The sequence below is a fragment of the Bemisia tabaci genome, chromosome 6, assembly GCF_918797505.1.
Source record: "Bemisia tabaci chromosome 6, PGI_BMITA_v3".
In the NCBI taxonomy this organism is placed as follows: Eukaryota; Metazoa; Arthropoda; class Insecta; order Hemiptera; family Aleyrodidae; genus Bemisia; species Bemisia tabaci.
This window is the reverse complement of record NC_092798.1, coordinates 16,515,344-16,576,291: the sequence shown is the minus strand read 5'-3', so window position 1 is coordinate 16,576,291 and position 60,948 is coordinate 16,515,344. Positions and strand designations below refer to the sequence as shown.

Genomic DNA, 60,948 nt, shown 5'->3' with positions numbered 1-60,948 from the left:
ATTCAAATTCGTCTTCTATCGGGAGGATGTATACTTGAGGGATGAGAACGAGGCAATGGAGGGGGGCTGTATATTTCTTTCACGGTAATATTTAGCTCTTATCAAAGATGTTGCCGCAGTATCACACTCATAGGTCGTCCGAGCTATTCAAATTTATTTTAAAGAAAGCATTTGAAAAAATAAAATAAAAAAACTTCAATTTAAGTACGAAATTATGGCTGCTGAGAAATGACCTATACTGCCGTGCTAAGGGAAAACGCCGTGTGAACCTTCAGGCGTTGCCAATTTTCCTTTGATATAACACGAATTTTCTGGTAAACTTAAAAATATTTTCACTCTAATTTTTCAGAGAATTTTGTTCGCAGTTTCACGTGAAGTTCCTGAAAATTTCAAAGAATAATATTTATAGCTTTCCTCAAAAATAAACATTTTATCGAAGAAAATGTGGCAACTCTAGAACGCTCATACGGCGTTCGTTCTTAGCACGTTAGTATAGGACCCCTATTTTTACCGCGTGTGAACTTGGCGTTAAGTTTCTTGCACTTTCTGAATAAGTTTTTTGGAAAAATCCAATGCCTGGTTCTAGGGAGAGAAGTTGTGAGTTGATCAGCGAGTACGGAGACCTGATTTCTTACATAAGTTCAAGTGCAAAAAAAAAACTTTGCTGAATCGATTCAAATTAGCGTGCATTGAGACATTTGAAGGGTGTGACATTTCACCTACAAAGATTAGTGGCACAAGATTTGACTTGAAAGTTTAACAACCAATCAGGGGCTAAACGTTAATGATTATTGATTGAAATGTTATGTGATGTAAACCCGAGGCCTGTTAACTCAATACAGACAATGTTGCCAATTTCACCTAATTATCGGCGGCGCCGATGGAGATGTTGCATGTGTAAGGAATTTGCGATTTGACTATTAATTCTTACGTAAAAGTTCGCGAGAAACACGATGGTGCCACTTGTTTTCTCTGAAATCAACTCCCAAGCTCAAAAAAAGCTCTCAAAGTGAGGCCAAAATGGAGGGGATATCCCACCCTACCCTGAGAGTCCACCTTTACATCACATCAAACTCTCCATGCAAAGATAAGGAGCAAATACATTAGCAGGGTTGCCGTGTTTTCAGTTTTGGAGTCCCCAAATAAAGTGGCAGCCCTGTCAATGTGTTTGCTCCCTATCTTTGCACGGAGAGTCTGTTTTGATGTAGACGTGGACTCTCAGGGTAGGGTGGGATATACCCTCCATTTTGGCCTCAACTTGAGAGCTTTTTTGAGCTTGGGAGTTGATTTCCGAGAAAACCAGTGGCACCATCGTGTTTCTCACGAACTTTTACATAAGAATCAACAGTCAAATCGCAAATCCCTCACACATGCAACATCTCCATTGGATGGAAAGTTGAACGGAGAGTAATTGTATCAAATTTTTTTGCGTTCAACTCTCCACCCAACTTTTCGTTCATTTATGCTGGATGAAAAGTTTAATAGTGTGAATTGGGCTTAACTAAAATTAGCTAGCACCGACTGACGATCGGCCAATCGCGACTCAGTAGTTTCCACCACATACGATCATGTTTGCCCATCAGGCTTATGATCAAAGCCATTCCCGCGTCACCTATTAAGCCCTCTGACTCTGCCGGTTCGGTGGCTAGGTTGAGCCGTGTGTGTAATTTGTAATTAAGGAATATTGCAGAATGAAGCTATTGATGGAGGTCATAGCTTTTTGGAAAATTGATGAGACGTTTACATTTCCTAACACGCCCCTCATCAGTGACCGGTGCTCACGAGAGTTTTCAGGTTACATCAGCGCCGAGAACTTACGGAGACAGTGATTCACGGCACGTCACTCCAACCGGTCAACGAATATTCGTCAGATACTATAAGTAACCGAAAATGCGAGAAAATTAGATGAAATGTTGAGAATAGTTCAAAATGCTGAGAAAAGGGAATAGATAGAGAAAAAAAAGGAAAAAGAAAAAAAGAAAAAAAATCATAGATCCAAGCGCTGAACTTAGACAAAAGCCTTGATAAAATGAATACAAAATCGTAATACTTAACATCTAGGATGCAGGAATTTTTCGTCCGACCTGCTTTATGTGAAACAAACTAGGTAGAGAAGGAATCATAGTTTAAACTGATCTGGAGTATGACGTCATTAAGACAACGTTGTTTTTTTCAAACAACGATTTTTTTCATAACGATTTCAATCGTGAATATATGACTTAAGCAACCGTATTATTTCTACCTCAATATCCGATTAAAATCCCTCTTCGAAAATCATTTCAGTAAAAATATACGGCTCCTATTACTAATTCTGCCTTTTACGCTGTTCTCCAATAACGCGTGCAGCTACGAATCAGCTTCTTGATGAGTATTTTTCTGAACATGATTCTCCGGGTTTTAATCACGCGTATCGCAACCACTTCCAAAAATTGTAGATTTTACCCATTTTAAGTACTTTTTCGAGAAAACGGGAATAATTTAAATCTTTCAATCGATCATTCCCTCTTTATGGCTACGCCATTAAGGGCCCCTGAATGTAAGTGATCTAGAGATTGGCATTTTGACTTTTCCAAAATAATTTCCCTGATTTTCCAAATTTGAAATCTATCGATTGTCTCCCCAATATTGCAACGAATCTTCGGATACGTCTATGGGAATGCTTCCCTACACTCCTAGCGCGGATCAATCTTTCGCCACCCAAAGCTGATTGTAAGCTGCACCAAAACTGGTTCATTTGCTCGCGCTCCTTTCCAAATAATCCGAGATACGCCGAGCGTCAACCGATGTTGTGCAAAGCGAGTGTCCCACATTTTATGATTTGAGATTTTGAGTTAACGAAGACGAACGCTAATCTTGTCGAATGGGATGGTTGGGTTGCAATTGTGATTCTCCTACGCCCCCCCCCCCCCCCCCGCCCGGGGGGCCGTAATAACACCCGCCCGATGACTCAGCAGTTCGATACAGTTGTACCGTACAACTGACATTGTCGCAATCCCACTCGTATGACAAAACTTTTCCACGGGTGCCAACTCTGACAGAGGTTGTGTCATTCTTGCGATATTTCCCAGATAAGACAGGAATATTTAGCCAATATTTAAAAAATATTGTTTTGATATTTTTGCAAACATTGGGCCAATATTGGTTAAATATTGAGCCAATGTTAAAAGTGTACACCATATTTCCTTTTGGCATAAATACTATGCCAATACTTTAAAATACTGTGAAATACTGTGTCAGTACTGTGAAAATATTTTTATAATATTTTGGGTAAACATATTATTTTTGAAAATACTAAATAAAGGTTCTTTAAATATTTTTAAAAAAATAATTTTGATTAAAATATTATCAAAATATTGTCAGTATTGTGTAAATATTGCGACAATACTGACAATATTTGCCCAATATTGTAAAAATATTATGTCTTATCTGGGTTGACTATTTATGTCATGAAAACAACGCAACGCCCAAAATAAAGCGAGAAGACAACACAAAGAATGTGCTTGATGCACATTAAAGAATATAGATATAATGGATATATGAAAAATATAAATAGTTAAAAAATGTAGAAAAAAGGCTTACAATATAGATGTTTAAAAGGCCGAGACTTCCAGTCCTCACTAACCCATTTTCAACAGGAATATGAAAAGAAAGGATTCAGAGGGGGGAAGAAACTAAGACCTACATATCACAGTGCAGGATAAACAAAGTGAACTGAGTTAAGCTGGTAACAAAACTTACGTCGTTGATTGGCACACTCAATACATTTTGAAAACTCTTCGTCTTAGGAATCAGTGATCGTGTGTGTTCATCTTTTTTACTCAGTGGAGACCAGTTGAAAGACTTTATCCAATTATTACTTTTCAAAATAGTTTAAGTAACACTTTGCGGCCAAATGCGTGTACCAAGCTAATTAGTTTGTCCGGAAAACTGAAAAAATTGGACAGCGTACGGTCAAGCATCATTTCTAACGATCGTTCGGACTATATTTTAGACGAAATAGTAATACCATTCTTCAAAATAGTAAATTTGCCCCAGACGGAAAGTTGTTAAACCGTCATGCTTACCGCCCACTGACAGCCACTATCGTATTCAATTTCTGCCTACAGTTAAAATTGGGTAACTTCTAATAGCCTCGGTTTTTGCCAAGCAATTTTTATGTGAGCATTCTGGACGTTACGCGATTTCCTCAAGAAAAATAGATAGTTATTTTTTAGCAAAATTGCGCATTATTTCTCAAAATTTTCGATGTTTCGATGTTTCAGATTGAATCGCAAATAAGATTCTCTGAATAATCCGCAGGAAAAGATTTTTTTTAGAAAATTTACATTTTACCGTGAGCAAGGCAGGGCTGAAATTTTTACGCGGCGCTCTTCCTAAATGCAAGCTGAATGTCGAAAAACCTACATTTTTCGGCAAGAGCGCGCACTCAGATTCATCTTTAGGCCAGTATTAGACCCAGAAGGAGACCGACAAGGACCAAATCGTCACCTCCCGACCAAAGTATCACAAGCGCCATGCATTGTTTAAAAATTTCCTCCACCATTTTACTTTTTTTAAAAGAAATTTTAGGTTGAGTCTATTTGAAAATTTCGCTAACTTTTATCGGCAGCCCCAATAAAATGCAGTGCAATTTTCGGACAGATTCAACCAAAAATGTCTCTGTAAAAAAATAAAATGGCGGCGGAAATTTTTAAACGTTGCAATGGCGCTTGTGATATACTTTGGCCGGATGGTGACGGAATCATGATGCACTTCGTAAAATGTAGATCGTCAATCAGGGAAAAATCATGAGGTTGAGTAATTTCAGGGTGCATCCAGAAAAGGCCCTTATCGATACTCCTCTGTCATGCACTTTCAGTTAGGTTTGCTGAATCTACTGCTCATCACTTAGGCCATGAGTCATCATCAGGTAACTCTGAGCGTCGGACGATGGATCGAATCAATGAGAGAGGTCGGACACGAATTTTTTTACTAAAACTGCAAATCTAGTTTATTTAGTCAAATTTTGAATGTTGAAGGGTGCTTCTTACAGTAAATATTACGAAAAAACCAGTGGGACAATTTTTAAGACCTCGACATCTTGTAATAAAGGAGTTATAACCTTTTAAGTTTTCAAATTTTGTCCGACCTCTGCTATTAAATCGATCCACTGTGTGTCGGCTTCCGGACATAACTTTTACATCTGGAGGACAACCTCGAAAATGTATTGTTTCTGCCTATTTCAGCCAGGTATGAGATAGTCATCACTGCCTAATATTCACTTTTCTCGTATAATTCAGACATTCCGGGAAGGAACGAGCTTTCGGTGTCTAATGAATTCAAGGAGGAGAAGTAGCGGCAGCGCGGTGATCTCACCGGGGGTTTCTACGGTTTAGCAACGGAGGCGGCGACCGTGAGCACTGGAACAGTTACGCTCGATTTGAGACGATTATGACTGAAGCTCGGACCGAGATGTCAAGTCCAGTCCTCGGTCTTGGCGCCACGCTTACAACTTACGAGCCGTTTTTTGACCTGCGAAACGCTTGACTTGTCTTGACGCGGATGTTCCTGAAATCCTAAATCGCCACGGGTTCAGTGCCGCCATTTCATTTTGCCAAAGGTTCCGGAGCAGAGACAAGAGACCCTCCACTGACCTCCTAGCGACAGGTGGAAGCTTTTACTTTCGGGGATTCAACAATTCCTAGTTTCGGCTGTTGACTTACCTGCATGGTCGATGATGAGCTTCGGATGACGTCATGGGCCAAACAAGTTTCCCCAGCGTCGGCCACGTTGTTGAACATCAACCAGTGGCGTGGCGTGCATTGCGATGTATCGATTGTTCTGTCATTTAAACCTATGGTAAAGAATCGATTATTCAGGTGTTCGCTGCGAATACCCTTTTTATCGATCCTTTTCCATAGGTTTAAATAGAATAACAATCGATTTATCGCAAAGCACGCCACGCCACTGACATCAACCGTGTAGGTAAGTCAACAGTAGAATGCTGAAGTCCCGAAAGTAAAAGCTTCCACAATGGCGAAGATACTAGTGGAGGGTCTCTTGTCTCTGTTCAGGAGTTCCCGGAATCAATACCGATTTCTACAAGTTCCGAGGAAACTTCCGATTTTGTCAAAAGTTCCGGCGCCGGCCAGCGGGCCGATTATTGAAATTGATAGACGAAGCTAGGTATAGATAAAGAAGACACAAGGAGTATAGAGCGATCCTATTCTCCCGTGGTTGAAATGGGTAGTTCTTACTAGGGGGCTACGCCCCCTGGCCGCTACGCGGCCCAACCCCCTGAAGGCGCTCCGCGCCATCAATGGGCCGCTTCGCGGCCCTATTTTTACCCTCCTATCAGTGTTAGTTTTATTTTTCCCCCAAAAAATTACGATATGAGGTATACTCTAATTTTAAACTTTACTTAAAATTACTTTAAAATTAAAAGGACGCGTTTTGGAATGACTGCTTGATGAAATATTGCAGTAAAACAATGAACGATGTTAGTCAGGTAATAATGAAAATAACATGAGTCGGGGAGCGAACCCACACCGGGTGCCAAGTGGACGTATTCGTCGTCTTAGACGACTCGGCCACCGTCGACATGAGGCCATCGGCGCGAATTTTGTGTAGATAAGTGTAGAGCTGATGCGCAGGCTACACAGCTACTGCGCAACCTCCTCGACCACTGCGCATCCTCCCGCGCATAGCGGTAGCAGTCTCGGAGCATTCTGAAAATTCACTCACTTTTATAACGTGATTGTAAAAAAACCTGGGTCCTATTTCCAAAATCTGAATAGAGCGGGCTCATCTAGGGCCAATTACCCGTCGATTACCGCAAAAAACTTAGAAATCGGCCCGGTAGAACGCTCAAACGAACTATGACAAAAAATATAAATTTACATTGTTTAAATGGGAGAATTCGCAACTTTACCACTTAATATAAAAAAACCTAGGCCATATTTTGAAAATCTGAAAAGAGTTGGCTTATCTAGAGACAATTGCCCGTCGATAGCCGCAAAAATCATAAAAATCGGCCCGGTAGAACGCTGGAACTAAGCGTTACCAGTTTCGCAAAATTAGGAGGCTTGAGAGCTTATAGTATAGATAGACTGAGGGAGAAATTGATTGGCTAACTATCGGGTCTTGTGTGGGTTGCCGTTAGTTAGTCTATAACCTACGTCCTTTGTCCATTGTAACCATCCGCCTCCAACCATGGGATCCCTCCATATCCTTTTTATCTTCTTCGTCCCTTGCTTTGTCTATCAATTTCAATAATCAGCCCGCTGGTTGGCCTGGTGGTCAGCGCGTCTGACTCTAGAGTCAGTTTATGAAGAATGTTGATTTTGTAATTCAATGAAATTTCTTTAGGTTTAAAATATCAGTAAAAATACAGTAATTATTTCTAATTTCCAAAATTAGTATTTTATTTTAATTTATTTACTGATTGAAATAATTGACTTTCCTAATCGTCTTTATAATGTTTGATCCTTCAATTTTAGTTTTATTTTTTATCCTGACTCTTGTTTTTCCAAAGATCTTTCTTGTATTTATTAAAGGTGTCCCGTGTTCAAATCCCGGTAGTGGTGTCAAATTTCCTCGGAAGGAAGGTGCTCCCTTTGGCTGATCCACAACAACTTCTATCTGTAAAGGCTAAAGGGTAACTAATGGCAAGTACGTTGTTTCTAAAATGAGCCAAAAATAAGGCTTCACTTGAGTGACAATTGGGCGTGACTACAATTTGAGATGAGCCCGAAAAACCGTTGAGTTATATGAACGTCAGGGTTCAGCGTGAAAGGTAATTAAGCCCTAATGTCAAGAGGGCGACGAATATTAATTAGTATAAAACTTGTAAACGGTAGTCCTATTTGCCCCCTCGAACACTACAACGCCTCCTCTCATGGAAGGTCACAATTGTTTTTTTTTTAAATACAAGGATAAGTATTAGTTCTACATCAAAAATAAAAAAAAACAATCGAAACAAAATAAAAATGCAAGGAAAATGGCAGTCGCAGGGATGTTATCAAATCCATTCCGCTTTCAAAGGTTGAATATTTCTCTCGAATGTTGATGGATTTAATTCTGATCATCCTTTGTATTTATGAAATCTGAGGGTTGCCTAAGAAGGTTCTGGATCGGGTCCCCCCTGACAGAAAGCGTAGAGGACGCCCTGCCAAATCGTGGATTGAGAGAATAAGGCAGGAAATGAGGTGATGCGATCTGCCATGTCTTTGGATCTGCCGGAGGAGTTCTGGCAGGATCGCTATCAGTGGCGGTTCGGTGTCGCAGAGCGCACAAAAGCGCTATAGGAGCGACTCGTTAGTTAGTTATTTATGAAGTCCTCAGCAATAATACTTCCGTAATGAATGTTAAACGTTGAACATTTTCCTCGTACAATAAATAAGCTACTCCTGTCACCGGAAATTCCAGGCTTTTTTCGAAGACGATCTCGGGCAACGGCGCGCGGTCCAAAAGCTCCCCCCTGGGATGATTTATATCCAGCTTGATGCTCCGAGGAGTTTCGCAACGAAAAATTCCCGCCCCGTTTTTGGTCAAAGCTGGCACGCAGATCCGTCAACGACCGCCGCGCCGCACTATGGTCCACAGACTGGATTTAACGGAACTTTATTCGAAAATGCACTGCACCGTTATAAAAGGTGTTGGATCTTATGTTTTTTGGGTCGCTGATTTCATTTTACATCTTAGTTTAACAAAATATTAACATCCTGACCGAGAAACTTAACCTCAAATGTGATTTCTGGCGCTTTTAAGACTGAAGATTTTTTCCACCCTATTTTGACATGTATAAAAATAATAACAAAAGTGTCTCTCTGTCGAGATCAGACTATTCTCATTTATTTTTAGGCGGTAAATCCGAATATGACCTCCGTTTTGGTCCATCACCCTTAAATTTTCCGGAAAAGCCGATTTTACCCGGAAAAATGGACATTTTTGGTGTTTTTGCGACTGTTGACCTCTGCAACATGTAGGTAAAATTTTTTCCAGGTACTAAATAGTACTAGTTCGATGTATTTTGATCTACTGAGTCCGAAAATGACCTTTGTCTTTTCTTATCACCTCTCTTTTTTCCGAAAAAGCGACTTTTTCCCGGGAAAATGAGCAATTTTGACGTATTTTTGTCATAATTGCAATTCATGTTGATAAATTATACTGGACCCGTGGTAAAGCGATTCTGTCATGTATATTAAGCTGCTAAATCCGAATATGACATAGGTTTTGGTTTATCACCCTCCAGTTCTCCGATAATGCCGATTTTTCCGCGCCTTTTGAGTAAAACCTTTCCCGGACTCTTGTGTTAAAAATACGGTTTAAAATTGATTTCGATGTTTGATATATCGATTCTTATGTATTTTGACTTGCTAAACCCAAATATGACCTTAGATTTTTCCTATCACCCCTCATTATCCCGGAAAATTCAATTTTCCTCGGAGAACGAGCTTTTTCGGTATTTTTGCGCCAATTTTCCTATTCTATGGAGTTGTAGCGATTTTCCAAGTTCCTCTTTAGGTCTTCTCTGACGTCTTAAGAAACATTCAACCGGAGTTCGACCTCAAATTGCCTCTTACAACCCCCCGTTTTCCTCAGAATACGGAAAATCGTCGCAAAAATACCAAAAAAGCTCGTTCTCCGAGGAAAATTGAATTTTCCGGGATAATGAGGGGTGATAGGAAAAATCTAAGGTCATATTCGGGTTTAGCAAGTCAAAATACATAAGAATCGATATATCAAACATCGAAATCAATTTTAAACCGTATTTTTAACACACTTAGAGTCCGGGAAAGGTTTTACCCAAAAGGCGCGGAAAAATCGGCATTATCGGAGAACTGGAGGGTGATTAACCAAAACCTATGTCATATTCGGATTTAGCAGCTTAATATACATGACAGAATCTCTTTATCACGGGTCCAGTATAATTTATCAACATGAATTGCAATTATGACAAAAATACGTCAAAATTGCTCATTTTCCCGGGAAAAAGTTGCTTTTTCGGAAAAGTGAGAGGTGATAAGAAAAAACAAAGGTCATTTTCGGACTCAGTAGATCAAAATACATCAGAATACTTTTATTTTGTACCTAGAAAAAATTTAACAGTCGCAAAAACGCCAAAAATGCATGGAATATTCCACATTTTGATGTACGGAGGTGCACTCCGAAAAAAATTAATTTCGACCGTTAGGCGCAAAAAGGCGCAATTTAAATTGGCATCATTTTAAAGTCAAGGATATGTTGAACAAGATTTTTCAATCCGCAAAGCATTAACTAGAATTAAAAAAAAGTTAGAGCTTCCTAAAAATTACGAATTTCACTGATTTCTAGCATTTTTTGGCGTATGTTTGGAGCGTTCAAAAGCATACAAATTTCGGTTCAAAATTAATGAAACGGGGTGAAAAGGAAGTCACTTGCCATCAGGTGGATCCATGTTGCCCAAAAATTTACATAGATGAGGCGTAACTCGGTAAAATAAACACCCTGTAACGCACCACCGAATGCGGCTCACAATCAGCTAATGAAGACCTACCGCGCGCTCTGTTGTTAGGGTCCGTCACAATCTTATAAATCATTATTAGTCGATGAAAACTTAGGTGACGATCCATGAGAGTATGTATGATAAAACTGTAGTGCCAAACTTTAATTTTTTCCACCCTCAAAATTTGACTAAAGTTCCGTTAAATAGGGTCTGTGGACCATAGTGCGCCGCACTATGGTCCCAATTCACTTTTCAGTGATCAAAAATCATAGCGGCTCTCCGTTTGAGTATAAATACATTTAAGATGTGTTTTCCTCATGATTTTGATGCGCTGAATCCGAATTTGACCTCCGCTTTTCCCTAAAAAATCATTTGCAAAAGTTACTGTCATTTTTTCACAAAAATCACAAACTACCATACGATTGGCTTGTTATACTTGCTTAGATTGGATGAAAACCATGCGTTCATTGCACATACATGTACAGTTCATGTAAAATTAAGAATGTTTTGATTTTTTGACACCCCCCCCCCAATTTTTTTTTTTTTTTTTTTTTTTTTTTTTTTTTTTTTTTTAAGGAAAACTGAACTGAAAAAAATGAAATAGATCTAAAATTCATTTGTATTTTAAAAATGTCGAAATAATGCTTCAGAGAAGACTTTTCTTTACGTTGATTTGACGGGAAACGCAAATCGGGTACATAACAATGTTGAAGAGCGGGGGTGCAATATTGTCACGTTAAGAAAAATTCAATCAACAATGGATAAATATTCGGAGAGTAAGAAATTTTACATCAATAGGTACTTTCTAGGATTGAAAAGAGCGTTTTTAAAGATAAAACTGCGGAACGGAAAACTTCCCAAAAAATCTCAAAAAGTAGGGGGAACCAAATTTTTTTCGAAACGGTCAACCTCAAAAAGATTCATAGAAGCTATATAAGTGCGTCTCTGTAGATGCAAAAGTGCTTAGCACGTGTTAAGCCTGCAACTATAGGTGTTTTTCGGGGCAAACAATTGAGTTTTCCTGGGACAAACACGTAGTCACGTAAAAAATTCAAATTTGGTCGAAAAAGCAGGCGGAAGCAATTATTTTTGGTTCGGTTGCCTTTCTAAGGATCTGCAGAAACGACTTAAAAGTGTCTCTGGAGGTGCCAAATGTCTCAGAATATTTTTCGAGGGGCTTTCCAGGGTTGTAAAACAGTATTTTGAAAGAAACACGCAGGTACGAAAAAGATTCAAAATTCGTCCAAAAAGCAAGAAGAACCAACAATTTTTGGTTTAAAATCCTTCTTAAGGATTCATAGAGACTACTTAAGCACGTTTTTGGAGGTGTCGCATGCCTCAAAAAAGTTTAAGACGACTACAGATTGATCGATGGCTAAACTTGCTAAATACCGTTATTTTAGCCACCGACTTAGAGACCTAGTAAATTCGATTTCTCGAGAAAAAGCAAACCAAAGCACGAAATATTTCTACTGTAGCTTCCCAAGGATGTGTAGAAGCTCCCTAAAGGTGTCTCATTAGGTGACCTTTGGTGACTTTTTTTTAAAATGAAAGTTCGTGGGAAAAATCGGCATTTTTTTATGAAAAATAGGTATCCAACTTCTACCTTGTGTGGGATGTGTCAGAATGCCTCGGAGAAAAATTGTAATTAGTGCGTTACAATCCTCTTAGAGTCCTCTACAAAATGGTATAAGCAAGAATTCTGAGAGACCATTTCATGATTCAGGAGAGGCTCCGAACGCTTTGTTAGAAATAGCCACTTCACGGGTCAGAAAATACGTATCCGACTATTTGCACAGTTTGTGACACTTTCAAAGTGACTAGAAATTTTTTTGAGGTATACTACGTGTAGTTTATGACCCGTAGATACTATATTTATCAATTTTGACTTGAAAAAAAAATGTCGTCCAATTTCATAAACATCGATTTTTGAGCGCTCCCGAGCGGATTGGGACCATAGTGCGCCGCTCTCTGATTTTCTACTCGAGCGCAATGAACCGACAATGAGTCCAAGTCAACTCCAAAGGCCAAGCGCGGTCGAGCGATTCAAATATACCGTCAGCAGGCTGATTATTTACTTTCATAGATCTCGGCTATAGATCTGCAAATCTCATCTATCGCGCATCTATGATCAAACTATTTGTGATTCTACACTGTGATTCTATCCGATGGATGAGCGATAGATCAGCAGAATTGGAATACAGTGTTGAACGATTGCTTTGAAATGAAAATAATCGTTCTGACCAATCAGACACCTTGATTCACCGAGTGAAGAAGAAGAAGCGCGTAGGAAACCTAACCTCCAAATAGATCATTTATCGTGTTTTACTCAACTCCGTCTTATCAGCTACCGTGGCGCAGTGGATAGCGGCGTCGATATTCAGTCGCTACCAATCCGAGCGATGGTGGGTTCGAATCCCGCCGCGGCAGTACCAGTCGGCCAATCAGAAGCACAGTTTTAATAGATGTCACCGCATCTACTGCCTTAGGGCCGGGGGATCCGCATCTATCAGTGGATCTATAGCTGGATCTATTGAAATTAGTTCTGAATCGCTCGGAATCTCTGTCTCATAGATCCGCAGCCCGCATCCATCAAGGTCAATAGATGAGGGAAGTAAATAATCAGCCTGCTGGGCAGTTTGCGGGGGTAAATCCGTCACTCATCTGACGTAAGGGCCGACCTCAGTTTCCACGCGAGCCTCGACGTACGCCCTCACGCCAGCGAAGTGACGGATTGTTATCCACGCAAATAGCAAATTCGGTGCCCCCCCCCCCCCCCGCCGGGGGGGGGGGGCACAGACTAATGAATGTAGGGAAGATGGAGAAGAAAAAGGGGAGGTAAAAGGAGAAGGAGAAGTGCCTATAAGAAAAGTGAGAAAAGAAGGAAACATAGAAAGAAGGAGGAGGAGGAGGAGAAAGAGAAGACGAAGGAGAGGGTGAAGGTACGGAAGAAGAGGGAGTGTAAGCAGAGAAAATAAAATTCGAAGGGGAAGGAAAAGAAAGAGGAGAGAAAGTAGAATGAGAGAAAATAGAAGAGGAAGAAGGAGAAGAAGAAAGAAAGAGAAGAGGACGTCGAGGAAGAGGAGGAAGAGGGAAGAGGAAAAAGAAAAAATAATGAGAAATAAACAGGGGAGTTTCTGAAAAATCAAATAGATAAAAGGAGTCGAACTCAAATTTTTTTTTAATTTTATTGGACTGTAAGGAGCACATAGGATAATCGCAACATGCGGGCTGTCATCTATCAATTTTGCGATTAAGTGTCAAAGATTCAGGATAGATATCACGAAGTGTCGTAGTCACGAAGTAAAAAGATTGTTTGATTTATGCAAACAAAATTGATTGTAAGAAGGCTTCACTGTCAAAGTTACCCACAAAACCATCACCATCAATTAATAGTCACGAAAATTTAGCTCAAAATGCAATTAATTTTAAATGTATGAACTTCAGTTTTCCCTTCTTCTGGGTTTATGAATCTACTATCAGAGAAATCGGTGATAATATCAACTCGATTTTTTTATTATTATGCCCTGCGTTTTTTTGTGCGGGACAATTCAAGTGGACATTGTAGCCTGATATTATTGCTCGTAAAATGATAAAACGGAAATAAAAGCAAGATCATTCTGATCATCCTCTCGAATGTAGCTATCACTGCAAATCAGCTATAAGAAAAAACGCCGTGCGAACATTCGAGCGTTGCCAGCTTTTTTTATGGATGAACTACAAAGTAGGTGTATCATATCAGTGGGGGCGGATTTTGGACCCACCCTGAATTTCTTCAAGTCTATGATTTTTTGCTCATTGAAGGTCTATAATTTACGGAAGGCATTATATTAGGTAATTTTCAGGTTCATTATGACCCAAACGTGGCCAAAAATGTGGAATTTCCGGGTTCCAGTCAAGCATCCTCGGAAAAATAGAGATAGGGGTTAAGACTCAACTTGGACTTTTCCAATCAGTTGTGGTACTACCTCAATAAATTAGATTACTCACTCAAATGATCTGGTCCTACCCCAACTTGAGTTCTGGTACAACCAAAATTAATTGGAAATGTCCATATCATCCAACAAATTAGGGTAGAACCACGATTATAAGGAATAACCCCTAACACTTTTATCCGTGCCAATAAGGCCACATTTTCCGCCAAAATGTGGCCTTCAGACCAATTTTTAGGCCAGTTTTGTACCTGAAAACAGATTGAATATGACCAGATCTTGATGCATTCCGTAAAATATAGACTTTCAATACGCAAAAAATTGTAGAGTTTAGGAAACCGGGCTTGGCTGAACCCTAAATAAAGCTCTTATCGATACCCTTTCTTTATTGAAAACTTGCGAATTTTCTCTGCGAATTTTTAAGAAAATTTTGTTATCAAATATTTTTGTGGTCAATTTAAGACCTCATCTCTTACAATGTCGAAGAAAAATATTCCTAACGTCCCTCGAAAATGGACTTTTCATCGAGAGGACTTTAGCCACAGCCGAAATTCATACAACATTTTTCCTTGGCACGGTAGAAAAACGGTAATCACTCCATTAGCGGATATGGCATCGCCGCCGACAGCGGTCAAAAGTTATGATCTCAAGTCACCGCGTGACTCTTTTATTTCAAAAACAAGAACAATGATACGAACTTGCAGGGGCAACTGCATAAACTCGCGGGTTTGACTTTCATGTTCTCTGACTTCACTTTTTCGGTCATTTTACGACGTGTTTGCTCACCGATCCACCGCGATCGTCTCGTCATAACCAATTTTACGACGTAAAAGTGAAAGCATTGTCTTCTCCGGAGCCTGAATATCGGTACATCACCGGAGACAGCAGCAACACTAAATCAGTCGATAAGTGTGTAGCCGCCAATTTAATTTCGCTACCACCCGAGGCCCGAGGCCTCTACCTCTTTCTGTTCTGCGCTTAACCTTCAATTTTTATCCATCGATCGTATCTTAAAAAGTAATCGTTTAGTGGCTTGAGCTTTAGCTCAGGAAAGACTCAAATTTCAAAAATGAGATTGTGTGTGAGACGAAAAAATTGCGCATCAGACGAAAAAGTTTCTCTCGCGCAGAGATCGCTCTCAGATCAAATGATAATTTTTTAACATGGAACCATATCGCTGCTCAACCTAAGAGTGGAGAAATTTCATTGCGTGGAGGCAGGAAATCAAAAAAAGCTCCGAAATTTTACAAAATAAAAAAAATTGTCGAGTTAGAATATTGCTTCGTTTTCCTACCAAAAAAATAAGTATATGCGAAAACGTCGATACTGCACATGCACAATGAAGTTGATAGTTTCGGAGTTGTACCCCAGATTTCTCGATTATTCATTTAATCACGCGGTATTACCATTACGTAGACTTAGTAAATCGGCCTCCGTGAATCATCAGATTTCGATCGCCCGATAAAGTTGGTACAGCGGGATGACTATTAGACAGGAGCAGGGAAGCCCATCGGATGTTGGCCAACGCTTTGCCATTGGCCTTCGCACACCTGGGTGAATGATGTTGTTCGCACCTCGATCTGGTGAGTCACCGATTGGTCAGTGCGTTGATTCGCAGGCGGCCTGGACCCTGCGAAAGTTATTAGGAACAATTCGGCAGTGTTTACACGGAGGATGCATTGCGCAAGCGAGATTCGTCGGAATCGCTTGATGAGACCATCACGAGCTGCTGCTCATTTAATGCCGTCATGTTTGATCTTTGAGGGCTTGCACTGCTCCTGAAAAATACGACGTCTGTTTGATAGATGTTGGCTCAGTTTGGAAATGCACTTTTGGATCGCATTTAGCAAAAAAGGAACCAATGCGATTACAGTGTTTTCAAATTCATGCAGCTCCTCCTTCTTTTTTACATATGGAATTCGCGCTAATCTTTTTAATGTAAAATAAAAAAAAAATGTGGACAAATAAGAGGTAAAGATACACATGACCCGAGAGCCCATCTTACCACAGTAAAACTGAATTATTATTTTTGGCGCGTATACGTAGTATACCGCCTTTGCGATCGTTTCGAACCCTGCTCGATACAATAACCGAGTCCCTTAGTTCCTTACCGAAAAGTGACTACCGCGAACTTCTGAGATTTTCCAAAGCGTGTAAAAAGTTTATTTATCCGTCAATAATTATGATTTAAAGTTGTTTCTCATTCTGGGGCTCGCTAGTTTATGTGCAGTGAATACCAAGAGTCTACGTTACTTGGTTTTTTTAAAAAAAGCCTAAGAGTAGGGCGCGCTGATTTAAAATATGCATATATAAGCGGAAGCAAGCGAACTGATTCGAGGATGGCTGACCAGGCCGACACTCTAGGAATGAGAATTTTACTCTTCCGTTTCGTTCATAACGTTGCTTTGACAGATCTCCACACCACTGTTAGGCTTTTCAAAAGTTGGTACTCCTTGCTCTGATAGCCGGGGCCAGTAGGATAGTGGTAAGTGCAATCTGTGATGAGCCTCGAGACTCATTAGACCATTTGCTAAACGTGGCTCATACAGGAGTCCACTCAGCCCTCTCGTCCCCACGCTCCTGATCACTGCGTCGGCGTCACGAAGAACAATGGGCCTTGGGCCGTCTTGGGTCCCAACGCGGCCGATACCCGTACCCCAATTACTCACGCTTCATTAACCATTTCACCGTCACGCTAGGATTCATCCAATTTTCAAAAAAAATTGTTTCGCGTGTATTTAGCAATGTTTTCCTTACTCTCCGTTAAAACACAAATAAAAAGAGACCTCATTCATAAAAATCGGCCGAATAGAAGAGAAGTTACGTTACAGTAATCGAAATCCGAAGAAATCAACAAAACCTCGACTTCTCGATACGAAAAATAAAATGAAGGGGGAAAAAAAGGAAGTATAAATTACAATGAAATATAATTGACCTCAGAATTTGACAAGCAATTCAATTATATACCTAACGCTGAAAAAACTGGGAGAAATTACAAAAAATTCGCCTCTTGCAAGGGGCTTCTTTGTAAGAATTTTGACCTGAAGACAACGGTCGAATAACAGCAGTACTCCATACAATACACGGTGTGCCTGGACGAGTTAAACATTTTTTATACGTCCAAATCGAAAAATCTTTATATTTTTAACTACAATGTCTCTTCAATCGTTTAAGCCAAAAAAAAAAAAAAAAAAAAAAAATTCCGTCGAGATTCTGGAACGCAAAGGCGCTTTAAAAGTATTCTGGGGCTATAATAGCTAGATCACCGGTAGTAAATCCCGTTATGTTATTAAAAAGAAATTGACTCCATAGTAGTTTAATTCCTTAGTTTCTTGGATACGATTATTTTAAGCACTTAAACATTTATACCACCAATTTTAGCCATGGGGTGATTTCCTGAGAGCCGATAATATCACGAATTTCTCATAGAACCCTTCAACAGTGGCTTGCTTTTTTGGCAGCCGATTCGGCCATCGAACCGGAGTTTAAATGGAAGCTGATAATAACCCAAAGCTCTGAGAAAAATTTTGAGATGAGTATAAGAACGGTTTGTTGTAAGTAACGAGGAGAGGCGGGCGATCTAATTTTTACAGTTTTTCTGTTGAATTAATGTTGCCGCGGGCTTCTGACTGTGTCCACACATAGTTTCTGTTCAGCATATCGATACATAAGTATTTACACACGTAGAATCTAATTTTCACGTCGGGGAGTCGACATATTTTGATTTTTTCGATTTTATAGGGAAAATTGATGGTTTTTCGGGATTGAAATTATTATTGTTTCATGAAAAATAAATGCACCCAAAATGACTATAGCGTATTGATCTTTACACATTTGCACTCACGAAATTGGTTGGTAAATTCAACGAGTGGGTGCATCGACCTGCTATATCAAGTTTCTGCAATTTTTTACGGCAAATCGGTAGATTTTCGGGATGTAGATTGCTTACTTTCAATTCATGAATGAATAAAGCAACGACATGGTTGAATTTCTTCGCATGGAAAGACGTTTAAAATAACAAAATCAAGACGTATTTAATGCAATTGCATTTATATCGAGTCAATTTCTTTTCAATAATATAACGGGATTTTTACTACCGGTGATTTGGGTATTTTAGCCCCAAAATACCTTTAAATCGACTTTATCTTCTAGGAGTTCGACAGAATTTTTCTTTTCTTCGCTTAAATTATTCCGTAGCACTTTTCTTCAAGAATCTGATAAGATTTTGCTTGAGGCAGATCAAAAAACTTAAATTCGATCGAATAGCTTTCTACTTTCACAATACACGGTCTCGTCAAGGTGCGTCTTTGACCTCGCAGTCTTGTTGTGCTGTTTGCCTATTTTGAAATCTCTGTAAATGAAAACTAAAGGGGTTGATGTGTGCGAGTTAATGACGCGCCTTATCAACACATTGTGTTGGAGTTCACTGCTTGTTTTTCGAGTGGGGCAGTTTTCGGATCAAGACATTCAACCATCTTTCATTCCAACTGCAAGGCCCTTTTGTCAGACTGGATCACACGCTATCTCTGGTCACAGTTTTCGGGGGTTTTAATTTTTTCTCCAAACACCGAAATCTCCATCGAGAGGCACAAAAACCTCTAATTATTCAACAGTGGCTGCCTGAGAATTGGACGATCTGGATCGCATCATTCGGTCTTTACATAACATCGAGATCTCCGTATTTTTTCCGCATGCACCGGTCGTCTTGTTGCCAAACTTTTGAAAAATATTAAAAAACCCTTAAATAATGCTTTTTTATTTGACTTTTTTCTACCGAGTTGGCAATCTATGAGAGCATTGCTCCGATAGTAGCTCATCCGTGTTCGAGTTTTACTGGATTGCTCGTGATTAACCGCTCGGCGTGGCCTTTTGGCGCGTGCAATTTCGGGTCGCGTGTCCCATAACGTCGCTCCTATGACGTAAGGGCGTACCTCAATTTCTATGTGAGCCCTAAGCTCCGTGTAACTCTATGCGTTCCAAGGCTCATGTAGAAATAGAGATACGCGCCTACCAGTGGCGTGGCGTGAATTGCGATGTATCGATTGTTATGCCTTTGAAACCTAGGGAAAAGGATCGATAAACAGGGTGTTCGCAGCGAACACCTAAATAATCGATTCTTTAATATAGATTTAAATGGCATAAATGTCGATACATCGCAATTCACGCCACGCCACTGGCGCCTACACGATAGAAGAGCAACGATAATAGCCACCGCTGCCCGATTTCCAGCGGCGATTAGCGCAAGTTGGCAACACTGGGTCCTTTTCATCTAATAGAAAATAGAGCGGGAGTAGTAGAACATGGAGATGTCGAATACATTTCGCTAAAATACCGCTTTCAATCGAAACTTTTGGCAAAAAAAAAAGACCCATTTCCTATGCTGAGCAACACATTCCAGTCGTTCCTTCTTTCTCGATAAAATATTGTTACGAGCCTTCGATTGATAGTAAATATTACATCGGATCAATCAAATGAATTGGTTTATTTTTGCACTCGTATACTTTCAGCTTTAATTGTAGGACCGCGTTTAACAGAAAGGAACCAAGCCACATCAGCTATTGCCAAATTTAATCGGGCAATTCAATTTTTGTTCCCTGTCTCTTATATTACTTGGAAAAATCATCGAGGACAACTATATCGGAATGAGCGCTGAACATTGAAAGAAGGAGGTGGCATCAGTCTCCTAATGCTATGCTTGATATCAGTGAAACTGCGAGGTAACTATATTACTGCTCCCGAGCCGCTCATATTGCCGAACGAGTTATTGAAGGCGAACTGGTGTTAGCGAAAGAGAAACGATGAGAGATGAGAGTGAATTAAACCGCTACAGCTATGAATAAACCGAGTGAACGCGGCCGAAAGGCTGCAAGCAACCATCACTGCTCCCAAGCCACTCACATTGCCTATTGCGATATTGAAGGCGAACCAGTCGGACCAGGTCGCTGCAGCTATTAGCAATGACCGAGTGATCTTTGGCGGAATGCACTGAGCAACTATTACTACTTCCAAGCCGGTCACATTGCCTATCAAGGTATTGAAGGCGAACTAGGTCGCTGCAGCTATGAACAATAACCGAGTGATCTTGGCCAGAATACCCTGAGCAACTATTACTACTCCCGATCCACTCACATTGCCTATCGAGGTATTGAAGGCGAACTAGTCGGGCCAGGTCGCTGCAGCCATGAGCAATAACCTAGTGATCTTGGCCGGAATGCGTTGAGCAACTATTAGTACTCCCAAGCCGCTCACATTGCCTATCTAGGTATTGAAGGCGAAATGGTCGGAATGAGTGAGAAACAATGCGAGCGGAGTTTCGGTTATGCCATTCCTATTGTAACTATACAGGCGAGTCTGTCCGCCACCATATCAAAATAGAAGTTAGGTCGTTATTTTGCGTATTTTAGCTATAAAAAAACAGCCACGTTAACTCACAATCTAATCGATTAAATAATTAAATCTTATCTTAGGGTCATTTTGTGAACTTTAGTGAACACAATGTAACGTTTATTAATGCGGAATTCAAATGTTAGGCTATCCATGTTGTGCCGTATCATCGCGTTGGAGATAGGAGGCACTGCAAGGAGCTCACTAGGCTCTGATAAATTAGGAGGAAGATAACGCGTGAATTGCGATATATCGATTGTTATGCCTTTTAAACCTATGGAAAAGGATCGATAAAGAGGGTGTCCGCACCGAACACCTAAATAATCGATTCTTTAACATAGATTTAAGTGGCATAACAATCGATACATCGCAATTCACGCCACGCCACTGACACAAACAAATGGACCGCGTTTAGCAGACAGGAACCAAGCCACATCGGTCATTGCCAAATTTGACCGGGCGATTTAATTTTTTACAAGAGAATGTTTGTGCGGATTCCCACGAAAATTTAAAGGCATTTGCTTCGTACTACGCAAAAAATTCACTGAAATTTTCACGCGCATCCGCACAACCGTTTTCATGTAAAAATTGAATTGCCCGATTAAATTTGGCAATATCTGATACGGCTTAGTTCCTTTCTGCTTAGCGCAGTCCAAATTATACATGATTTCTATGACCTTTGCTTGCTCACGGCCCCCCTCCTGCAGCTGAGTTTCTTGTCTCCCTTTCCTAAATGAGCGACCTATTCAATATTTCCTTGCAACGCTTCAGTATAAGCATACTGTTTAATACCCTGTTACACGTATTTATAAGAATGTATATAAGTATATTTACATAAAGCTGTTGTAGGTTGTTGAAACTCCAATTATTTCAGTAAGTTCACTTCTAATACTCTTTTAAAATGCATTAGTTTTGGGAAAAATTCATTTTTTGTATAAATCTGTTCCTTCCGTTACCTCCATATTTTACTGTACTCATTTAGGTACCCCAAGGGAGACAATGTAAAGTGATTTGAGAAAATGTTTGATGTGGTAATTTTACCTCCAATGTCTATGAGTTTTTTTATTATGTTTTATTTTTTCATTCATTTATGTTTATGTTAATCTTTACCAAGCAGGTCAGAATACAAGCAAAAATTAGAATGTGAACTCCACACTGCCGTGAGCCAAAAATTCATTCAACGCCTAGTATCGAATATGGGTCATTTCCCGCCTTTTGTGCTATTAACTTGCTTTCAAATCAGTTGATTGCGACCTCCTTAGAAATAAATACTCATACTTGTTGATCTTGGTAAAAATATCTACATTCAACCATTCACTTTTTTCTGTAGAAATTAATTTCCTTAAAATAGTCACACTCAAAAAAGGTATGACTCTGAGACCCATAAAAAATGGCTCGGAGATCCATAATTTCTAACCGAAGTGCCTTACCGTCTACAGTATGGCTTTCTGAGCCAAACTTTATTGGGCGTGGACCTATAAGCATGGCTCCACGAACTATATTTTATGACTCCATGATCCATAACTTGACCGGTAAGTCACTCTTCCCATACTTGTTTTTTGAGTGCAGCTATTCAATTCCTTATTCCCTCATTTTGACCTGTAAGCATAGTAAACCGTACACAGGGCTTTATATTATGAGATATGCGCAAATCCTAGGACTCGTGCCACCCGTTGCAACCTCAAAACTGAGATGAAGTGAACACATATATCTGATACTGGTCGCGTTTTAAAACATCATTTTATTTGATCTGAAATAAAAGGAAACAAGGATCATATTTTTCATACCTGACAAAATTATGGAATTTGTAAAGTAGCATTTTGAGGTGTCAAAAGATAATTAAAGGGAGTCCCGTCACTTTATTATTATAAAGGGGGCGCATTGAGGCAATTGCTGCGTGATTTTTTTTTAAGTAGGAGGGGGGGGGGGGCTGGACCAACATTACGATCGCGTTACAAGGGGTGTATAAAAAATCGGAAATGTCACGTCACATAAATTATGGACAGTCCCGTGACTGCACACGGAGAAAAAAAAACTCGTGCGTGGGACCCGAAGTTTAAGTCATATGGATCTCTGAAGTTTTCAGATTGAGCATCTGAACACTTTAGGTCTAGCTGCCGAAGTTCGGATCATACATCTGAAACTTCAGTTCTTACATCTGAAGTACTTCAGATGTGAGAACCGAAGTACTTCAGATGTAAGAACTGAAGTTTCAGATGTATGATCCGAACTTCGGCAGCTAGACCTAAAGTGTTTAGATGCTCAATCTGAAAACTTCAGAGATCCATATGACCTAAACTTCGGGTCCCACTCACGAGTTTTAGCGGCTCTGGTGCTTGCACTAGAGCTGCTATTCCGGACGGTCCCAGCTGGGGAGTATCAATGCAGCATGTTACATTGTAGAGACCGCGCGTTGGTTGATGGGAATCGGCGCCATTTTCGGCTATGTTCCTTGTCATGACTTTATTTTATTGCATACTGTTTTATTGTTAGTCAATGCTATGTTGTGTATTGTATTTTTGGAATCATGGTGATACAGTCAACAATTCAAAACTTGTTTGTGCTTTTATCTCGTGATGGAAAAAATGTACTTTACGTTCAAAATTTGAAAATTTGAATTTTAAAGTTTTCGCGGTTAAGGAAGCTTTAACCACTGGGTTGGAGCTTCCTAGTCATTTACTCGATATCAGCTGATAGCAAACAAAGGTTACCAGGGAAACCGTAAACGTCTAACAACTATCGTGGCCATTGGGGCGATTATTGAAATGATATCGACTGTATGTCGCCGCTTACGACAGGACATAGCCCTATCTTAACTGTGTAATATATCGCAATTCGATATTGTTTTGATTTTTAAAAGGAGCAATTCATTCATACAGTTCCGATTAGTTTTGGCGAACGGGCCCTTAACCTACGGCACTCGGCTCATGGGAATTTTTTAACTCTAAATTTTTTAACCTAACTCTTCCATTCCGGGAACATATTTATTGAAAACGGCGACTTTTTCAACAGTCCTATTTTTATCTACAACATCTAAGTGGCCCTTCATAATCATTTAATTTTGGCCCCTGGCCAGAAAAAGGTTCGGAAATTGCAGTGATTTTGCCGAAAATGCTGAAGTAAGTAAATTTGGGCATTTTTTTTCCTTCTTCAAACTCTGTGGAGAAGCACTTCTCCTCCAGTACATCTATTTTTTTACTTATCTCTCGCAAGGTACATTTACAGAAGGTGTGTTCCAGTATTAACAGTTCAGATTCGTTGTTTTTTTATTATAACGCTTATTTCGGAAAGCAATTATTACATTGTTCAATTCTACTGACTTTCAACACTCGATTATACTCCCGGCAAATTCTGCAGCAGCGTTTCAAATGTTGACTCTAATGCTTCCAACAGCCATCCGATGTCTAAGGGTTTATTCCTAGATTTAGGGATTTTCCGGAATTTCCAGGGATTTAGGGATTTTTCAGGAAATCTAGGGATTTTTTTTTGATGAGGTAAAGTTACCAAAAATCAACTTTTTAACCTCAATTATAGCTTCGACAATCGAAAACATTTTTTCATCTATATTTTGTAGGCCTTTTTGGCAACACTATTTTCCCCGCAAATAAGCCGGAAATTAAAACGATTGTGTCCTTCGATGTACTTGACATTCAACTGCATTCAACCTGTTAATAATAAGAAATCAACTAATATTCTTTCATTTTATTGGTCTGGATTAGCACTGCTTTCAGAGAGCGCCAAAATTCAAACGAGCCAATCAGATTTAAATATTGCAAATCGCTACATCGAATGACATCATGATTCTTCATAAAAAAATGGCGCTTTTTGCAAAATCTAGGGATTTTTTAAGTATATTTGAGCAAATCTGGGGATTTAGGGATTTTTAGCGAAATCTAGGCATTTTTTTTCTTCCCCGCTAGGGATTTAATATCGGAAGACTGGCTTCCAGTATCGCAGCGTTGATCGTCGCTGATGTCGAAATGGAACCTAATGCCGGACTTACTGTAACACCTCCATTCCTCAATTCCGGTGAGGAATACGTCTCTACCCTTAACTCAATATAAATATACAAATTGATAAGTGAGTGCTTTAGTCTCCTGAAAACAGAATTGCGAAACTTAAAATTGGAGAAAAATGATGAGTAAATGAAAAAATGGAACCAATTGATGGAAATGTCGCATGCCATTCTGACACAAAATATGGCGTCTATCGAATCACCTTAACTAAATAAAATAACCAAATTTTCAACTCTCAAACTATCAACTATCAACTATCAAAATTCAAACTATCAAAATTTCCAACAATGACAAAAATGATTGTAATATACCTATAATGTAATGAAATATACACGCTCTAATCATTTAATTTGTATTACCTTTATGTTATGTACCTACATGTTATACTATTTTTATAATAAATTTTGCCAACATGCTTTTCAATTCAGTCTACAACATTTCATTCCGACGTGGCAATAATGATTTATAATGCCCCTAAACATTAAAATGAATTACAATAGTAATGCCGCATTATAATGTCGTATTATACATCGCAACGATTCATGTCCTACTGATTATTGATTATTGTAAGATGAATTCTGTTTTCTCTGATTGTATGTTTCATACGTGCGAAGCAAGTACGGGTCACTAGAAACGTGGTTCGTACGGGTGGCTGATGAAATTGATCTTCGAATACCTTTTGATGAGCTAGGGAAATGGAACCATCTGCATCTCATGGACAATAAATAGTTGCCGTAATTAAGGTCATCCCGTGATTAAGGTGCCGTGATTTAAGTCATAAATTCTTCATCTAATTCTTGATTCATCTCCAAAATGTCTGCTAAAGCTTTCATGCGCTTCTCCTTGTATGCATGAATGAGCAAATTGGGTATCGAACAAGCGGACACTTTTTGAAAATTTAGATGATTCTGGACAATATCGTACAGAAGTCCACGAGCTGCAGATAGAACCATTACCTCTAGCTCATCAAAAGTTATTCGAAGATCATTCAACAACCTCTTTGACAAGTTGCAAAAACTTTTCGTTAACAATAGTGTCACACGGTACTAGGAATATTTACTATTTAACGAACCTTATATTTCCCTGACTCAGTCCTAAATTATAGAAGTATGCGTTACTTTTCCAGCAATCCAAAAAAACAATTATACAAAAAACCAATACCTACACTTTCAGATATAAAAATGCAAATTTTTTGCAGCCTCGCTAAACGACTTATCAACCAGAGATTTTTTAGGAAGCGGACCTCCAAAGAGCTTTCAAAATTAAAAGTATACAACAAGTGATAATGCCATGTATTCGCCATATCAAAGCCCAATACACATTTATACACCGGCTACGTAAATCTGCTAAGTTACAAAACATGAATCGACAGTTGTCGGATTGTACATCAATGACAAAATGTGTCTAGGCCCTCATTCTTGACTACAACTACTGCCCCCAGAGCCGCTCTCCGACGCCAATGCGTTGGAGCTTCCTGCTTGTTTTTTCTCCGTGCATGCAGCAACCAAGATTATATACATTGCTTTCCTTTTTTTTAAGTCAAGCACTATTTAAGCCTAAAATATGTTTTTCGTTTGAAACTTCAGAGTAGAATTACTTCCCGGATTGAATCTCAATGGTAGGATCTTCAGCATGGTGCGTGAGCCTCCCACGAAAAAGCCTGCAAGTCAATTTGATATCGCACAACTTCCTTGCCTCGGCTGTCTTCTTGACATTATTCCTGGCTACAAGTAAGTTCCAAAGAACATTGCGTTTTTTTATGTTCAAACTTATTGCGATTGACGTTGGAAACGCATACTTGGCTCTCTTAATTCACAGCTCGAGAGTGTCATGTCGATAGTGAAAGACGCAGACAATCTGGACAAAGGAGAATTTGCGAGGATCAGAAATTTGATGAATTTCGTGTTTAAGGGGAATCTACTGAGTGAACTGAACACGAAGATACCCTTGATTTATAAATTGAGCTATTGTTAGAGGAGATATGACAAAATAACCGATTCTGCTCAAGTACATGTGTTTAAATGGGAAATGCCGCCAGATGACGTCATAAGGCGGCGTATTTTCTCACTTTTACATCAACTTTTCTCCAGTTTCCCATGTCAGAAAAAAATTATGAAAAATACTGCAAACTCAGCTCATCAGGCACTTTTAGATGAAGCGATATTTGCGTGTGCAAATTCTCCAGAGAGGAAAAGTACAAAGCGAAAATGGAGCTGTCTTATATATTGAACGGGTGGTTGTTACAGACAGAGGGAGAGGATGATTGACTATAGTCTGTCCCAGATACGAAGAGCCCTGGAAAATCAGAATAATTTGCACTATGTAGAAGCGAGGTATCGTTCGTTCTATTGTGCCCGACTAATCACCGAGCAAACCCCGCACCGTACAGAGGGTTGGTTATGAGCTCCGCGGCGCGGTGGCGTCTTACGCCGGGAATCCGCTCCTGGACCTCGGGGAAAACCACCGCGGAAAAATGCGAAGGGAGTATGCGTTGCCTCGAGGTGACTTGTGGCCCTCTGTGCGACGCATGTGAGAGGCGACGAGATGACAGGTGACGAGGGTCGAGGCACCCCAACCCGCCAAATAGTGCTAATTACTCTGATTTTCCAGGGCTCTTCGTATCTGGGACAGACTATAGCTGTAGGGTCTCTCGTGGGATTCCGTTGGTAAATGTATTCTCTGGCATACTTCTTTTGTCCACCAACAGGAGCGCTCAATTTTCTCTTTGTTCTCTTTGTCTATCGTTTTGTTCATCAATTTCAATAATCAACCTGCATTCGATTAAAACTTCCCCATATGAAAACCTGATCTCAGATAAGCCTTACTAGATGATCGAGCTAAAAAACAGTGGCGTGGCGTTACGATGTATCGATTGATCTGTCATTTAAACCTATCGAAAAGGATCGATAAACAGGGTGTTCGCAACGAGCATCGTAAAAATCGATTCTTTTTCATAGCTTCAAATGGAGAAATATCGATGATCGATCATTCACGCCTCTCCACTGTCAAAAAACATTCACATATCGATTTGTAACATTAAATATTTTTAAAACGTTTTCCCTTTTGAAGGTCGATCCGTCATCATTGATGCTAAAAATCGCATGTCGTCTTAAGTTTGTCTTTTCGAGAATTTTCGTTGATAAGAAAAGAGTTTCGCACAAAATAATCAGGTCCATATTTTTTTCCTGAATCAAGGAGCGGGAATCTTCAAGAAGTCGCAAAAAGTTTTTCTAGTTTCACCATTCACGTACAATATTTACTCATCAGGTTCCAACTCGGAATTAATCGGTGTCGTGGCGTGTTTTGCGATATATCGATTGATCTATACCATGTAAACCCATGGAAAAGGATCGATAAACAGGTGCTCGCAACGGACACCTTAAAGCCTTGTCTCCACGGGACGTTTTCATGGGATTTGTCCCAAGTTCGAGTCGCAGGAATGAAACTTCTGGGATTTTTCCCAGTTACCGTCTCCACGGGACGGGGCTCATAGGCCGCTCATACACTCCTGCGACAAGTTTGCGAGGGAGGGTAAGTTAGTAAAAATCAAGTGTTTAATCGGGATTAAAATAATAATTGAACACGATTGACAATTGGACACATTATTTTAACTAAACAAACTTGAACAGTGGAGTAACTGACAAAATGTCGTATAGTTCGCTCTGCACTTCTTCTTCTTCTCTCAGTTGGTCCTAGGGGCACAAAGACCATACTTGGTACTGGGATAAATATTGATTAACTCAATATTTTTCCCGACCTCGTAATTAGTATTTCTCCCTGAGACAAATTCCGTGAAACGGCCCGTGGAGACAAGGCCTAACAATCAATTCTGTACCCAGCTTCAAATGGAGGAAATATCGATAATAGTTCATTCACGCCCCGCACTAGAATAAAGTTCTATTTTTCCCACGGTGGTGCGGTATGCACAGAAACTCAATTTTCAGTGTTCCCTTTTATTTTAATCTTCTGCATGGTTTTCTTAGGTGATTCAAAGACCCTTGAAGACCCTTATCTCGTAAGGACTTTGAATGGTGAGAAGGTGCCCTACAATAATTATCGAGACTACCACTCACCAAATCTGGGAGATGAACTGGACCCCGTCTTTTATGAGTTTAATTTCGATCCAGTACGTCTTGAGGAGAAGCTCATCCGCGCTGCTCACTTCAATGGCACTTCTCCCTCGCGATTTCATCTTGAACTTCGAATGCTAGTCGATTGTGCCATGAAGGATTACACGGATTACGATACGGTCATAAAGCAGTGTCGGAACAACCAATATATAGATATTGTTCATCTTGAAAAAAAATACTATATAGAGGATGCTGCATTACCTTCCCCGTGGTTCGAGGATTTTCCGACACAAGAGCAATATAACTTTTTTAACAAGATCACGCATAAAAAATTAATAATGATGTTTCCTCAGTACTTAAGATTCCACCACATGAAATTGGATCGTAAACATTTTGACTCTGCTTGTCGGCATCTGGACAAGGTCCTTCCTAAAATTATGAAGTATCCAGAATTTGCCGGTTTCTTACCTACTCTTGACGACAAAACCCTTCAAATCGGCAGAATAAAGGAATTGATTGGAGTGTACCTTTTTTGGCAGTTTTGTAACGTTGCTCAGGACGAGAGGACAGAGGAGCATTTCGGAAAGATTAAAAAAATGACCCTAAAACGAATTGAAGCTAGTAGGCTACCAAATGCAGAGAGAGTGCGGTTTCTAAGGGCAAATGACATCTTACCACGGGATGATGAAAAGTGGGAAAAGGAACCTAAATTGGATGAGAAATATTTGGAACCCTTTGACTCTTTACCATTTCTAGTACAAAATGCTGCTGCTGAGCGGAAGTATGAATTTTTGGGGAAAAAGGGGCGAGGAGCCTTCCGCTGCTCCTCGAAGTGAAAAGTAGGTAGGGCACAGTGACAAAACGAACTACACTTCTTGACAATTTCGACGACACTTTTATTCTATACTTTCGATAGACTCATCACACTAAGAACAGAAAGAATCAGAACACCATCAGAACCACACTCGAAACTCTCTCAAACCTACACGCGGCTTCCGCGCGGAGTGCGTTTAGACACGGCGCGGCGTGGTGGGCCGATTCGCGGCCTGGCCAGGATCGCTGGTGAGCTAATTGTAAGACGAGACTGATTCCAGAGATTTTCTGAAAATTGCGAGTAGCGTGGCTTTAGCTTCCCTTCTCCCCTGCGGCCCAATCATCCGGGCCAATCAGGGCCTTACACGGGACTCTGATTTTCCGGGCTGACTGCGTTCACATGGGAACCGAGGAGCTAAGACTCTGCATGACATCATTTTGTCTCATCCTTGCAATTTTCAGCTGAGCTGTTGCCTGGACAGGAAACACAGAGCACCGTTTCTAACCGCGATGCTTGTTTTTCCCATGCAGGCAGCAACCCAGCTCGGTCTTAGCAATATGGTTTTATAGGTGATTGAGTCTACTCAGCAACCCCTCCCCAACTTTTTAGTGGATTCTACCGCTCGAATCCATCGCAGTATTACACCATGCCATGACCCAGAAGGCTGTAGATAATAAGAATTGTGGAATTAGGTACTAAAATGTTTGGCTCAGGTTAGAAACAACGTATGTATCGTTAGTCTGCCTATGCACATAAGTCAGTGGCGAGGCTTGAACGATCGATTATCGATATTCCCCCATTTGAAGCTGTGGTAAAGAATCGAATATCAAGGTGTTCGTTGCTAACGCCTTGTTTATCAATCCTTTTCCATAGGTTTAAATGGCAGATCAATCGATATATTGCAAAGCACGCCACGCCACTGGCACAAGCGTTTTTACGGATAAGCCAAGAATTGTGGTTCATAATTGCCAAATAGAGTCATGTTAACCACCATGCTTATTAAGAACTTGATTTAAGATCATTATGCCTATCTGGAGGAAGGTTGCTTGTGCGATTGAATGAAATCACTAATAGCCATTTGGAATACTGTACTTTCGGAATAATAATTAATATTGATTTAATTTTAGTTTGTTCTTGTTTTGTCACCACCTAGAAAACTCTTTTACATCTGGATTTGTGCACCGACGTTGTTATGAAGAACAAGAAAGCGCAATGGTATAAAAGTACTCTAACCTCATGATCATTCAAAACTGGGTCAAACACTTCCTAAAGCCTCGCTATTTTGTGGACAAGTATGCGGATAAAAATAATAAAAAATTCAGAAAATATGCTCGAAGTTTAATCTATAATTCCAATATTTACTCGGAAAACCTCCAAAAATGTAGGAACCTATTTGTTTTTCATTTTGTGTCTTTGACCAAATATCTACATAAACAGAGGTCCTTACCCAGTCTACCAGCCTAAAATATGGGAATACTCTCAGATAAGTACTCAATTTGCCGACTTTCTGTTAAAACAGGAATCGAGTTTTGGGAGCGTTCATAAATAACGTAACGCACTTTTTCGGAATTTTTAATATTTTATTGTGATAATGGATAAAAAAGTTGAAAAGTTGAAAGATTTTCTGTATGTTTATTAACGCAAGAGAGGGTTACGTAATGCTGCCAACTACCCCCCTCCCCCCTTGTAACACAGTATTTTACATTTGAAGAGGTCATTTGGGCGTATGTATGTTAAAAAGAACTATGTTACACGCAAACCCTATGCACATAGTTCCTTTTAGCATAAATACGTCCATTTTATTGTTAAGCAGCTCAAACTGATCCGATCAAAATAATATGCCAACACACACTTTGGATATCCAAATTATTTCTGATGGGACCAAAATGCTGATTTAACTGCTCTTATACTTACAATTAATTTTATACCCTCAGAATGTAAAATAATTTTGTGATGGCAGCCATGCAGGCTGCAGGTGGCAGACGCCGCCGTAAGGAGGGTTGGGTGGAGGGGAGGGGAGGGGGGAGGATAAAACTGGAAGAGAAGGAAAATATATTTCCTAAAAAAAATTGAAGAAGCACCTTGCATGTGCTCATGAGCTTACCGATCTCATTCATACCACTCAATTCCACCACTGTGAGTAAGGAGGAGCGAACATAGTATCAGCAACGGAAGGATTTCTCTTTGGTTTCCGTGTACTTACACTCACGTGCTATCTCGTCCTGCTTCTCTGAGAGCAAGTTTTAACCCGACATTTATCGGTGGAACGTTCGTAAGATTCACTTTGTATCTAACATTCTCTTTGCGGAAGGATAAGAATTTACCCTGCGATGTAGTGATTTCAAGTATATCTTACCTATTTTGCAATACATTTTTCGTTTGAAATAAATGCCGTTTTTTATTCGATTCTTATTGGTCCACTCGCTCCCGATCAGAGACAGATTGTACAAATGAGAATCGGGTATGAAAATTTTTTCATTTTTTTTTTTGGTCGACGCGGGCCTAAGAGAGCGCGAAGCGCCCTCTGGGGGTTGGGCCGCGCAGCGGCCAGGGGGCATAGCCCCCAAGTAGCTAATAGGAATGCATTTTCTCATGCATCAGGTATGTGATCTTCCTAATATGTTCATGAATTCGGTCCCTCTCAAAGAAACACTGTCGGATGGATTCTGATTGATAAGCAGGCGGAGAGCACCCAGCAAAATGAGTGCCTCTAGTATTTAAGACAAGCCCCCTCTTAATATGCTTTAATGCCCGATGTTAATTGTTTGTCTTAGCAAATTTTTATAAAATGACAAAGTTGATCTGGAAATCTTGATCCCTCTGGTCGACAGGAAACCTTTGGCGGCGATTTTCATCTGCGTGGTTTTATCCGACTTAATGAAGATAAATTATGTGTCATCAATGAGTAATCTAATGATTTCCACAGGAGGTGCCGCTTTCATATAAAAGCCGAAGACGGTTTGATGCACCTTATTTGGTGACGAACAATAATCATTCCATAGCAGTATTACCATAATCATTATTTTGACGAACATCTCCCTCAAATAAGCGCAAAACTCAAACTAAAATGTTTCATTGTCGCGGAGGTTCGTTTTCACGTTCACGCAATCCATTGAAAGAAACATCAGAAAATCTACTCAAAATACGTAGCGCTAAGCACTGATTTTTTTATCCCCTTCCCCTCCTTTCGTAACGCACCGATAACACTGCCGTGCTAAGGAAGAACGCCGTACGAACCTTCGAGCGTTGCCAAATTTCCTTCGATAAAATGTTCATTTTTGAGGGAAATTATGAATATTTTTCCTTGACATTTTCAGAAGTTTTGGATCAAATTAGAAACCAAATCATCTGAGAAATTGGTACACAAATATTCAAAAATTTTCCTGAAACTTAGCGATTTGCCAGGGGAAAGGCAACGCCTGAAGGCTCATACGGCGTTTTTCCTCAGCACCGCGGAACACAGGTCTGTGCTTCCCGAAAAAAAGTAGGTAACAAGTTTTTCCAAAGAGGAGGGCTCCAACAACCCAGATAGCACAAAATATTTTGAAAATATTGTCACCTTTATCAAAATATTTTCATGACAATATTTTAAAAACATTTTAAAAATATTTTTGTGCTATTTGGGAGGCCTTGTTCGAGCCCCTCTTCAAAGAAATGAGTGGATAAACACCGATCTTCGAGCGACTTAACGCACAAGTTTCAACTTACGACTGTGCGGTATCCTAAGTCTGGAGGCTATTGTTCAAGCGAGGCCTCAACTTTACTGATTTGAACACGTGATCGGAACAATCGCCTCCCTCGCCTCCCCCCCTCCCCCCACAAGCGCGTGTGCCAGCTTTCTTTCCGTCCTCCCTTTGGACCGAGTGCCGAAGCTTTCGAGAACTGCATTTACGTGTATATACGCAATGTTTTTCATTGTCGTTGAAGTAATGGGCCCACTAAGGCCGAATTAGAGACATTAACAAATTCATGATTAACATACACGATTATAATAAGTAAAATAATAACAATAAAATGAAGCAAGCGGGAAAGCTCTGATTCATTCGTATTACACTGGAGAAAAAAACACATTGGATCTAGAGTCCAGACTCTTGAAAACATTGAAAAGAAAAAATACTCTAGATTCAATCAGATTTAAGCTTGAATCAAAAGGAAATCCGCTCAAATTAAGAGGCTTGGTTCTTGATTTAAGCTTAAATCTGATTGAATCAAGAGTATTTTTCTTGTTGATGTTTTTAAGAGTCTGGACTCTAGATCCAATGTGTTTTTTTTTTCCAGTGTAGAGAAACGCTCAGCTGTTTTCTACGTGGGCACGTTTTCAAGTTCCCTGAAGAAGATGAGAAAAGTTGCGTGAAAGAACTCGCCTCACCAAAATTTCAACTATCAATTTTGAGAAAAGTAAATAAAGCTAAAGTAAATAAATAAAGTAATAAGTAAAAGTAATAAGTAAGTAAATAATAAGTAAATATAATAAGTAAATAAATAAATAAATAAGTAAAAGTAAATAATAAGTAAAGTATTAATAAGTAAAGTATAATAAGTAAATGTAATAAGTAATAATAAGTAAGTAAAGTAAGTAATAAGTAAATAAGTAAGTAAATAAAGTTAAAAAAATAAATCATAGAAAAACGAATATCGTCCTCCGTTCTTTGATATCAGAAGCATTAAATAAAGGTATAACAATTAAATCTATTCTAAATATGTGAGGCCCATATATTTGTCATCTTGCCGCAGAGCCGGTGCGCCATTTGATCGTATTACTATAATAAATTCTCCGGTCTTGCAACACCCACCGATCATCTTAAAGTCTCAATGCGCAAGTATGCTTATTACGAGGAGCACTTCTGCGGGTAAGTAACCTCTCATCTCTACCGATTCTGAGTACATTCTTGAACCGTCTATTCTGAGGTTTTTATATCCTACATTGCACTATGATTTTCTGTCTTGGAACTTGGAAGATCTCGGAGTTTATTGTTTTTGCACGCAGTTGCACGAACAAAGTAAACGAATTGGACGTATTTAAATCTAAAGGAACTATATTCATTGTAAGTTGAGCCATACCGTGCATGTATTCTTCTGGATTTTAGGGCTCATGTCGAGCGTGGATATAGTCCCTTTTGATTTAAATACGTCCAATTGCGGATCAACCACCTCGAGAAAAGCGGACGTTGGCTACATCGTTCGTATACAACAGGCGAGAAGAGAACCAACCTGGGGCAAAGGTACAGGGTAGCTGCATTCAAACACTCTTAATCTGGAGCGGTGAGATTTGATAAATCTCTTTAGGTTTGCTTGAAAATATTTTCATGTTCTATTTTATCTGGGTACGTCAAGGAAGAAGTCTTTGCATACAGATTCGTTCGGGAGCGTTGTTCAAAATGACATTACTGCATTTTTTCACCAAATATAACTCGCAGTTCTTATCTAGAAGAGCTCAGGAGATTTTCCTCTCTTTTTTAAACGAAAATTTAAAACTTTGAAAAATGTATTAGCCTTCTTGCATGTAATACTAAATAAATATATGATTTTCAGTCTCAAAAGAATTTTGAGAGAAAGTATCTTCAACTCACGACTGTAACGACTCATATCTAAAATCTAGCGTGTGGAAGTTTTAAAATTTCTCTCGAGCATTTTATCCTTGAGCAGGGGCGGATCTAGCAATTTGGCAACAACGGATTCCTTCCATTTAAACCTATGTTAAATTCCAAGAATCGATACATTTCCATAGGTTTAAATGGAGAAAAACAGTGTTGCCAATTTGCTAGATCCACCAATGTCCTTGAGAGAGTTCAGTAAAAAAGATCGATTACATATTGCTGAGCAGCTTTTTCAAGAGGCAGGTGCGAACATCACATAGATTGAGAAAAATCTATTGTAAACTTTCACCACTAGACCCCTCCTCCTCCTCCCTGCCACCACCAATTGAAACAAGATCAGTGTAAAAACTCGTTCCTAGACGAACTCGTAGACGCAAAGAACAGATGAAAAACTGTCAAAAGAGCGTAAAAAATAACACATTCGAAGCAGTTTTACATTGTGACCCGGACTCTTTGACAAGATTTTTAGGAGCTAATGATGTTGAGCACACGCACAATCAGAGCACTTCGTAAGCACCACCAAACAGGCAATCTATCATCACAAAGTTAGGAAACCTTCAAATTGAACATCATCAAGTAGAAAATGCCTATCTGCAAAGGGATCTCTGACAAAAGCGCGTATTCCCCAAAGCACCATCCTGGGATGAACGTTGATCTTCGAAATTCGAATTTGTGGTTAGTTCCCTCTGTTCAAAGACGTCCAATTGCCCTAGGTAGCCGGCCTGGACAACAAAGGCCGCGCCGAGCACCGCTTCGACCCCAAAGCGCCACCGCCAGGTCCGTAAAAACGCCGTAAGAGCTTTTAGATGTTGCCAAATCTTATTCTGTATATTAAATATTTAATTGGAAATATTAAGAGTGTTTCCCGTTGAAATTTGCAAAAACGCTCGATTACGTCGTGAGTAAAGTTCCGTAAAAAATTCAAAGGGAACAAGTCTTTGATAGTGAAGAAAATTCGCAGTTCACGAGAGGGAATTTGGCAACGTCCGAAGGCACTTGGGTCGTTTTCCCCGAGCGCAGCTGTAATCAAGAACAAGTGCCGATGAGGAAAGCGAAGCCGGGCGGACGGTTTTGTAACTCATAACGATTCTTGAGCTGAAACAAAATGCGTATTAATAATGACGTTGCATCATTCGGAAGGAAGGCACTGCAGCGGTGATGCTGCGGGGCTTGGAGGGTGGTGAGGGAGGGGGGTGGAATCGGAGCCATGCAATAAAGTACATAATAATGACTCGAATGATACTCGTGTCCATACGCGCGTTGATGCGGAGGAAATCGCGTATGGAACATTGTCCAGGAGTGCAGTCGACCGTTCCTGCACGGGCAAAAAATTATCCGAGGCAGTGTTCTACGATCTGCGGATGGGAGGCACTCGCGGTGTTGCCTGTCCGCCGAGAAGAACTGAAGAGAGATGACCACACACTTAAACTAGAGTACCTTTATAAGGAGAGTATGGACAACTCGATTAATGTAGCTCTTAGAACCCAAAAGGGCGACAACGTGAAAAACGGAAATCACTAGAAAAGTGCCGCTGCCAACCTATGCATTTGGAAGATCACTCAATATGGCCGACGACACCATTACAAAAAAGCGTTTTTAAGGATTAAAGCTTTGAAACTAAGAAAATGTAACGAAGTTTTATACGTGGTTTTATAATTTTTGATCAGTAAAAATTGTTGAAATGTGAAAATTAGTACCACTGTATAATTCGACTTCATAGGTTGGCCCCTTATTTGGGCCCCAAGAGCTACATGACCTGGATTACATTTTGCAATAAGGAACCACTATTTTTGGCCCATTTTAGAAACAACATACATGCCGTTGTTTTCCTTTTCCGTATGCAGATGTGTGCTTTCATAGGAGAGCGAGAGATAGTGGTTCCTTATTGCAAAATGTAATCCACCTGATCAAACCTAACTTCCAAATTTTCGAGCTGTCCATACTCTCCCTATGAAAATACTCTAACTTAAACTGCCGTGCTAAGGAAGAACGCCGTATGAACTTTCGAGAGTTGCCAAATTTCCCTCGATAAAATGTTCATTTTGGAGGAAGGTCATGAATATTTTCTCTTGATATTTTCAGGACTTTTCGGTGGAATTGCGAGCAAAATTATCCGAAAAATTTGCGGGAAAATATGTATAAGTTTAGCAGGGAATTCGTATTTTAGCATAGGAAATTCGGCAACGCCTGAAGGCTCATACGGCGTTCTTCCTTAGCACGCCAGTAAAGATGTCCGTGCTTTATGGTTATTTTAAGCAGTGGCGTGGCGTGTTTTGCGATGTATCGATTGATTGGCCATTTAAATCTATGGAAAAGGATCGATAAATAAAGTGTTCGCAACGAGCATCTTAAAAATCGATTCTTTATCATAACTTCAGATGGGGAAATATCGATACTCGATCGTTCACGCCTCACCACTGATTTTGAGTTAATTTTTTTCTCGGTCAATGTGTTTCTGGGACTCTTGGTTGATCGACCAAATTTTTGCTTGGATCGACCGAAACTGTGGGTTCATATCAGAGGACGGACAGAGTGTCCTGAAGTAATGTACCCCAGTGGTTTCCTCTTACTTTTCTAGTTCTGCGTTAAAGTCTCTTAGTTACATCAGAACAAGACCAGAAGATCAAATATTACTCCCGGTGAAATTTTCAGGGTCCTCTTACTTTTCTACTTTTTCGTTAAAGTCTCCATGCAGGATATTTGAGAAAAATACTGTATGATCAGTTACACAGTGAAGTGTTGTCACAGTGAAGTTTAATTGCAATTGTAAAATTACGTTTTACCGGCAGTTCCATCCCTTAATTCCTAGGATCTAAGAACGTTTTTTAAACTCTCTTCATTTATTCCAGGAGCCAAAATTCCTCCAAAAGATCAAACACTGTTTGATCCGCAAAAATGCATATCCCTCCGATTGGAAAGAGATGCATGCTCTCACTACACGCGTGTGTTCCAGCTTCGGTGTCTCGGTCATCATCATAAATAAAAGTAATGCTATATAACAACGTGTAGTAAATGTGCAGCATTTGAATCTGTTTACACTATAATTTCATATCCTGATGAACTCATTATGGCAAATGCCTATCCTTACAACGGAACTACCGATACTTTCCAGATGAATAATTGCTGAGATCCTTCCTATAATCATCATTAACTAATGCGCCTGTGCTTTCAATTGCGCGATGTAGTCGACCACGACTATAATCAAAAATGATGCAGGTAATCGGACACTGGGAGCTGGGGAGAATAACCTTATAAATGAGGTGAAAAAACACACAAAAAATGAGTGGCCAAGACTTAAAAAGTGTAGAGGTTTAAAAAACCGGAATGTTTCGGGATTCACTGAAAAAAAAATTCTCGGCGTTTTTACCAAGGTCCGTGGGTACCTTTACCATCTCACTTTTTTTTACCAATTATTGGTAATTATACCACGACAGACTGGTAAGCTTACCTAAAAACCGGTATTTTTACTGTTTTTTTCAGGTGAGAGTACCACTTTTATTGGTAATCAATTCCCGGTAACTTTGCCATTTTATCTCGGTAATTCTACCACAGTCGATAGAAAATATTGGCGTTTTTACCAAGGTCCAGTAAAATTACCGAGGAAGTTCAATAATTTTACCGAGATTTCTCGGGAAAATTACCAATTCCATAAATGGTAAAATACCAAGAAAAAACTGGGATCAAATAGAACCCTGAATTTTTGGTAATTTTACCAGTGGCGTGGCGTGCTTTGCGATATATCGAATGATTTGCCGTTTAAACCCATGGAAAAGGATCGATAAACAGGGTGTTCGTAGCGAACACCTTAAAAATCGATTCTTTAGCATAGCTTCAAATGGCGAGATATCGATAATCGATCATTCACGCCACGCCACTGAATTTTACCCTTTTCTTAGTAAATACACCGAGATTTTTTTTTCAGTGTTCAAACAACTTTCTGCCGCATAAAAAGGGGATTTCTGTTCAAATTTGGGGTTGTTGGGACCCCGAAATTTCCCGGCCGTTTAAAAATCTACAATTTTTTCTACTTTTTCTCTTTGCTACATTTCTTACTATCGCTTCGTTTACATTGTTGGTTGGAAATTTGAATTTTGTTGATTTTGAGAAGATGTTGAAATACGGTGCGCATACAATTTTTTTAGAAAAGTACGTGTATTAAGTATAAAGACCAATGAAATTTTCTTTTTTCTCTTCTTTAATTAATATACTTAACAATGACCTCCGGTAAGAGGCTTGAAGACAGAGTGATAGAGTGCTTCTGGATTTTTCTGAAATTTCGGAACTATAGCATTTCATAAGCTAGGTACACGGGACGTTTTAGAGAAGCTTTTTTTGTGTAATTCTATTTCATTCTATTTCTTAATCAAATTTGTCAAGGATTCAGGCCGAATTATCGCGTTCTAATTGTCGATGCTGAACTATTCGTGAAGTAATCAAATCATACGGGATGACGAGCACAGTAACAGTAAATGTCGTTTAAGAAGTAACTTCATCTAAAAGCTTCCTAAAAACGCATTTTTGTAACAACTGTACATCTATGGAAGAGGGTTGAAAAACTTGAGAGCTCATGAAGAGATGCTATAATTTTACCTGCAAAAATTCCGCAAGCGCTTCCTTCATTTCGCGAATCGAATAAATACCAATTTTCCATAATTTACTTATATACTCTTGGACGCTATGCAAGTGTGCGGGAAATTTATTAATTCATCAACTAACACCTCGGCTTTCACTCGTAAATTCTCCGCAGGAATAATCAGGTCTTCAGTATTTTTATGCCCGAATATTTGCATCGAACTCAATGCGTCTACGCGACGGTTTGGAAAACAGCCAAAAAGTTTACTCGAGCCGATGACCCGTGGTCCATTCAACTCCAGAGTATCATTCTTTGACTTGTTTACGAATCTTTTCCGCGTTATTTTACCTCCGCAAAATATTCGCGATCAGGAGCAGTGATTCCTAAAATGCCGGCTTTCTAATCCCTAAATTATGGCACGCTGAAATTCGAATTTTTGGACCTACTTCAGCCCCTCCCCCATAACCTAAAAATCGGAGCTCGTGATATCGTGAAACGAAATGTCGAAGGATTGCGTTGGATATTTAAAAGTTGATCGATTTCGTTACCACATAAAGCGTACATGGACCACTATAAGAGATCACGTTGGGTTTGTAAACAAACTGAAGGAAAAAATAACAACAACAACAACGACTCGGCATCTTCCGGAAATCACCGAGCCCGCCGTTTTCTCGTTTCCGGTAATTAGAAAACTGCCCCCAGACGCGGGAAATTTGAAAAAGTGCGTCCCTAACAACGCAAATTGCGCAGTAAGGAGTGTATTTCAGACTTTTATAATGAGACCATCGTAATTTTCGTGTCATTTAACCCCTAAAAAGTCTATTCGCGCGGCTGTATCTCTTGCATGCAACAGGCCCATTGTGAGCAAAATTGTCTGAAAAATTGGAGCACAAATATTTATTATTTCCCCAAGAAATTTGTAATTTATCGGAGGAAATTTGGCAACGCCCGATGGATCATACGGCGTTTTTCCTTATCACGGCAGTACAGTGCTCTGCGATCACAATCGCCGTGTAGAGTTTCCTTCCATATCATACTGTAGGAAGAACTCGCTCTGAGAACCACCGTTCGCCAGAAACACTCCTATTTCCGTTCTCTCCTCCGCAAAATAAATTCTGGATTGACATTTTAATCTGGATAGCTCGATTCCTAAGATGCTCCATTAATGAACACGTCCCGATCTTCCTTTCAAGCGTAATCGGACAGGGTTGCCTCATTACTTTTTAATAAACTCGCGCGCAACTTTGCACTGAAAAAAAAATCTCGGTGTATTTACCAAGAAAAGGGTAAAATTACCAAGAATTCAGGGTTCTATTTGATCCCAGTTTTTCTTGGTAAAATTACCATTAATGGAATTGGTAATTATACCGAGAAATCTAGGTAAAATGATTGAACTTTCTCGGTAAATTTACTGGACCTTGGTAAAAAATGCCAATATTTTTTATCGACTGCGGTAGAATTACCGAGGTAAAATCGCTAAGTTACCGGGCATTGATTACCAATAAAAGTGGTATTCTTACCTGGAAAAAACAGTAAAAATACCGGTTTTTAGGTAAGCTTACCAGTCTGTCTTGGTAAAATTACCAATAAGTGGTAAAAAAAATTGAGATGGTAAAGGTATCAATGGACCTTGGTAAAAACGCCGAGAATTTTTTTCAGTGTGCAAGAAAGTCAGTCCAAATATTTCCAAATCGCCGCAGCACTTATTTTACACGCCTGAAGGTTCATACGGGGTTCTTCCTTATGTTATGGCAGTAAAAATGTCCGTGCTTATGGATATTTTAAGCAGGGGCGTAGCGTGCTTTGCGATATGTTGATTGATCGGCCATTTAAATCTATGGAAAAGGATCGATAAACAAAGTGTTCGCAACGAACACCTTAATAATCGATTCTTTATCATAACTTCAGATGGGGAAATAAAGATACTCGATCATTCACGCCCCACCACTAATTTGAGTTAATTTTTTCTCCGTCAAGGTGTTTCTGGGACTTTGTTGATCGACCAACTTTCTGGTTAGATCGACCAGACTTTGGGTTACTCTGAGACATCATACCTTCTGAAGTAATGTACCCCAGTGGTTTCCTCTTACTTTTCTAGTCCTGCGTTAAAGTCTCCAAGTTATACCAGGAAAAGACCGGGAGACCAAAGATTACTCACAGTGAAATTTGCAGGTTTCTCTCGATTTTATAGCTTTTCGTTAAAATCTCCATGATGTATCAGAAAAATACTATATGATCAAAGATTACTCACGGTGAAGTTTATTTTTAATTGTAATTTTAAGTTTTGCCGGCGTATTTTACACTACATAGATTTCTTGTGCTAAGTTTTATTTTGGAATTTTGCTAAGATTAATTGTTCAAGTCCTATTAACCTCTCAATTTACGTAGAAAGTATTTCCTCTTCTTATTTCTCATAATAAACCAGGCGGCTCCGCCCCCTGGCCGCTACGCACCCCCAGAGGTTGCTTCGCGGCCAGGGAAATCGTCGAAATCTCACGAATGAACAAATTGAAATTGCCTTAGTTGGACTTTGAATTCCCTTTCCTCACCCCAGCACCATGGATCGTCTTACTCCCCTTCCTCACCCCGTCGATCGAGCGTCTTAAAATGATTTTATTAGAATAGAGAGGATTTCAGCTATTCGCAAAATTCAAGCCCCCTCATACTTACATCAATAGATTTTCCTCTCCGAATATCTATATTTATAGGTATTTCAAAGCCGTCATACGAAATGATTTCATCCAATCCAACGCAAATGAAATCATTAGTCAACCATCAAGCTTTCATACAAGCTTAAGCTTTTGACGTTTGTCTGTCAATTACGGCTTTAAGTTATATTTCTAATTGGTATTCGTAGAATGATTCAGAATTCTAACAATCTTTGGTTTGCGCGCATTATTGTCCTTTATTCGTGTTTCTTTGTTGTGTTATTGTTTGTTTGCTCCAAAAACTTGCATTGCAATTTGACTACCCTGGTAAAAGGTGAAGAACCGGTTTTCCCTCTTTCTTTGTAAATCCATGTTTTAAGAAGATAATTTATGAAAACTAAACAAGGAAATTCAATGAAAATGTGACCAAGTGTTGCAAGAGGAAAGAAAAATGCTGCGTAACGGATGAGTTAACAAAAAACACAGTTGTAGAGGGTCAATGCCCGAGACCCGTCGGTTTTTACTTAACCAAATATCGAATTATACAGAATTAGTGGTTAAGAAAGATCAAGGAAAGGCAATAATTTCTTCTTATGACGTTTCATCCGAGGTCTTTGATGGCCTCTTCGTGCGCGATTATTCCGGAGACTTTCTAACCTTCTCTGCTCTGATTACATGTATTCATCTTTATTAGTTGTGACGCGTTGGTGTAGGAGATTTTGTTTCACCGAATTGAATCCGGACAATAAGAATGACTTAACTTTTTTTAATGCTACAGTCTGGCATGGACTCTGAAATTGAAAAAAAAAAAAAAAAAAAAAAAAAAAAAAAATTAAAATGATCCACATCAAACTTCAGGTGGTGGGGGAGAGGGGGAGAGGGGGGCGCTAGTTTGGTATCATTCGGCGCAAAGATTATATCCACAAAGCCCTATGAGAGCACCTCAAAATCAGAATGCGATGAATCGTAAATTTAAGTAAGACGCGGTTTACAGCTTATGTTAACCTTTTCTGAGTATACAAGCGATTTATTCCAAACATTACTTCCTTAGTAATACGCTTAGTGCAAAGTATCGCTAGGAATTCCAATCCAACGTTCTTGACAGTGTTAAAACCAACCAATATCATCCAAAACTGAAAATCGATATTGTCCACCCCCAACGTCAGTTTTTTTCACCGCATGCACTGTAAAATTAGGATTCCCATCCTCAAGTACATTCTTCCTGACTCATACCGTGTGTCTTGCTTTTTTCTAACGTATCACCAGTTCTGTGAGCGTATTCATCTCTTCCGTCTCCAAAAGTCATATTCCTGTGGAAAAGCAGTCACTCCAGTATCAGCGAATTATGGCGCGAAACTTATTTTCTCTTTGCCCCCAGCATTGCCGGGTCGGTATTCCGCCCCGTGCAAATCAACGGGATGAAGGTTAATTTCAGCCCAGTTCGACATCTGTTTCCGTGATTCAATTATTCGTTGGCGGGCAATCTGGGAGCGACCATGCGAGATTGGATACAATACGCCAGCAAGCAAGCAAGCTCCCTCCCCCACCCGACCGAAAGCCACATGTTGCCGGAGTCCGTAGGGAAATGTCATGAAGTCTCACTGGTTTTCCGGTCGGAAATATTTTGAAGACAGTTTCATACAATTGGCATTATTTCTTGGAAGAAATTGGTCAAAAATCATTCAACAATGTTTCACTGAAAAAAAATTCTCGGCATCTTTACCAAGGTCCGTTGGTACTTTTACCATCTCACTTTTTTACCAATTATTGGTAATTTTACCAAGACAGACTGGTAAGCTTACCTAAAAACCGGTATTTTTACTGTTTTTTTCAGGTAAGAATACCACTTTTATTGGTAATCAATTCCCGGTAACTTTGCCATGTTATCTCGGTAATTCTACTACAGTCGATAAAAAGTATTGGCGTTTTTATCAAGGCCCAGTAAAATTACCGAGAAAGTTTAATTAATTTACCGAGATTTTTCGGTAAAATTACCAATTCCATAAATGGTAATTTTACCAAGAAAAAACTGGGATCAAATAGAACCCTGAATTCTTGGTAATTTTACCCTTTTCTTAGTAAATACACCGAGATTTTTTTTTCAGTGTTGGACAAAGTGATTGAGGCGTTGGGTGCAGAATGGGCATTTCTTGGTTGCGGTGTCTCGGAATCTCACGGCTAATTTATATTTTAGAGAGGAAGCTATTGAGGTGAATTTTCTGAGATTTTTCGTTTTAGCATTGTAAAATCATAAAGAAAATTCAGTAAAAGTTTCAACGAATTCCATAGGTAGTTCCCTCAAAAATAATGGATAAAATTTCAGCAAAGATCCTGAGACACCACAACTATAAGGAATGCCCTTTCTGCACTCAGCGCTTCAATTGTTGAGCAAAATTATTGGAGAGAGGAATACAATTTATGCAATTTTTTTATGAAAATATTCTCTAAATATGTTTAAATGAAGCGCCGAAAATTAAATGCTGTTATCTCCATTTCTGATGTCTAAAATTTTGGCAGATGTAGATTTTGTGCGTATAAGTTACTATCATTCTTTGCTAACAAGAGGAAAATTCTTCAGGAAGCACGCAAATTGAAAGCCACCTGTTCTCAGGTAAATTTTGATGGTGTGTGTACATCAAAATATGTTCCAATTATCTATGCAAAATTTCACTTTTTATACAAATAATAAGAACGAACTGTTAATTGTAATGTAATCACCTTGGGCTTGATTTTTATTATTGCCATTAGTCCTAAGGTAAGTTGAAATGACCCCAAAGCTCAATTTAAAATCGTGTAAATAATATTTTAAACTGCGGATGCTTACAAGTTAAGCCTCTTTACAGCAAGTAACACACTCGTAGGTCCTTTACGGCGTACATTATTAACAAACTATCAAATGACCAAGGTAGGGATACTTTCAAATGCCTACGAAGGGAGGATAGCCACCAATAAAATTCGGGCTCTGAACGATTATTTCCACCTCTTTCCTAATTACACTATAGATTTACCGACGTCATCTTAAAAGTTAGACATAAAAGCTCTGCGATTTGAGAAAGTTGTACAGATCCTTGAGCCAACGTAATTACATATCCATTGACATCTTCAGTGGTAATGGTGACTTCAGTGTTTCACATTTTCCAATTCTCTAAAATTGTGTACAATGACACAGAAGGTTTATTGACGCCTCTTTTAAAGGTTGACGTAAAAGCATTGAGATAATTTAAGAAATTTACGCAAAGTCCTTAAACCAACATAATGACATTCATTACATTACCTTCAGGGGCAACGATGACTTCAGATTTTCATGTTTTTGAGACTGAATGAAGCAAAACAACCGATAAATAAGTATAAGAAATCAACGTCATTTTTGTTTCCTCCGAGTCGAAAATGAGAGATGTTTTCACATTTGCCTTTTCGAAAAATGCGTAAGTTTACCATATCGAATCTAATAGGTGTGGTACTCAGAAATAATTCACTAAGCACTGAGATCTAGCGGGTAATGGAGAAATGCATCCTGCTCAGCCACGCTGAACGATTTATTTCCCATTATAATTATGCGTATGCCCTCTTGGAGCTGTAAAAAACGAGAAAATAAAAACTTTGAGTTTAGGTTTAGGATGACTATAAATAACTAAACAGTTGAAAACCTTGTAATTGTAGCAATTTTCCTGTTAACTTTCGCAGGTAATCAATGGAAAGAGGCGGTTTACTTTTCTAGTCTGAGTTAAAGTCTCTGAGTTATTGCCGCGGTGGACATCCTCATGCGACTTTGTTTTTAAAATTGTTACACTAATTAACGTCCCAAACTTAAAATTTCAAAAGTAAACAGACCCGTCTCCTTATCCCACAAGCTCATCACATGATTTTGAGGATACCTTCCTTTTTCTACGGGGACGTTAGATTGGTCTTGAGCAAGGCCCTAAGTTTGTCAATCCGCAAGTTCTTCGGAAATTAGGCATCACTGGTAAGATCCACTCTGAAGTCCCACATGGCTATGTTACTGCGAACGTAAATTACATAAAGACAACATAACTAGTTCGACTAGTGAATAATAAACCCAGAGCATGGCGCTTTACTCCTTTCCCTCCTAGCTCTAGCTTGTTTCAGGAATTACTGCTCGATTTGTAGAGAGCCTCGCAACACGTGGGCACGTCGATGGACATGAGTTAATATTTCTAGCATTTTTTTTTCTTTTTTTTCGATAAGTATGTCATGCATATCTTTAACCACTGAGGGCTAAAGTAAATCTCCGAAAAATTTTGCCCTGTGAATATTCATTTTTTAGAGAAGGATTTGTATCGTGAGAAAGTACGTGATTTTTTTCGATGTATTACGTGGTGTGGTGTTGATGGAAGAATTTACTCGTTGTTTCGATTCCAAAAAGTTTTCGATACCCATGAAAATTATTTTTTCCGTCGTCTTTCCTTTTCCCCTTTCCAACATAATGAGAGTTCTTCGATGATTAAGAGTGTGCTGCACTGCAAAGTGCTTATTCAAAGCATCATTTTATGGTTATTTTCAAAGCCAGTCATCACTTGTAATACATTTTTTTAAACAAAATAAGTGAAGTGATCAAAAGGTTAAACCTTCCTTACAATTTATATCGGCGGATTTTTATTTATTTTTTTTTTTTCGCGAAAAATCGCGTCTTTGGATATTTGTTTGCTTGTCTCCCCAAAGCAAACGAAACCAAAAAATTTTCCCAATCCTAATCATTCCCTCCTAAATAGATTTACTGCACTAAAGACATTTTTGTATCACAAAAAAATCATAGGTCTAATTCAATATTTTTGGAAAGAGGTAGACGTGTTGAGTTTTTCCCAATTTTTTGTAATTCATGGCCTGATTCTGCATATTACAAAGCAACGCACTCAATGATTTTTAAAATTTTGAATTTAAAATCAAGGCATTCTAGTGAAATTCAAGTATACACTGCAACGCACTTGAGACCCTTGTTTCTAAGCCTCTTTTACTGATAATCTCCAACAAATAAATAGCGTGCCTTAGAGTACCTGTATAGGGAGAGTATGGACAGATCGGTTCATGGAGGGCTTAGGGCCCAAAAGTGCAGCCACCCTTCTAACCAACTTCTAACGCACAAAATTTCACTGCCAGTCTGCAGATTCCAATTCTAACCAAGATGGCTAAGAATGTACATAAACGAGCGTTCTTCCGCAAAAATGAGTAAATTTATGCAAAAAGTAAGTCAAATACGTGCTTTATAAACGATGGTTCGTAACAATTGTATTAGTAAAGCGCTGTGGATAATTAAAATTCATAGGTTGGCTGCATTTCTGGGCCCTAACTTTATTCGCGGAGACATCGGTGAAGGCCTGATGGATTTTCGGAGTTTCACATCTGTCCATATTCTCCCTATACAGGTACTCTAGCGTGCCTAAGAGAATGCATCGAAAATTGAACGAAGCAGCTCCTCGGCGGACAAGATCTAGGAGCCATCGCGTCTCGACTCTGCGATTATATCATAACTTATCGATGAGCCGCGCTGAAATACCTTCATGACTGTGGTGAGAGAATGAGTTACCTATACGGTCACCTTAAAACCCCTGCCCCGGTCATGCTCCGCGCTAATTATGGATAGCCCCTGAAGGCCCCACGTAATGACCACTATTGCGGTAAATACCCCGTTTAATAAACAGCCGGTGTATTGTATCGGTATTCCATTAACCTGTGCAACTACCGTACTGGATTCCGCCCTACCTTGCTTGCTTTTTGCAACAACTTTGTATTCTATAAAAATTCTTTGAGATGAAGTTCAAGTCTCTAAAATATCCCTCTTTTCAAAGTTGAGTCATTTCAGTTGGCGTACTTCAGTTCAGAAACAACGTAAAGCTAATTTTTATTGCAGAAAAACTTCAGAAAGAGTCTCTTGCATCCAGAGTCTAGACTCTTAAAAAATTGGTCTAGAAAAAATACTCTCAATTCAATCGGCTTTTTGCTCGAATCAAGTGAAGATCCGCATAAATTAAGGGGCTTTGCTCTCGATTCAAGCAAAAATTCGATTGAATCAAGAGTAATTTTTTATTGTCAAATTCTTTAAGAGTAGTGATTGTCGATCCAAGAGACTTTTTTCCCATGTTGAATTGAGAGTAGTTCCGTTCTCGATATTACTCCTCCTAAATGTCAATTTATCACCTCCGCAACCCAATAGTTTTTAGTAGAGTGCCTATATTGAGAGAGTATGGCCACTGGGCCCCATGGAGAGGCTTAGGGCCCAAAAATGGCGGTGCTTTGTTTTGGTTTTTGTGGATGGGAGGGGGGTCATTACCAACTTTTGACGGTTATCACCAACCGCACTTGCTGCCAACCTTACTACATCTAAGATGATCTGAGATAATTTTTCTCAAAAATTGTACACGATTAGCCTTAATAATATGTAAAGAAGTCGCAATAGTGTATTTGGGTAAATTTCTCGTTACGATAAGCAAAGAAAACTACATTTTGAGTCATTTTTCATTACATTAATTTATGGCGTCCGCCATTTTTGGGTCCTAAGGGCTCCATTCAGCCTAAGATGGCTGAGCCAATCAGAGGTGGTAACACCAGTGGCCATACTCTCTCAATATAGGCACTCTAGTTTTTAGGTGGTAGTAAAGGGATTTGACAACACGATTCGTCTTCATTTGAAGAAAATAGGCGAAAGGGATCCTTGATGAGGCCTCCCCGCCTCCTCCCACAAAAATTCCTGGTGGATAATGCTCAAAAAATCACCCACGCTCCACACGGAAAACTCGGCAATAAACGCTACCATTGTGAGGTCATTCATCTGAGTGAACTCGGGTGCAGTTCTGAGCGACTCCCGCCCGAGATTTACGAGCGAATGACGGAACTATGTCGCGAATCGTAACATGACCGAAGCGACGATCAAATCGGCACCCGGATCACGCAACCGCGCACGATAACACGATCACACGATCGCATGATCACATGCTCGCACGTCGAGCACATCATCCGCGCGAATTCCGATGTCTGTCAGAATCGCACACTCGCTTCAAACCAATAGATGTATTCGATAGTGCTTCGATGTATCGTTTGGTTCAAAACGATACACATAACCTCAAACAAAAATTTTAGGATATAAGTCGGGAAAGCTGGAAATGAGGAAATTCCTACAATTTCACTCTTCATTGCCATTTTGTACTCATAAGAATCAAAAGTCTATCACTCAATTGACTTTTGAGGCTATGTCTACGTGTTGAACCAATCGATATCGATACGATCTATTCGATAAAGGTACTCGACGATGTGTATATATACTGCCTGGAGGCGTCACTCAGGGTTAAAAACGTCGTAGGGATTACTGCACGACACTGTAGAATGTACCTAACTCACTTACGAGGAGGGAAGAAAATAGTTCATTTTTTTTGCGATTCATTGGAAAGATATCGTGGGAAATGCTATGTAAGTACTTCGGCTGGGGCTAAGGATATGCGGAAGATGCATTAGACTAAGACAGTGCGCGAAAGAAGTAGATCTTTTCACTGAACTTCATATATCGATGGTGAAACTGCAGAAATGCGTATCTCGGTTTGTGGCGTTGAAGACTTCCTGTCATACTTTATTTTCTACATGGAAAACTATTGAACGCCATTTTTAAAGTTTCAATGATTTTTCTTTTCTCTCTATGAAGAATGCTCTGAGCGGTCCCTAAAGAGAAACTCGCGTTTATCGTCCAGAAAGTTAGGAATCAATCGCGTCTCCACATGTAAATTATGAACTGCCCTTGGTCTTATTAAAACTCTGCGGTAGACCTACGTTCTTTTGAAAAGAAAAAAATATTATACTGACTTGCACATCTCTCAAGCGTTGTTCAAGTTTTTTTTCTTTGTTTTTAATTACGTTTATCATGCAGTCTCTCATTTGAAGAATTCCACGCCATGTCCTTTAGATGTTACTGAAATCAATTTCCCGTCTAGGTTAACTTCCGTAGAAATGCAGGTATAACGAGCCCCGGAGGATGTTGATTCGTTGACTAAATGATAGGCTTTCGCTGGGAAAAATAACTGATTACGTGCTCTCTCGACGAAAGCAGTGGAGAAGACAGAAGCTTAGAATCAGGTAGAGCCGTAGAGTATGCCGGACGGCAAATGGTCACACTTAACTACACAGAGAGAAAAATCAACACAAAAGTTTGGTTATTACGGGAAGTAAAATAACACAACCTGACCCTAGCCTTCGGTTGACGATTTCAATCGAAAATGTCAGGTAGTTTTCTTAAAGAAATTTAATAAAGAACGAGTGGCGAGTACCAACGTCGCAATCGGATGAATGCACTTTCTAGTCTCTCCATCGTCTTCTGCGCTAAATTCACCGCAAACTGTACCAAAATCAACACCAAATTTGTGTTGGTTTGTGTTTCACTCTTTTATTAACCAAAAGTAACACATGAACGTAAATATTTTCATATCAGTTTCCCAAATAATTGGATAATTTTCTGTTTTGTTCATCCAAACAACCTTGAGGTATATGATAGCCCCCAATCGTCGGTATTAACCACAACGACGGGTGTTTGAAATGACGCAATCATTCATGGTCTCTCATCCCTCCTAAAAACATTGATAGGGGGAGGGGGGGGTAAATATTTCGACAACAGACGACTCTGCAATACTATAAATACAGTCCTCTGAGGATAAGAAAGAAATTAAATCGAAAAATTTTTCCAAATGATTGGATAATTATCTGTTATGTGTATCCAAACGACCTTGCGGTATATCATAGCTCCCAACTGTTAGTATTATCCACAACGACGAGTGTTCGAAATGACGCATTCGTTCATGGTCTCTAATCCTTCCTAAAGCTTTGATTGGGAGGAGGGGGGAGGGTAAATATTTCGACAATAGACGACTCTACAATACGTCTATGAATACGGTCCTCTAAGGACCGTAAGAAAACTTTAAAACCGACTTTAAGAAAAAATTAAGACCTTTTCCCAAATGATTGGATAATTTTCTTTATGTGTATCCAAACGACCTTGGGGTATATCATCGCTCCCAACTGTTAGTATTATCCACAACGACGAGTGTTTGAAATGACGCAATCGTTCATGGTCTCTAATCCCTCCGAGCTTTGATGGGTGAGGGAGGGGGGCCGGGGGGATAAATATTTCGACAAAGGACGACTCCCGCAAAAGGCCGAAGCGCGGCCGGGAGGTGATCTCGAGCGCGGCAAAACAATCGGATGACGAAACGGCGAGCGCTCCCGTCCTGTCCAAGATCCAAGAGTGACCAACCTGTAACCGCGGCGCGGCGCGGATGCCTGTTTAAAGAGAGAAAGCGGAGTCGGGTATCTGGTCGAGGAACAGCACTGGCTGGACTTCCCATAATCTCATCTCACGTGTTATATCAAACCATACTTGTCCCGGCGTGCTTTATCAGACGTTGCTCCCTCGGACAGCCTCCGCCATGCTGCCAGAACGCCCAGTTCCTCCCGGTCGGTTACATCAAACTTCTCTCGTTTGAACCCATGGAAAACGATCGATATATCGCATTGATTTTTTGGGATGGATTTTAATGGAGGTAAAAGTGTTGCCAATCTTAGAGGATCGTCACCGGAAATGAATGGGATTTCCGCCGTTTCCGGTGCGATTTGGTTCGTGGGTCCGGGACCCGGTTAGACGCCCGCCCGCCGCCGTTGGTCAGCTCTGCCGTGCTGAGGAAGAACGCCGTATGAGCCTTCAGATGTTGCCAAGTTTCCTTCGATAAAAACCGAATTTACTGAGAAAATTGTGCATATTTTTTTCCAAAATTTTCAGACTATTTTGTACACAATTTAATTTAAAATATCTGAAGATTTCAAAGAAAAATGTGCGTAAATGTCGTCGAAAATTCATGTTTTATCAAGGGAAATTTGGCAACTCTCGAATGTTCATACGGCGTTTTTCCTTAGCACGGCAGAGCTGTCCGCCGGGACAGGAATTTCTACCTCTGGGACTTGTTTTTGTTTACAGCGCGTCTGACACTTCCACGCTGCCGTGCTAAGGAAGAACGCCGTATGAGCCATCAGACGTTGCCAAATTTCCTTCGATAAAAACCGAATTTGCAGGGAAAATAGTGAAGATTTTTTCCCAAAATTTTCAGACAATTTCGTACGCAATTTAATCTAAAATATCTGAAAATTCCAAAGAGAAATGTGCATGAATGTCGTCAAAAATACATGTTTTATCGAGAGAAATTTGGCAACTCTCGAATTTTCATACGGCGTTTTTCCTTAGCACGGCAGCACGCTGCTCCGACGCGGCAGTACTCACGCGAGTTTCGCAATGAACCCCCAGAATATTCGCACTGTGTAGAATGGCTCTATGGAATGGCTTCACGAGTAAAATTCAAAACTATAAGTTAGGAAATAGATCCGCACGACGAGACACTCATTGGGACTACATTTTGCAATTAGGAACTATAAAGTCCGGTCCGGTTTAAAAACAACGTATGTGCCATTAGTTTCCCTATGCACATAAGTGTTTTTTCAGATGAGCCAGAATTTATAGCTCCAAATTGCAAAATGCAGTCCATTTGTATACAGATATCAGGACTGGCGTAGCACTTCCAAGGGTTTGACCCAAGACAGTATCGAAGGGCAATGCAGCTCAGGTTTACTTTCTTACTCTTTCGTTCAAGTCTCCCTAAAAAAAAATCAAGATTTCAATTCATGGACACGCGTAGAGTTGGAGCCGTTCCATCGTGTGCGTAAAGTTCAACTGTTCTGAAAGGAACAATCACTAAATTACATTTTCTTCTTTTCAAAATGAATTATTTGTTTTAAAGTGTATGTGAGTAACGAGTTTTGTGAATTTTAATGCACGCTTCCACCCAAGTATCTAAAGTTTGTCAAAATTACAGAATTTTTTCTTTCGTATTTTTTGTATTTTTGTAGTGGCAAATCATTGTTATACTTGATAGAGATAGATTCTCTCGATTATTAACACTTGAAATGTGACAAAGATTATGCTTAAATGCTAATTGTGATAAATTTTTATACGCTATTTACGAAAAAGGCTGATATGGCAACCGTTGGTCGAATGCGTTTTGAAAAGGAAGAAAAAGTAATTTAGTGATTTATTTCCTTTAAACGATTAAACTTTACACATACGATGGAACGGCTTTAATTCTACGCGTGCCCAGCCGAAATCTTAATAGTTTTTTAGGGAGACTTGAACGAAAGAGTAAGAAAGTAAGTTGCCATTTTATACTGTTTCCTAGTCGGACCCTCGGAAATGCTACGCTAGTCTTGACATCTGTGTAAAAATGAGTGAAATTGATTTCTCAGGCGACGTAAAAGTTTATAATAGACATTTCTTCAAACAACCTGAAAAATCAGCAGCGTGTGACTTTGAGTTGATATTATAGAAAGAAAACGCTTTGGTAATTTATTGATGGTTCAATTAATTTTAATGTTTAATTTCAACTTATGTTACTCTTCAACTAGCTTGATTTTAAAGTTTATTTCCTAATGAAAAAATATCTATACCTAGAATAACGTGCCAGTTTTAGAAAAATAGAAAATGATAGAATGATAGAAATAAGTCCGATCAATATTTTATAGGTCCCTATTCCAACAGTCTAAGTCAGGTTTTTCCCTCACCGTAGCCTCCTCCTTTCTCTCTTTTTTCTCGATTTTTCCATCTTAATGTCCATGTAAGAAACATGTTTGTACATCATCGGATCAAGTTTTGCGTAGTTGGATGTAATCCAAAGACAACCTATTTCACCTTTTTTCCGAAGAGCCTCGCCAACCTTTCACGATAAACTTGCGATACAACATACATAGTTGTCTTTCCTTAAGATCCAATAACTACGGAGCAGAATAAATTGAAAGTTTAGAGCAAGATTCTGCACCCTTCCCTCAGAAACTTCGTTGGTTAATAAAGGAATACACGTCCAACAAGCAGTGAAATGACTTGCTGCCTGAAGTAAACGCTACTTTATTTATCACGGCCAAAACATGCAACGCTTTAATGCGATGTCAATGCACTCTGGGACCACGTTTAATTAATTCCTCAATTTCGCACGGAGGACACGATTCACGGAATGCACCTTTTTCTCTCGGTTTTCCTTCTCTCTCCCTGACTTGCGTTATTTTATCTGCAACAAGACTCGTCCATTATGTTACGAGAGTGGCACTAGCTCATTCGATGTGCGCATCCGATACTCTTAAAATCAGGGTGAGCAGCAAGAAAAGTATAATAAGTTAAAGCATTCATTTTAGATGATTCGTCTTTGTAAAGAGAAACACCGCGTTCTGCCGCTGACAAAGAGTGGGGACTATCTTTGTGCAATCGGGTTTTTAATCTGTTCTTTTGCAATTTGAAAATACTTTTACAATGTCTTTCGTCTCTTCCACACTACTCTTTTAGGAAAGGGAAATTTCGCGATGAGTGCACTAATGGGTCTGTTGCAAGCAAGAGATACAGCCTACTGAATACAGTTTTAAAGGGTCAATTCTCTCGAAAATTACGTTGGGCTCATCAAAAATCTACTCCTTAGCGCGCAATCTGCGTCGTTTGTAACACGCTTTTTCAACTTGACGGCGTATACGGGCAGCTTTTCTTGGTGACTGGCAGTCAGGTTTGCCCAAAGAGAGACCTAACCTAAATAAACAAAAAATCTTGGAAAATTTTCATAAACTCTCCTTGCGGAAGATTTCAATTGATTCAAAGCTTTTGATTTGCAAAATAAAGAAAGAAAAAGGGAACAAACGCTTGAAAACAGATGAAATTATACAATTGAAAAAGTCGGTTAATCGTTCGTTTATTATCTTCTTACTCCTATGCCTGTGCGAACCTGGTCGGCGGTGACGGAGAAAAACTGTCCGCAGACGCGGGAAACTTGAAAAAGTATTATAGAAATCAGGGCCGGATTAAGGGGACCGCGGCCCATGGCCGCAAATTTAGGGGGCGGCAAGTTTTGCAATTTTTTTAAATGTACGTAAAAAAATCGGATTCAGAAAAAAAATACAAACGAGAAAGGCGACAAAATCTCTCATTCCTGAGAGTATAGTAATTTCTAATTTTGTCGTCGTTCGGTGATACAAGAGACAGCACCTTTAATTAGTCGAGTTAAGAGAGAAACCAAACACGCAATTTGGCCTGGAATGGCGCGGCGCAGAGAGCAATGATGACGAGGACTTGAGATGAAAAGGAGAAGCCCTCGGCGCGGCGATCGGCATGAAACATATTAGCGCCTACAAGACTGCATGAATACTCCACGGATTGCGTCAAACACCGTGCGGCCAGCAGCGGTTGTCGTGAAACGCATAGCGCCTACAAGACTGTAGGAATACTTCACGCATTGCGCCAAAGACAGTGCAGTCAGCGCGGCGCGGCGGCGGAAGTTAAAATTATTACACTACATTTATGTTTGTTCTTTCATAATTTTTTCGTTCATTCCTTATAAATGGAAGGCCTTGTCTACACAGAGATAGGTTTACGGAACCTAACTTTCGCGCAAAGTTCCGTGAACTTTTGCTGGTAGTGTTGACAGGACTTTCGCAAACAATGTGACCAACATTAGTAAACGCGTCTTATGCACCCCTTTTCCACCCGGCTCACTTAATGGTTTTTATTGATGTTTCAAAACGAATGAGGAGGGGGCGGCAAAATACAGGCGGCCCATTGGCGGCAAGTAGGTAAATCCAGCCCTGATAGAAATTACGCGGATTGTGCGCTAAGGAGTGGATTACGGAATTTTTTGGTTCCAGGGCCCGATTTAAGCGGCAATAATTTGAGAAAATGAAGGCTGGAAAAACCACGATTTTACGATGTAGATTGATAGTGCATACTTACTATTGCTCCCCAATTGAAGCACTAATAAAGATGACAAGCATGCGAATTGAAACTCCTTACATTTACACCACCGTGTTAAGTAAGAACGCCGTTTGACCATTAGGTGTTGCCAAATTTCCTTCGACAAATCATGAATTTTCAGGAAAATTTGCGAATATTCCTCCTTCGATTTTTCAGAGGATTTCGTTCGTAATTCGATCTAAAAAAATCTTAAAATTTCAAGGAAAAATATCCACAACTTTCTTCACAAATAAACACTCTCAAAGAAGAAATTTGGCAACATTCGAATTTTTATACGGCGTTTTTCCTTAGCACGGCAATACAGGCACCTAAATCTCCCTCCTCTTGGTGTACGCAATCTCGAAAATGTTCACAAACGCGCATCCAAATACTTGAATAGACGCTACTAGTGCCACGTCACAGAAAAGCGATATATACCGATTTATCGCATCGGTAGCATTGAAAGAGGTTATGCCAATGTTATTGTTTGGATCCATTCGATTTATAGTCTGTTCGAGATGGAAAGAACCGTGGAAAGTCGGAATTAATTGCACTATGTAGAAGCAAGGGTAGCGTTCGAGCCATTGTAAGAGATGAAGACACTGAACCGACCTGTCATTGTAACCAAATTGTATAGCAGAAAGTGCATCAGATAGATTACATTTTGCAGTACGGAACCACTACTTTTGGCTCATTTATAAAACACCTATCTGCTTAAAAAAATGCAACACATACGTTGTTTCCTAAATTAGCAAGAAATAAAAGTGCCATTTTGCGAAATGGAGTCCAAGTCTCTCATTCTAAAACGGAGGATTCTGAGCTTTCTTACTTTCTGTACGTTCGTTCAAGTCTCCAACCGTACATCAAACTTGTCATTGCCCGTTAGGGTTAACTTGAGAAATCGACTATTTAACTTATAGTGGAGAATCCCTATGAGACGTCGCCACTAATAGCGTCTATCGCGAATACCAGCGTGCGGCTCCGCCTACGGTGTCCAGAGCCTCGGCAAAGACATAATAATCAGGCGTCACGGAGATGCTATCTCGGGGTCGGGACAGGAGCGAAACGGTTGGATCTGCTCGCCGCGAATCCGCGATCGGGATCGTGGTCGTTTGACCGCGCGGCGTCCCGGTCACCGGTGGACCGCGATCGTCGGATTCGCTCCGCACGTCACGTCGTCCGTCGTCGGTCGCCGATCGCCGGCCGGGTCACCTGCTCGCACGCCGCGCCGGCCGCGGCTCTTCTTATCACCGCCATTCGCGGTTCCGTGACGACGTAAACCGGCGCGTGCCTCAATGTTAACGATCCGCCTCACCCCGGTAACGGCCTTACGATGCCGCATCGGGCGATTAATACCGCCGGAGACAAGAGACCCTCCACTAGAGTCCCTTTATACTGAGAGTCAAGACAACACCCCTCATGGAGTCACAAACGGGAATAAAGATTACACAAATTGGCGGTTTTTCGTAATCTTTGATCGGCTCATTCTCAAATTCCTTCCTCCGTTCCTTCTCTCATTCCGTTTGTTCCTTGTCGAACCCGTAAATCTCTGGTCCATTCCAAATTATAATCTTTGCAATCGGTGAAAATGTAATCTTTATTCCCGTTCGTGACCTCTGTTCGTGACACTGAGGAGGCCTAAAATGCGGGAACCAATCAGAAATGGATTCACATTGTCTTGACTCTCAGTATAAAGCGACTCTACCCTCCACTAGTATCTTGGCCACGGTGGAAGCTTTTACTTTCGGGACTGCCAGGCCTGCCACAAGGGTGGGGATACCGGGTCCATGGTGCCGGGGCCCGGACCTTGGAGGGACCCGTGCCGCCCATGACACACTATTCCAAATTCACATGTAACCCTTGTCTCGTAACGAAAAGTGGAAAAGAGCTTGATGCAAAAACGGCTTTTTTCGCCCCCCCTCTGGAAGTTCTTCAGACTTTGTCTATTGATTACTCATACTTGAGCGCTTCTTTTCCCAAATTTTCAGACTCCCAAAAAATTTTGGGGGGGAGCTAGGGGGGGTGAAAGTCAAAACCTGTGAACCTCGATATCTCTTGAACAAAGAAAGATATCGAGGTCCGGTTTGGACGAAAAATCGTGTAAAATTGCATACTTTAAGATTCTAAAGGTCGAAATCCCGATATCACATTTTTAAGTCAACATATGTGCTTTTTTCCAGTTTTTAGGTCTAGAAAATTTCTTTTAAACGAAAAATTTACAAAGATCTCAATTTTTTATTTGAACCAAAACCAGTTTTTTAAATTGTTCGTCTTTTTCCGCATCCAACGAGTGGTCCATTAAGCTGGGGAACCAAACGGTTCCGGAGTTATGATCGATTGAAGTTTCCGCTCAACGCGCGCCGACCGATTTTCGCGCGCAAAAAAGTCGGATTTGACTGTTATTAGATCAGATTGAATGTTCAAACTGAGCAAAATGCTTTATTAGGGACTCTTGAGGGTCGATGAGTTCAGAAATTACAGATACTTCCAAAAAATTCACGTTTTTAAAATTGCAGCTTCGGACAGGACCACTGAGCGACCGGTCGGCGCTCAGTGGGCCTCTAAAATAGCGCTGCGGAGCTGTAATTTTAAAAACGTATATTATTTGGAAGTATCTGTAATTTCTGAACTCAGCGACCCTCAAGAGTCCCTAATAAAGCATTTTGCTCAGTTTGAACATTCAATCTGATCTAATAACAGTCAAATCCGACTTTTTTGCGCGCGAAAATCGGTCGGCGCGCGTTGAGCGGAAACTTCAATCGATCATAACTCCGGAACCGTTTGGTTCCCCAGCTTAATGGACCACTCGTTGGATGCGGAAAAAGACGAACAATTTAAAAAACTGGTTTTGGTTCAAATAAAAAATTGAGATCTTTGTAAATTTTTCGTTTAAAAGAAATTTTCTAGACCTAAAAACTGGAAAAAAGCACATATGTTGACTTAAAAATGTGATATCGGGATTTCGACCTTTAGAATCTTAAAGTATGCAATTTTACACGATTTTTCGTCCAAACCGGACCTCGATATCTTTCTTTGTTCAAGAGATATCGAGGTTCACAGGTTTTGACTTTCACCCCCCCTAGCTCCCCCCCAAAATTTTTTGGGAGTCTGAAAATTTGGGAAAAGAAGCGCTCAAGTATGAGTAATCAATAGACAAAGTCTGAAGAACTTCCAGAGGGGGGGCGAAAAAAGCCGTTTTTGCATCAAGCTCTTTACCCTAAAAAGGTGAATAAATTTTCTAAAACACGCTGGGGCACTGTAGAATTATTTTCACTGCTTTGCAGGTTTCTAACTATTTTAAAAAATTTTAATAGAGAATGATATTTTTGCAACTGAGTGCTCCTAAGTTTAAGATATTACAAATTATTTTGCTGGTGGCAAGGAGATCGGGGGGGGGGGGGGGGGGTGGCAGTCATGGGGTCGGATCTTAAAATTGGTACTGGAGCCCGAGGTGGGGTGTGGCAGGCCTGGGGACTTCAGCATTCTAATGTTGACTTACCTACATGGTTGATGTTCAACAACGTGTAGGCAGTTTCGTTTTGCAAACAAGCCGAAAATGGCCGAAGTTCGGGGAACTTCTTTGGCTCATGACCGAGGCTCATCATCTACCATGTAGGTAAGTCAACAGCGGAAATTAGGGTGATGAATGTTGCTCCCTTATAATTGTCCATATGGAATTGTTAAATCCCCAAAAGTAAAAGCTTCCACCTGTCGCCAAGAGGTCAGTGGAGGGTATCTTGTCTCTGAATACCGCGCACAAGACTGTATCAATGCCAGTCTGACAGACTTTGGTATTGGACTCCTACATAACAAGTTTTGGAAAAACATACACTAAAAAAAAAGTTACGGGTAAAGACACACCGTCCATTCCGGGCTCAGAGGCCGGAAGTTCCGGGTGCTAGAGCAGTAGCTTCGATTGCTCCGGGTGCCACGCCAGGAACTTTCGGCCTCTGAGCCCGAAACGCGGACGGTGTGTCTGTGCAGCCCGTAAGTTAGGGTGGAGCGTTTTTTAAAACAGTTGTCGGATCGAAACGGGCAAGCGAAAATAGGTGTTCCATAAGGTTACAGACCAAAAAGCAGGAATAACATTTTTTCGAATTTTGACGTTTTCCGTGAGTACATTAGGCTTAAACATGGTAAATCCAAAATTCGATTTTTCGGCAAATGGATAGTCAATTTCAGCTGAAATTCACTATCAATTCATTCAGAGTAGACAGAGCTGCAGTGAAACCAATCGGAAGCTAAATTCCTGACCCAATGACGTCATATCCATAAAGCCCGTTCGCACCCATCTCGACAGGCGGTAACGACTTGGCTGCCGTCGCGTAAAGATTTACGGATCGAAGTGACTGTCTGAGTTGTCAAATGGTGCAATACGTGGGTCTAAGATAAAACCCCCCAACAGGAGGGTTTTTAACGCATGGACACTGTACTTACGTCTTAGAATTCTCAAAGATGTTGCGCTCCTCAGAATGTTAAACCTCTAGACTACAGCCTATCGACGGTGAAACTACCCGACTAAGTATATAGTTTGCGGTGTTTAAAAATCTCCGTCACCATTTTATTTCATAGCAGGGAAACAAATCATTATCATTTATTGAAGTTTTCACGATGTTTTCATTGCATAGAGAAGAAATCACGGGTGTTCTCAAAA

General features: G+C 39.9%; 1 protein-coding gene across 1 annotated transcript; it reads left to right on the top strand.

The window, feature by feature from the left end:
• The first annotated feature begins 21,493 nt into the window (after positions 1-21,493).
• Positions 21,494-29,703, top strand: LOC109036812 (uncharacterized). The gene is made up of 3 exons (XM_019051188.2): positions 21,494-21,654; positions 26,384-26,527; positions 28,781-29,703. The coding sequence occupies exons 2-3, from the start codon at positions 26,413-26,415 to the stop codon at positions 29,701-29,703; spliced, it is 1,038 nt and encodes a 345-aa protein (XP_018906733.2). The 5' UTR covers positions 21,494-21,654; positions 26,384-26,412.
• Positions 29,704-60,948: the final 31,245 nt, after the last annotated feature.

What these genes read in the sequence shown, in the direction of transcription:
- LOC109036812 (XM_019051188.2), top strand. Translation starts at nt 26,413, where the DNA reads ATGGTAGGATCTTCAGCATGGTGCGTGAGCCTCCCACGAAAAAGCCTG. An exon ending in GACATTATTCCTGGCTACAA is followed by an intron (nt 26,528 to 28,780) that starts GTAAGTTCCAAA and finishes TGGTTTTCTTAG; the next exon opens with GTGATTCAAAGACCCTTGAA.